This window comes from Andrographis paniculata, unplaced genomic scaffold, assembly GCF_009805555.1.
Source record: "Andrographis paniculata isolate CXL003 unplaced genomic scaffold, ASM980555v1 Contig74END, whole genome shotgun sequence".
NCBI classification, from domain to species: domain Eukaryota; kingdom Viridiplantae; phylum Streptophyta; class Magnoliopsida; order Lamiales; family Acanthaceae; genus Andrographis; species Andrographis paniculata.
The window spans coordinates 481,222-553,052 of record NW_026137611.1 but is presented as its reverse complement, the minus strand read 5'-3'; the positions used below and the strand labels follow the sequence as shown (position 1 = coordinate 553,052).

The 71,831-nt window shown below is 31.3% G+C and overlaps 11 protein-coding genes across 13 annotated transcripts; 2 read left to right on the top strand and 9 right to left on the bottom strand.

Annotated features, from left to right (window-relative positions):
• Positions 1-5,852: 5,852 nt before the first annotated feature.
• LOC127266085 (uncharacterized) lies at positions 5,853-7,754 on the bottom strand. The gene has a single exon (XM_051296205.1). The coding sequence runs from the start codon at positions 7,739-7,741 to the stop codon at positions 5,867-5,869; it is 1,875 nt and encodes a 624-aa protein (XP_051152162.1). The 5' UTR covers positions 7,742-7,754; the 3' UTR covers positions 5,853-5,866.
• Positions 7,755-13,296: 5,542 nt separating this feature from the next.
• On the bottom strand, positions 13,297-14,130 carry LOC127265857 (uncharacterized). Its single transcript, XM_051295873.1, has one exon. It carries the CDS (start codon positions 14,128-14,130, stop codon positions 13,297-13,299), a length of 834 nt encoding a protein of 277 aa, XP_051151830.1.
• A 5,018-nt stretch (positions 14,131-19,148) lies between these two features.
• LOC127265855 (uncharacterized) lies at positions 19,149-21,023 on the bottom strand. The gene has a single exon (XM_051295872.1). The coding sequence runs from the start codon at positions 21,021-21,023 to the stop codon at positions 19,149-19,151; it is 1,875 nt and encodes a 624-aa protein (XP_051151829.1).
• Positions 21,024-26,096: 5,073 nt separating this feature from the next.
• Positions 26,097-26,805, bottom strand: LOC127265808 (2S seed storage protein 1-like). The gene has a single exon (XM_051295813.1). The coding sequence runs from the start codon at positions 26,716-26,718 to the stop codon at positions 26,257-26,259; it is 462 nt and encodes a 153-aa protein (XP_051151770.1). The 5' UTR covers positions 26,719-26,805; the 3' UTR covers positions 26,097-26,256.
• Positions 26,806-31,498: 4,693 nt separating this feature from the next.
• Positions 31,499-32,213, bottom strand: LOC127266187 (2S seed storage protein 1). The gene has a single exon (XM_051296351.1). The coding sequence runs from the start codon at positions 32,157-32,159 to the stop codon at positions 31,680-31,682; it is 480 nt and encodes a 159-aa protein (XP_051152308.1). The 5' UTR covers positions 32,160-32,213; the 3' UTR covers positions 31,499-31,679.
• Positions 32,214-37,673: 5,460 nt separating this feature from the next.
• On the top strand, positions 37,674-41,667 carry LOC127265924 (polycomb group protein FIE1). Its single transcript, XM_051295955.1, has 13 exons — positions 37,674-37,983; positions 38,206-38,271; positions 38,359-38,481; positions 38,706-38,786; positions 38,938-39,030; positions 39,172-39,247; positions 39,559-39,638; positions 39,743-39,814; positions 40,785-40,844; positions 40,949-41,045; positions 41,137-41,200; positions 41,279-41,338; positions 41,426-41,667. The coding sequence occupies exons 1-13, from the start codon at positions 37,807-37,809 to the stop codon at positions 41,487-41,489; spliced, it is 1,113 nt and encodes a 370-aa protein (XP_051151912.1). The 5' UTR covers positions 37,674-37,806; the 3' UTR covers positions 41,490-41,667.
• A 78-nt stretch (positions 41,668-41,745) lies between these two features.
• On the bottom strand, positions 41,746-43,973 carry LOC127265925 (transcription factor ILR3-like). The gene is made up of 6 exons (XM_051295956.1): positions 43,714-43,973; positions 43,391-43,566; positions 43,148-43,219; positions 42,514-42,591; positions 42,275-42,437; positions 41,746-42,177 (listed from the first exon to the last, which is right to left on the bottom strand). Exons 2-6 carry the CDS (start codon positions 43,516-43,518, stop codon positions 41,902-41,904), a joined length of 717 nt encoding a protein of 238 aa, XP_051151913.1. The 5' UTR covers positions 43,519-43,566; positions 43,714-43,973; the 3' UTR covers positions 41,746-41,901.
• A 9,097-nt stretch (positions 43,974-53,070) lies between these two features.
• On the bottom strand, positions 53,071-54,610 carry LOC127265854 (F-box/LRR-repeat/kelch-repeat protein At2g27520-like). The gene is made up of 2 exons (XM_051295871.1): positions 54,099-54,610; positions 53,071-53,632 (listed from the first exon to the last, which is right to left on the bottom strand). Exons 1-2 carry the CDS (start codon positions 54,608-54,610, stop codon positions 53,071-53,073), a joined length of 1,074 nt encoding a protein of 357 aa, XP_051151828.1.
• A 2,916-nt stretch (positions 54,611-57,526) lies between these two features.
• LOC127265830 (formin-like protein 5) lies at positions 57,527-62,274 on the top strand. 3 transcript variants are annotated; one of them, XM_051295839.1, is made up of 7 exons: positions 57,527-57,634; positions 57,790-58,171; positions 58,603-59,254; positions 59,357-60,137; positions 60,221-60,423; positions 60,808-61,043; positions 61,129-62,274. In XM_051295839.1, the coding sequence occupies exons 2-7, from the start codon at positions 58,019-58,021 to the stop codon at positions 61,954-61,956; spliced, it is 2,853 nt and encodes a 950-aa protein (XP_051151796.1). In that variant the 5' UTR covers positions 57,527-57,634; positions 57,790-58,018; the 3' UTR covers positions 61,957-62,274. The 3 variants fall into 3 exon arrangements, with proteins under 3 accessions (XP_051151796.1, XP_051151797.1, XP_051151798.1); XM_051295840.1 differs by having other exon boundaries at positions 57,600-57,699; XM_051295841.1 differs by lacking the exon at positions 57,527-57,634 and adding an exon at positions 57,673-57,737 and having other exon boundaries at positions 57,831-58,171.
• A 1,056-nt stretch (positions 62,275-63,330) lies between these two features.
• Positions 63,331-64,385, bottom strand: LOC127265831 (probable histone H2A.1). The gene is made up of 2 exons (XM_051295842.1): positions 64,129-64,385; positions 63,331-63,705 (listed from the first exon to the last, which is right to left on the bottom strand). The coding sequence occupies exons 1-2, from the start codon at positions 64,315-64,317 to the stop codon at positions 63,490-63,492; spliced, it is 405 nt and encodes a 134-aa protein (XP_051151799.1). The 5' UTR covers positions 64,318-64,385; the 3' UTR covers positions 63,331-63,489.
• A 4,650-nt stretch (positions 64,386-69,035) lies between these two features.
• Positions 69,036-69,983, bottom strand: LOC127265832 (probable histone H2A.2). Its single transcript, XM_051295844.1, has 2 exons — positions 69,725-69,983; positions 69,036-69,403 (listed from the first exon to the last, which is right to left on the bottom strand). The coding sequence occupies exons 1-2, from the start codon at positions 69,911-69,913 to the stop codon at positions 69,188-69,190; spliced, it is 405 nt and encodes a 134-aa protein (XP_051151801.1). The 5' UTR covers positions 69,914-69,983; the 3' UTR covers positions 69,036-69,187.
• Between the last annotated feature and the right edge of the window lie 1,848 nt (positions 69,984-71,831).

The window sequence follows — 71,831 nt, the reverse complement described above, 5'->3', positions numbered from 1 at the left end:
ACAACAAGTTATTAAAAATTATTTCCTCATAGGCAGATCACTTCTCTTCTCCGACTTCATCGAAGCCACCAGCCTTTCCATCCGCCCGATCCGCGGTTCTACTCGCTCTGCTAATTCTGCGTCGGACAAGCTGCTGCCCTCCACCGGAGTCCGGCAATTTCTATCCATGATCATCTCCATCATCTTCATCTTCCACGCATCCCCTGCTTCTTCTCCGGCGTCTGCTCTTGTCGATGCACCAGGCTCAGCCACATCCTCATCTCTGAAAGATGAGTCGTCCTTCCTGTGCATTTCATCGTCCCGGCGGTGGCTGCAGTCGCCGGAAACTTGGTCCGACGCTTTTTCCGATTCATTCGTGCGAGAATTAGGCCCTTTGGACTCATTCCGCCTCTTCAGAGCAGAGCCACCGGGAGAAACAGGGGTGTAATAATCCACAATCTTGGCATTCGAGCTGCCAAGAATCTTCCTTTTAACGACGATTCCCTTCCCCTTCGGTGGGAATCCGGGCGACGGAGGAAAGTCGTCATCCTCAATTTTTACACCGAAGACAGTTACGTTTTTGGTTTCTTGTACATTCGGAGCCTCCGAGGCATCACTTACAAGCTCCTTTTTTGATCCCCCGTTCAGTTTTTTCCACCAATCCGCGTAGCGAATGGTGCATTGTGGCTCGGATAGACGGCCGGGTATATAAGATCCCGAGTCCTTAACCGGTCGAGTGAAACCGGCCCATGCAATGTTTGCGTCGACATTTACTCGGAGGACGTGCCCCGGAATGTCCTGATCGATTCCAAACTGCATCGCCACGCGGTGTGGCAGATACTGTTCTATTGAATACGAGTCGAAGCAGCGCATCAAACCTTCCATGATGAAATTCTCCGCCATTAGAGGGTGTGGGTGTGGGTGTGGGAGCTGAACGGTAAAGATGAAGGCTATTATTAGTAATTTTGAATAAGAAGAGTGAGGGGGGTACGAACTAATATTTCGCAGGCTTCTGATATTCCTTGTAGCTGATTAATAAGCAAATATATATATATATATATATATTCTTTTCTACAAACATGTATACAATACCAACTTAATAATTATTGTCAATGCTCAATATTTACAGGTAATAAATTAATAATTTTGTACCAAAATTCAAATAACAACTTAATAATTATTCAACGTCCAAAATTTACAGGTAATAAATTTACAGTTCAGCACCAAACAAATAACAACCTAATAATTATAGGTCAGTATTCAAAATTCAAATAACAACCTAATTTATACATAGCATCCAAAATTCAAATTATAACAACCTAATAATTATTGGTCAACATCCAAAATTCAAATAATAACAACCTAATAATTATCGGTCAACATCCAAAATTCAAATAATAACAACTTAATAATTATCGGTCAACATCCAAAATTCAAATAATAACAACCTAATAATTATCGGTCAACAAATAATAACAACTTAATAATTATATGTCATTATCCAAAATTCAAGAAATAACAACTTAATAATTATTTGTCAACATCCAAAATTCAAATAATAACAACATAATAATTTTATGTCATCATCCAAAATACCGAGTACCAAATTTCAAGTAACAACCTAATAATTATCCGTCAATATCCAAAATTTACGGGTAATAAATTAACAGCTCCGCACCATAATTCAAATAACAACATAATAATTATTTTTCATCATCCAAAATACCCAGTACCAAATTTCAAGTAACAACCTAATAATTATCCGTCAATATCCAAAATTTACGGGTAATAAATCGCACCATAATTCAAATAACAACCTAATAATTATCAGCATCCAAAATTCAAATAACAACCTAATAATTATCTGTCAATATTCAAAATTCCAATAACAGCGAAATAATTATTTGTCAGCATCCAAAACACTATGTACCAATATTTAAATAATAACCTAATAATTATCTATCAACATCCAAAATTAACCGCTAATAAATTAACAGCTCAGTATCAAATATAAAGTAACAACCCAATAATTATCTGTCAGACTTACAAAATTTACAACTAATAAATTAATAGCTCAGTACCAAATAAGTAACAATCCGACAATTATATGTCAAATTACAAAATTTACAGCTAGTAAATTAACTGTTCCCTACCCAAAATCAAGTAACAATTCAATAATTATTTGTTAATGTCAAATTTTACAACTAATAAATTAACAGCTGTACCAAAAATTAGTAATAATTCAATACTCTATTTTATTTTATTTTTTGTCAATGTCCAAAACTTACCGCTAATAAATTAATAGGTCAATACCAAAAATCAAGTAACAATCAATCATCTATATGTCTAAAAATTATAAGTTCATGAATTAACAACTAATGCCAAAGAACAAGTGACAATTCAATAATTATTTTTTAATGCTCAAATTTTAATGCTGAGAAATTAACAATACCAAAAATCAAGTAACCATCCAATAATCATCACTCAATAGTTAAAATTTACCACTAATAAACTAACAGCTCAATAGAAATAATCAAGTAACAATTCAATAAGTATTTATCAATTTTAAAAAATTACTGTTAATAAATTAATTAACCGCTAACACTAAAGAGAAAATAACACTCCAATAAAGATATTATCTTCTCGTGGATTCTTTGAGGTGGTTAGTTAATGTAAAAAAATAGTGGGGTACATGTGAGAGGGTGCGATCATTGGCTATTTGGGAAACTTAGGTGAGATTAGATTAAAGTTTCTTGAGAGATGATTGATACAATTCACTTATAAGCTCATCTTGTTTTAAACTAGTAAAATCGTGTCTTGGTTGAAACTTCTCGTATGTAGATCTTGTATGACCGAACTGGATTAACAATTTTACATATTTTTGCTTAGCATGTGGACACTGTTTGATCGGCTCATGAACTTTTTGCGATTCAATCCGGTTGTATAAATTTATCTGTGTCCATTATTCTTTGGAATGTTTACTGTTAGTTTATTTGGCAAATTTAGGACCAACAGATTTATCAATATCCAAAACTTATTGCTAATAAACTAAAAGTTTGGTATCAAAAATCAAGTAACATCCCAATAATTATCTATTAATTTCTAAAAATTACAAGTTAATTAATTAACAGCTACTACGTAACAACTCAATAATTTTCTATCAATGCCCAAAATTCACCGTTGGCAAATTAGCAGCTCAGTACCAAAATCAAATAACAACCAATAATTATTTGTCAATGTTCAAAATTTACAATTAATAAATTAACAGTTCTATCAAAATTTAAAATATTAACTCAATAATTATGTATTAATTTTTAAAAATTACTGTTAATTATTAACAGCTTGTACCAAAGAACAAATAACACCCTAATAATTATAGATCAATGTCTAAAATTTATATCTTCGGATCAAGTGCTGATTAAAATTCAGCATAAGCTGAAATAAATCTCAACACTTAATTTAAATCTAATTATTTTAATTAAATGAGTAATCTAATTAATCAATGTTGCAGATGACATTCAGACAGCTGAATTCATTGTTTAGTACCAAAATTTATAACAAATAAATTAATTGTTTAGTATCAAAATTCAAATAACAATTCAATAATTATATGTTAATGTCCAAAATTTACGGGTAATAATACAATTCAGTACCACAATAAAGTAACAATCTAATAATAATTTATCAATATCTAACATTTACAACTTATAAATTAATAACTTTAGTACCAAAACTCAAATAACAATCAGAGTAATTATATGTTAATTGCCATAATTATTGTTTATAAATTAACAATCCAGGTTGTGTTCTTTTTTAAAAATATATTTTCTCAAAAATACATTAAAAAATAATAATATATATTTATTATTTTTATATTATTTATATAATTTTTATACTGCATATAATATATATATATATATATATATATATTTAAACTATTTCATTAATCAAATACTCTCAATGATTATTTGCTGATAAATCAAATTTTTTTTTTTTTCTCCCATATTAATATCCAATTAAATTTACATTCACTTACATGTACTTGTTAAGATAATCATAAAAGAATACTTATTCCTAATTCCCTATAATATGATTGAAAATTAATTTTTTTAATCAGCAAAAATAAGGAAATGTAGATAGAAGATACCGCTGACGAGTGAAATAAAAGTAGGTGTTATCTATTCATACTTAAAATGTATAATATATAAAAGCATGTTATTTATTGTTAGTTTATATATTGTATTTCTATTATGATATTATAAATAATGTGTTATCTATAATAACATCGTGTGTTTTATTTTAAAACACGATGTGCTATCAACACGATGATAAACTTTAATACTTAGTACCGTAATCTTTGTCATATTACCAATCTCATACATAAATAAAATGTAACTTTTGTAATAACATTAATTATAAATGTAAGGGATAAAATAAAAGGATTAAAAATCTTCATTTTGCATGATGATGGTTACTATACTGAGATATAAAATGCCTTTTTTTTTTTTGGATGACGTGGGAACCCGCGGCCTGAAAGTGTGACCAGAGGTGTCGGGGGTTTGAACCATGACCTCACGATTACAAATCCAACCCCTACACCACCGGATCATTCCTTACAGAATTTTCTTTAGAGCTGTTTTTGTCATACATTTGAGAGTTGAATTTGAATTTTAGAATAATAAAATTTTATATTTTGATACAATATAAATAAGTATTGATTTGATATTTTTATATATTAAATTATATATTAATATAATCTAAAAAATAAAAATACACTTCCTCCGTTCCGCAATATAGTGTATGGTTACTTTTGGTGCATAATTTAAGAAATAATATAATAAATACTTAAAAATAGTGTAAAGATAATTGTCTTTATTTTTTAAGTAAAAGCAACGATGTGATAGTAATATAAAGATATTTGAAACAAAAAATAATATCCATAGTTACTAAAGAAAAATGTATACGTTGTTTAACCGAGACGGATGGAAATGAAAAAATATATACATTAAAGCAGGACGAAGAAAATACTTGTTTGTATTTTTAATTTGAACTATTAGAAATGTGTTGGTAATATAAAAACTATTTTTTTGTTGAATTGTTAAATTTTGAAAAGACTGTAGAATATATAGATTATGTTGATGTGTATATAATGAATATATTTTTTAATAATATTAATTATAAAATATATCAAATATTTTTGTTAGAGTGTTTTATTTAATATTTTGGATAGAATTTACATTTTATTTCTTTCAAAAATAAGAATAAAAAAAATTGCATATCTTTTAGTGTTTAGAATTATTATTATTATTATTATTATTTGTTATTGAGAATTGTAAAAATATTATTAAAATATTTAATTGTATTATTTTGTAAGAAAAAATAATGTATTACTAACTAAATTTGACTCAATTCTTTTGCATATTTATAAAAAATAGATTAAATTTGAAAGTATTATTAGAAAATATGATTAAGATTTGATGAGAATAAAAAAATCCATAATTCATCTATTATATTTATCTCTATCAATAACTAAATTATTTAGTTTTAAATTTTATTTTTTTGTTACTTTTAAAATAATTTTACATAAAATATTATTTACGTTAAAAATTTTATAGTGACAGATTTATTTTTTAATTATATTTAAATTAATAAAATTAACTTTTTTTTATATTATTACAGTTTTACTAAGAATATAATAGTTTTAAAAAAAATAATTTCAAAATATAAAATATTTAACATAAAAATTTAAAAAATTTTATTTTAATATATCACTAAATAAAAATAATTTAAACAACAATACATAAATATTGTACATAAATTAATTAAACTAATTAACTATCTAATACAATATTTATTAAACATTATTACGGGGAAGATCACTTCTGTTCTACTTCAGCGAAGCCACCAGCCTTTCCATCCGCCCAATCCGCTGTTCTACTCGCTCTGCGAATTCCGCGTCGGACAAGCTGCTGCTCTCCACCGGAGTCCGGCAATTTCTATCCATGATAACCTCCATCATCTTCACCTTCCACGCATCCCCTGCTTCTTCTCCCGCGTCTACTCTTGTGGATGCACCAGGCTCAGCCACATCCTCATCTCTAAAAGATGAGGGGTCCTTCCTGTGCATTTCATCGTCCCGGCGGTGGCTGCAGTCGCCGGAGACTTGGTCCGAAGCTTTTTCCGATTCATTCGTGCCAGAATTAGGCTCTTTGGATTCATTCCGCTTCTTCAGAGCAGAGCCACCGGGAGAAGCTGGGGTGTAATAATCCACAGTCTTGCCACTCGAGCGGTCAAGAATCTTCCTTTTAACCACGATTCCCTTCCCCTTAGGTGGGAATCCGGGCGGCGGAGGAAAGTCGTCGTCCTCAACGTTTACACCGACGAATCCCCCGTTCAGTTTTTTCCACCAATCCGCGTAGCGGATGGTGCACTGTGGCTCGGATAGGCGCCCGGGTATATAAAGCTCCGACTCTTTAACCGGTCTAGTGAAATCGGCCCATGCAATGTTTGCGTCGACGTTTACTCGGGGGACGTGGCCCGGAATGTCCTGATCGAGTCCAAACTGCATTGCCACGCGGTGTGGCAGATACTGTTCTATTGAATTCGCGTCGAAGCCAAGTCCGACGAGCTCGCTAGTCCTCAAGCAGCGGATCAAACCTTCTAAGTCCTCGTCGGCTTCTGAATCAACTGAAGCCCAATATCCACAATCCTTGAAGAGCTTCTCAGGGAAGCCATTTTCCTTGTACGGCCGCCACAGAAACTCTGCTCCAGCTGCATCAATGGCGGACAACAGATTCTCCGCCTTCACTTTCTTTAAACCCCCCCACCTACACAATCTCCGCTTGTTCAGCCCAACCTGCGTCGGCGTCGGCGTCGGGCTTAAACTGGGGAATCTCTCCCATATCCAGACCTGGACAATCGCTAATGGCGCCGAAACTGAAATATTAACAGCAGCGCCATTCTCCACCTCTGATTTTCTATAAAAATTGACGCCGGCTTTGAGCAAGCTCAAGGACCGGTAGATTCCGGCGAGAACCGCCGGCGCGAGAGCTATTTTAGCCCCTCGACCCAAGCGGGCGGCGATGGACAGCATATCTACGTTAACAATGCCGGAAGCAATGGGGAAGACGAATCTCGAAAGCCAATACACGAGAAAGGCTTCGTGCTCGATCTCGCTCTGGCTCCCCATGAATTTCTCCATCCATGGCCCCACCATCGGCTTCTTCGATTTGCATCTAGAAACCATCGACCGCTCTTTCCGCAGTTTCTTCTCTACTTCCCCTACTTCCCCTCTTTCGGAAGCGCTCAGAGCCCTCTCCCCCAAGACAGAGTATCCGCCGAGCACCGCCATGTCCTCGAGCGTCACAGTAGCTTCTCCCCATGGGAAAACGAACGAGTTGGTGGTCTCGCACCATTTCTCAAGGAAACCGAAGATGAGATCCTTGTTTCGGTGTATTGTTATTGTGGAGCTCATTATAGCGTCGAGAATCCCGGCGCTCTCCCACGTCGATCGATGCGAGGAACTCATGTCCTCCACCCATTTCGTCCACTCCTTCGGCGTTATTTTCCACCCGACGAAAGCGGACTTCAGAGGCGATTTTTCTGCTCCGGCGGTAGATGGAACCAGAGAAGGGGCGGCGGCGAAGACTTCCGGTGAGGTAATCGAGGGTTTGAGGAAATGAGCGAGTCTGTGAGATGGGAGACCAGTGATCGGAGAAATTAACGACTCCTCGCGATGTTCCATGATAAGATTGTCCGCCATTAGAGAGTGTGGGTGTGGGAGCTGAACAGTAGAGATGAAGGCTATTATTAGTAAGTTTGAATAAGAAGAGTGAGGCGGTACGAACTAATATATCTTAAAAAATAAATAAAATAAATAGTAGTTAAAATAACACCTAATAAATATTTGTCTGTCAGCTATCAGCATCCAAAATTCAAATAATAACAACCTAATAATTATCTGACACAATTCGAAAAACTCAGTGTCAAAATTAAGATAACAATTTAATAATTATCCGTCAACATCCCAAACTTAAAGATAAAAAATTTACAGGTCAGTAGAAAAATTTAAATAACACCTAATAACTATCTGTCACCTGTCACCATTCAAAATTTAAATAATAACAACCTAATAATTATCTGACACAATTCAAAATACTCATACCAAAATTCAGATAACAACCTAATAATTATCTGTCAACATCCAAAATTTACAGGTAATAAATTTACAGGTCAGTACCAAAATTCAAATAACACCTAATACTTATCTGTCACCTGTCAGCATCCAAAATTCAATAATAACAACCTAATAATTATCTGACACAATCCAAAATACTCAGTACCAAAATTCAGATAACAACCTAATAATTATCTGTCAACATCCAAAAATTACAGGTAATAAATTTACAGGTCAGTACCACAATTCAAATTACACCTAATAACTATATGTCAACTGTCAGCATCCAAAATTCAAATAATAACAATATAATAATAATATGACACAATTCAAAATACAGAGTACCAAAATTCATATAACAACCTAATTATTATCTGTCAACATCCAAAACTTACAAGTAATAAATTTACAGGTCAGTACCAAAATTCAAATAACACCTAATAACTATCTATCAGCTGTCAACATCCAAAATTCAAATAATAACAACTTAATAATTATCCGTCACCATCCAAAATACTCAGTACCAAAATTCAAACAACAACCTAATAATTATCTGTCATCATCCAAAACTTACGGCTAATAAATTTATAGCTCAGTACCGAAATTCAAGTAACACCTAATAACTATTTGTCACATGTCAGCATCCAAAATTCAAACAATAACAACCTAATAATTATCTGTCACCATCCAAAATTCTCAGTACCAAAATTTAAATAACAACTTAATAATTATTTTGTCAACATAAAAAATTTACAGGTAATAAATTTACATGTCAGTACCAAAATTCAAATAACACTTAATAACTATATGTCAATTGTCAGCATTCAAAATTCAAATAATAACAATCTAATAATTATTAGTCCCCCCGTCCAAAATACTCACTACCAAAATTCAAATAACAACCTAATAATTAACAGCTCAATAGAAAAAATCATGTAACAATTCAATAATTATCATTCAATTTTTAAAAATTACTGATAATAAATTAATATCTAACACTGAAGAGCAGATAACACCCAATAAAGATCTTGATAGTAGTATAATGGACCATATTTGTATTTTTGTTGATGTTTGCATATAGTCCAAATTGCACATGATAAAACTGGTTGGGTTTGGAATTCAGAATCACAATAAATAAAAGACCAAAATGTGAATTATTCATCGTTATGTCTCCAGGCCTATATTAGATATAACTTGTCCCCTTTATAAAGGAATGAAATCTGTTGTAACATCCTAATGTTTTTTTGTGAGTGGATAGTGGTGAAAAATATCGGAGGAGATTGAATTTTAGTTTATTAGATATCTTTTTGATGGATTATTTGAGGTGATTAACTAATATAAAAAAAAAAAAAATTGTGGGGTACACGTGAGATGATGGTATTATTGGCTAGTTTGGGAACTCAGGTGAGGTTAGATTAGCATCTATTGAGAGAGGATCGATACAATTCACTTGTAAGCTCATTTTGTTCTTGAATTAGTGAAATCGTGCCTAGATTGAAACCTCCGGGTGTAGGTTTTGTGTGACCAAATTATATTAACATTAATTCTGTGTTTGCATATTTCTGCTTATTGCGTGTGCATATTGTTTGACCGACTTATGAACTTTCTGCGATTGAATATGATGGTGTAAATTTCTGTGTCTATTCTGCTTTTGGTTGTTTACTATTATTCATTTGCCAAATTTGGGACCAACAGAATCAATGTCCAAAACTTATTGCTAATAAATTAGGAGCTCCGTACAAAAAGTCAAGTAACAATCCAATAATTGTTTATTAATTTTTAAATATTACAAGTTAATTAATCAACAGCTAGTACGTAATAATTCAATAATTTTCCCTCTATGCTCAAAATTTATAGCTGATAAATTAACAGTTCAGTACCGAAACTCAAATAACAATCCATAAGTATTTGTCAATGTTTAAAATTTACATCTAATAAATTAACACCTCGATGCCAAAATTTAAATAATAAGTCAATAATTATCTATCAATTTTTAAAAATTACCGTTAAATTATTAACGGCTTGTACCAAAGAGCAAGTAACACCCTACCAATTATCGATCAATATCTAAAATTTATAGCAAATAAACTAGTTTGCTGTTCACTACCAAATCTCAAGTAACAACTCAATAATTATTTGTCAATATTTAATATTTAAAACTTATAAATTAACATTTTAGTACCAAAAATCAAATAACAATTTATAAATTATATGTTAATTTCCAGAATTGTTGTTTATAAATTAACAAGATTATCGAAAATTACACAATAACTAATCCACGCATTAGTGCACCACACATACTGTAGTAGATAAATTTTGTCATGTTCAACGGGAGTGTACCTGTAAAATAGAAAATAGGTCAGCAATAAATCTAATCATTTCACTTCTAGTGTTTTCTTAATTTATTATTTTAAAAAAAAAAAAAATTTTTTGAAGGAAATGTATGTTTAAATGTATCTTTCTTTGCAAAAAAGACAATCTCGGGAACAATAATCCTACAATTTACAGACAATGCATGTCTTTCGATCTTCGATCAATTTACATATCTCGTCCGTGTATAATGGGAGAACAAGAATTTTGCCTATACGAACAAAGACATTAAAAAATTTATAATATTGATGTAAGAACTCACAAATATATTATACTTAAATTTAATCCACCCAACATGCTTGTATTGAAGAAAAAACTTATTCAATTCTTTGCAAAATATTATATTTGATCAAAATTTACTCAAAACGTACTCGAAGAATAACAACTACAGATTTCCACGTTATCCAAAAACTATAAAATATATTACCGTGTTGATTTTACCATATTGATTTTTTCAATCAACAAAAAAAATAAAAAATAAAATAAAACGGATAGCAGATACTGTTGAGTGAAATAAAAATAGGTGTTATCTATTCAAACTTAAAATGTGTATTATATATAAATATGTTATATGTTGTTAGTTTATGTATTTTATTTATATTATGGTAATATAAATGATGTATTGTCTATAATAATAAGATCGTGTGTTCTCTTTTAACACAAGATGCACTGTCAGCTTGGTATTAAATCTTAAAATATTCACTATGGTAACCACTGTTATATTACTGACCTCATGCATAAATAATTTTAATTTTTTTGTAAAAATATTAATTATAAAAGAAGAGTAAAATAAAAAAAAATAAAAATTTTTATTTTGCAGGGTGACCATTACTATATTGAGATATAAAAGATATACATAATGTAAAGATACACAAAAGACAATATAGAATATGAAATGACAATATATAATATAAAAACAAACAACATATATATTAAAAATATGAAATGAATTATATTAACATAATAAAATATAGAATATGAAATGACAATATATAATATAAAAACAATATATATATATAATATAAAATATATATTTTATGTTGATATAATTATTACAAATATAACATATGATTGAAAGCATTTAAAATTATCTCACACAATATATAAACATACAATAATAAAAAATAGCATATAAAATAACAATAGGTAACATAATTCAATGCTAACACATGTTATAATCAATTTCTAACACAAAGTATATTAATACAATTTATGTGTATATTTATTTAATACAATATATACTGCATGTGTTTGTGTAAAAACATTTGTTTAACTGCTTTATTATGCTAATTTAAAAAATCAAGGTTGATTTGTTTAACTTATTACGCCTCTACACAACTGTAAAATTATGTATTCAAATCCCTGTATTCGAACCTCCGACGCATGTCTGTCACCTAATATAATTTATTACGCCTCCTGTCTTCTCTGTCACATAATGTAACTTATTGCCTCTAAAAGTAAGGAGTAAAAAAAAAAGATTAAAAATCTTTATTTTCCATGGATAATAATTATTATATTGAGATATAAAATGCAACACAGACCGACAATATATAATATAAAAACATACAAAAAAATATTCAACGCATTAATTATATTAACATAATAAAATACAAAATATAAAATAACAATACACGATATAAAAACAAACGGCACACCGTATAAAAATATAAAAAATGTAATTTATGTTAATATAATACAACGGCATACCATATAAAAATATAAAACACATAATTTATGTTAATATAATACAACTAGGGTGTGATTAGTTTACATGTTTACAATCCATTATTATACCTATAGTTAAATAAAATTCTGACATGATAGTAGCATAATTAAATATTATTAATCTATCTCTTTTATTTAGTACTCCATTACATAATACAAGGTAGCATTACTGATAAAAAAATCTATTTTATCTTTTATTAGTTAACTCAGTGGACGTTTATCAATTAGTTGATAGCTTTTAGTCGTTAGTTGTTAGCCGATTCAATTAGTGGTTTGTATTAAAGTGCTTGGTAAAACAACGGTTTGACATTAGTTGTTTATACATAAAATGACTATTAAAGACATTGATATCTTATTTTTTTAAATATTTAATTTTGTTCATTTTGGTTTGAAATTTATGAGAATTTTTGTTATTAATTATTGAAAATTATAAAAATATTATAAAATATTTATTTTTATTTTTATTATTTAGATGTGAAGAAATTATTTTTACTAAAAAATAATGATTTTTTTATTGATATTATGTAAAATATAAAATAATAAATCTTTGTATATATTTTTTTATTATGTTAATTATTGTTTTAATATATATAAATAAATTAATAACTTTATTTTTTCTATTTGATTTAGTTTTAAAAAATTATATATTTTACAAATAAAATAATTTATATATAATAATTAATAATAGTAATTATTTTAAATTTACAAAAATAAAAATATAATTTAATAAATTAAATATATTAAAAATAATTAATAAATACTGCTATAAAAATATATTTATATGTATAAAATAAATAATTAAATTTTAAGAGTAAATAAGGAATAATAAAAATTAGAATGAAAAAACTCTTTGGGTCCATTAAGTTGTTTCAAAAGCTAATTTACGAAATATCTAAATTAGCTTTTTAACTGATTTTTAGCTGTTCAATAAGCTAAAAACTCTTCAAAAAATTATTTCTCAAACACTCTTTTAGTATTAGTAGTATAATATAATTAATGGTATTTTAGAAAGAAAATTACACTCTTAGACAACAAGTTATTAAAAATTATTTCCGCATAGGCAGATCACTTCTCTTCTCCGACTTCATCGAAGCCACCAGCCTTTCCATCCGCCCGATCCGCTGTTCTACTCGCTCTGCTAATTCTGCGTCGGACAAGCTGCTGCCCTCCACCGGAGTCCGGCAATTTCTATCCATGATCATCTCCATCATCTTCATCTTCCACGCATCCCCTGCTTCTTCTCCGGCGTCTGCTCTTGTCGATGCACCAGGCTCAGCCACATCCTCATCTCTGAAAGATGAGTCGTCCTTCCTGTGCATTTCATCGTCCCGGCGGTGGCTGCAGTCGCCGGAAACTTGGTCCGACGCTTTTTCCGATTCATTCCGCCTCTTCAGAGCAGAGCCACCGGGAGAAACAGGGGTGTAATAATCCACAATCTTGGCATTCGAGCTGCCAAGAATCTTCCTTTTAACGACGATTCCCTTCCCCTTCGGTGGGAATCCGGGCGACGGAGGAAAGTCGTCATCCTCAATTTTTACACCGAAGACAGTTACGTTTTTGGTTTCTTGTACATTCGGAGCCTCCGAGGCATCACTTACAAGCTCCTTTTTTGATCCCCCGTTCAGTTTTTTCCACCAATCCGCGTAGCGAATGGTGCATTGTGGCTCGGATAGACGGCCGGGTATATAAGATCCCGAGTCCTTAACCGGTCGAGTGAAACCGGCCCATGCAATGTTTGCGTCGACATTTAGTCGGAGGACGTGCCCCGGAATGTCCTGATCGATTCCAAACTGCATCGCCACGCGGTGTGGCAGATACTGTTCTATTGAATACGAGTCGAAGCAGCGGATCAAACCTTCCATGATGAAATTCTCCGCCATTAGTGGGTGTGGGAGCTGAGCGGTAAAGATGAAGGCTATTAGTAATTTTGAATAAGAAGAGTGAGGGGGGTACGAACTAATATTTCGCAGGCTTCTGATATTCCTTGTAGCTTATTAATAAGCAAATATATATATATTCTTTTCTACAAACATGTATACAATACCAACTTAATAATTATTGTCAATGCTCAATATTTACAGGTAATAAATTAACAATTTTGTACCAAAATTCAAATAACAACTTAATAATTATTCAACATCCAAAATTTACAGGTAATAAATTTACAGCAGTACCAAACAAATAACAACCTAATAATTATAGGTCAGCATTCAAAATTCAAATAACAACCTAATAATTATTTGTCAGCATCCAAAATTCAAATAATAACAACCTAATAATTATTGGTCAACATCCAAAATTCAAATAATAACAACCTAATAATTATCGGTCAACATCCAAAATTCAAATAATAACAACTTAATAATTATATGTCATTATCCAAAATTCAAATAATAACAACCTAATAATTATTTGTCAACATCCAAAATTCAAATAATAACAATATAATATTTATCTGTCAATCATCCAAAATACACAGTACCAAAATTCAAGTAATAACCTAATAATTATATGTCAATATCCAAAATTTACACGTAATAAATTAACAGCTCAGCACCATAATTCAAGTAACAACCTAATAATTATCTGTCAGCATTCAAAATACTCAGTACCAAAATTCAAATAACAACCTAATAATTATCTATAAATATCCAAAATTTACAGGTAATAAATTAACAGCTCCGCACCATAATTCAAATAACAACATACTAATTATCTGTCAGCATCTAAAATTCAAATAACAACCAAATAATTATCTGTCAACATCCAAATTTTAAATAACAACGAAATAATTATATGTCAGCATCCAAAACACTTGGTACCAAAATTCAAATAATAACCTAATAATTATCTGTCAACATTCAAAATTACCGGCTAATAAATTAACAGCTCAGTACCAAATATAAAACAACAACTCAATAATTATCTTTCAAACTTACAAAATTTGCAGTTAATTAACAGTTCAATACCAAATATCAAGTAACAATCCGATAATTATGTGTCAAATTACAAAATTTACAGCTAGTAAATTAACTGTTGCCTACCCAAAATCAAGTAACAATTCAATAATAATTTGTCAATGTCAAATTTTACAACTAATAAATTAACAGCTATGTACAAAAAATTAGTAACAATTCAATACTCTATTTTATCTATTTTATTTTATTTTTTTGTCAATGTCCAAAACTTACAGCTAATAAATTAATAGGTTAATACCAAAAATCAAGTAACAACCAATCATCTATCTGTCTCTAAAAATTATAAGTTTATAAATTAACAACTAATACCAAAGAACAAGTAACAATTCAGTAATTATTTGTCAACGCTCAAATTTTAATGCTGATAAATTAACAATACCAAAAATCAAGTAACCACCCAATAATCATCAATCAATATGCAAAATTTACCACTAATAAATTAATAGCTCAATAGAAATAATCAAGTAACAATCCAATAAGTATCTATCAATTTTAAAGAATTATTGTTAATAAATTAACCGCTAACACTAAAGAGCAAATAACACTCCAATAAAGATATTATCTTCTTGTGGATTCTTTGAAGTGGTTAGTTAATATAAAAAAATAGTGGGGTACATGTGAGAGAGTGCGATCATTGACTATTTGGAAACTTAGGTGAGATTAAATTAAAGTTTCTTGAGAGATGATTGATACAATTCACTTATAAGCTCATCTTGTTTTGAATTAGTGAAATCGTGCCTTGGTTGAAACTTCTCATATGTAGATCTTGTATGGCTGAACTGGATTAACAATTTTGCATATTTTTGCTTAGCATGTGCATACTGTTTGATCGGCTTATGAACTTTATGCGATTGAATCTAGTTGTAGTTTATTTGGCAAATTTGGGACCAACAGATTTATCAATGTCTAAAACCTATTGCTAATAAACTAAAAGTTTGGTATCAAAAATCAAGTAACAACCCAATAATTATCTATTAATTTCTAAAAATTACAAGTTAATTAATAACAGCTACTATGTAACAACTCAATAATTTTCTATCAATTGTCAAAATTTACCGTGGACAAATTAACAGCTCAGTACCAAAATCAAATAACAATCAATAATTATTTGTCAATGTTCAAAATTTACAACTAATAAATCAACAGTTCAGTATCAAAATTTAAAATATTAACTCAATAATTATCTATTAATTTTTAAAAATTACTGTTAATTATTAACATCTTGTACCAAAGAACAAATATTGCCCTAATAATTATTGATCGATGTCTAAAATTTATGCCTTCGGATCAAGTGCTAATGTAGTATAAAATTCAGCATAAGCTGAAATAAATCTCCACCCTTAATTTAAATTTAATTATTTTAATTAAATAAGTAATTTAATTAATCAATATTGTAGATGAAATTCAGCACAACTGAATTCATTAATTCAGCAGCTAATCCAACCTGAAAAGTTATAACAAATAAATTAATTGTTTAGCACCAAAATTCAAGTAACAATTCAATAATTATATGTTAATGTTCAAAATTTACGGGTAATAATACAATTCAGTACCACAATAAAGTAACAATCCAATAATAATTTATCAATATCTAACATTTACAACTTATAAATTAATAGTTTAGTACCAAAACTCAAATAACAATCGAGTAATTATATGTTAATTGCCATAATTATTGTTTATAAATTAACAATCCAGGTTGTGTTCTTTTTTAAAAATATATTTTCTCAAAAATACATTAAAAAAATAATAATATATATTTATTATTTTTATATTATTTATACAATTTTTATACTGCATGTAAAAAATATATATATTTTAACTATTTCATTAAAAAAATACTTTCAGTGATTATGTGCTGATAAATCAAACTATTTTTTTTTCTCCCACGTTCACTTACATGTACTTGTTAAGATAATCATAAAAGACTTATTCCTAATTCTCTAAAATATGATTGAAAATTAATTTTTTTAATCACCAAAAATAAGGAAATGCAGATAGAAGATAAGGCTGATGAGTGAAATAAAAGCAGGTGTTATCTATTCATACTTAAAATGTGTAATATATAAAAATATATTATGTATTGTTAATTTATATGTTGTATTTCTATTATGATATTATAAATAATGTGTTATCTATAATAACATCGTGTGTTCTCTTTTAAAACATGACGTGCTATCAACACAATGATAAACTTTAATACTTAGTACCGTAATCATTGTCATATTACCAACCTCATACATAAATAAAATGTAATTTTTGTAATAACATTAATTATAAATGTAAGGGATAAAATAAAAGGATTAAAAATCTTTATTTTGTATGATGACGATTACTATACTGAGATATAAAATGCTAATAAAAATCATTGTCATTCTAATCACATATTTACTATCAATTATTATACTTAATAGTTAAATAAAATTTGACATAATAGTAGCATAATTTGACCTGAGGTGTCGGGGGTTTGAACACATGATCTCACGATTACAAATCCAACCCCTACACTACCAGGCCATTCCTTACGGAATTTTCTTTAGAAATACGATATAAATAAGTATTGATTTGATATTTTTATATATTAAATCATATTTTTTATTATAATCTAAAAAATAAAAATATACTTCCTCCGTTTCGCATTATAGTGTATGGTTACTTTTGGTGCATAATTTAAGAAATAATATAATAAATACTTAAAAATAGTGTAAAGATAATTGTCTTTATTTTTTAGTAAAAGTAACGATGTGATAGTAATAATATCCATAGTTACTAAAGAAAAATGTATACGTTGTTTAACCGGGACGGATGAAAATGAAAAGATATATACATTAAGGCAGGACAAAGAAAATACTTGTTTGTATTTTTAATTTGAACTATTAGAAATGTGTTGATAATATAAAAAATAATTTTTTGTTAAATTGTTAAATTTTGATAAGACTGTAGAATATATAGATTATGTTGATGTGTATATAATGAATATATTTTTTAATAATACTCCCTCCGTCCAGCTAGAAAGTATACATATTTCTATTTTGGGACGTCCAACTACAAAGTAAACATTTCATTAAATATCTTACTTTTTTTCACAAATACCCCTACTTTACATCACATCATTACTTTTAAACCAAAAAGCAAAGGCAAAAATGTCATTACACTACTTTTAACTACCTACTATAATTAAAATACTATTATTTCTTAAACACTGCGCCAAAAGTTATTGTATACTTTTTTTTTTTTATGGACGGAGGGAATATTAATTATAAAATATATCAAATATTTTTTGTTAGAGTGTTTTATTTAATATTTTGGATAGAATTTACATTTTATTTCTTTCAAAATAATAATAAAAAAAAATTGCATATTTTTTAGAGTTTAGAATTATTATTATTATTATTTGTTATTGAGAAATGTAAAAATATTATTAAAATGTTTAATTGTATTATTTTGTAAGAAAAAATAATGTATTAGTCACTCATCCACTAGGTTTGACTCAATTCTTTAGCATATTTATAAAAAAATAAGATTAAATTTGAAAGTATTATTAGGAAATATGATTAAGATTTGATGAGAATAAACAAATCCATAATTTTATTTTTTCGTTACTTTTAAAATAATTTTACATAAAATATTATTTAAATTAAAAATTTTATAGTCACAGATTTAATTTTAAATTATATTTAGATTTTTAAAATTAATTATTTTTTATATTATTACTATTTTATTAAGAATACAGTAGTTTTTTCTTTTAAATTAATTTTAAAATATAAAATATTTAACATAAAAAAATAAAATAAAAATTATTTTAATATATCACTAAATAAAAATAATTTAAACAATAATATATTATAAAAATATATAAATTAATCAAGCTAATTAACTATTTATTAAACATTATTACGGGGAAGATCACTTCTGTTCTCCTACTTCAGCGAAGCCACCAGCCTATCCATCCGCCCAATCCGTTGTTCAACTCGCTCTGCTAATTCCGCGTCGGACAAGCTGCAGCTCTCCACCGGAGTCCGGCAATTTCTATCCATAATCACCTCCATCATCTTCACCTTCCACGCATCCCCTGCTTCTTCTCCCGCGTCTACTCTTGTGGATGCACCAGGCTCAGCCACATCCTCATCTCTGAAAGATGAGGGGTCCTTCCTGTGCATTTCATCGTCCCGGCGGTGGCTGCAGTCGCCGGAGACTTGGTCCGAAGCTTTTTCCGATTCATTCGTGCCAGAATTAGGCTCTTTGGATTCATTCCGCTTCTTCAGAGCAGAGCCACCGGGAGAAGCTGGGGTGTAATAATCCACAGTCTTGCCACTCGAGCGGTCAAGAATCTTCCTTTTAACCACGATTCCCTTCCCCTTAGGTGGGAATCCGGGCGGCGGAGGAAAGTCGTCGTCCTCAACGTTTACACCGACGAATCCCCCGTTCAGTTTTTTCCACCAATCCGCGTAGCGGATGGTGCACTGTGGCTCGGATAGGCGCCCGGGTATATAAAGCTCCGACTCTTTAACCGGTCTAGTGAAATCGGCCCATGCAATGTTTGCGTCGACGTTTACTCGGGGGACGTGGCCCGGAATGTCCTGATCGAGTCCAAACTGCATTGCCACGCGGTGTGGCAGATACTGTTCTATTGAATTCGCGTCGAAGCCAAGTCCGACGAGCTCGCTAGTCCTCAAGCAGCGGATCAAACCTTCTAAGTCCTCGTCGGCTTCTGAATCAACTGAAGCCCAATATCCACAATCCTTGAAGAGCTTCTCAGGGAAGCCATTTTCCTTGTACGGCCGCCACAGAAACTCTGCTCCAGCTGCATCAATGGCGGACAACAGATTCTCCGCCTTCACTTTCTTTAAACCCCCCCACCTACACAATCTCGGCTTGTTCAGCCCAACCTGCGTCGGCGTTGGCGTCGGGCTTAAACTGGGGAATCTCTCCCATATCCAGACCTGGACAATCGCTAATGGCGCCGAAACTGAAATATTAACAGCGGCGCCATTCTCTGCCTCTGATTTTCGATAAAAGTTGACGCCGGCTTTGAGCAAGCTCAAGGACCGGTAGATTCCGGCGAGAACCGCCGGCGCGAGGGCTATTTTAGCTCCTTGACCCAAGCGGGCGGCGATGGACAGCACATCTACGTTAACTATGCCGGAAGCAATCGGGAAGACGAATCTTGAAAGCCAATATACGAGAAAGGCTTCGTGCTCGATCTCGCTCTGGCTCCCCATGAATTTCTCCATCCATGGCCCCACCATCGGCTTCTTCGACTTGCATCTAGAAACCATCGACCGCTCTTTCCGCAGTTTCTTCTCTACTTCCCCTACTTCCCCTCTTTCGGAAGCGCTCAGAGCCCTCTCCCCCAAGACAGAGTATCCGCCGAGCATCGCCATGTCCTCGAGCGTCACAGTAGCTTCTCCCCATGGGAAAACGAACGAGTTGGTGGTCTCGCACCATTTCTCAAGGAAACCGAAGATGAGATCCTTGTTTCGGTGTATTGTTATTGTGGAGCTCATTATAGCGTCGAGAATCCCGGCGCTCTCCCACGTCGATCGATGCGAGGAGCTCATGTCCTCCACCCATTTCGTCCACTCCTTCGGCGTGATTTTCCACCCGACGAAAGCGGACTTCAGAGGCGATTTTTCTGCTCCGGCGGTAGATGGAACCAGAGAAGGGGCGGCGGCGAAGGCTTCCGGTGAGGTAATCGAGGGTTTGAGGAAATGAGCGAGTCTGTGAGATGGGAGACCAGTGATCGGAGAAATTAACGACTCCTCGCGATGTTCCATGATGAAATTGTCCGCCATTAGAGTGTGTGGGTGTGGGTGTGGGAGCTGAACGGTGGAGATGAAGGCTATTATTAGTAATTTCGAATAAGAAGAGCGAGGGGGTACAAACTAATATTTCTTTAAAAAATATATATATAATAAATAGTAGTTAAAATAACACCTAATAATTATCTGTCAGCTGTCAGCATCTAAAATTCAAATAATAACAACCTAATAATTATCTGATACAATCCAAAATACTCAGTATCAAAATTCAGATAACAAACTAATAATTATCTGTCAACATCCAAAATTTACAGGTAATAAATTTACAGGTCAGTACCAAAATTTAAATAACACCTAATAACTATCTGTGACCTATCACCATCCAAAATTCAAATAATAACAACCTAATAATTATCTGACACAATCCAAAATATTCAATATCAAAATTCAGATAATAACTTAATAATTATCTGTCAACATCCAAAATTTACAGGTAATAAATTTACAGGTCAATACTAAAATTCAAATAACACTTAATACCTATCTGTCAACTGTCAGCATCCAAAATTCAATAATAACAACCTAATAATTATATGACATAATCCAAAATACTCTATACCAAAATTCAGATAACAACCAAATTATTATATGTCAATATCCAAAAATTACAGGAAATAAATTTACAATGCAGTACCAAAATTCAAATGACACCTAATAACTATCTGTCAGTTGTCAGCATCCAAAATTCAATAATAACAACTTAATAATTATCTGACACAATCCAAATACTCAGTACCAAAATTCAGATAACAACCTAATTATTATCTGTCAACATCCAAACGTACAAGTAATAAATTTACACGTCAATACAAAAATTCAAATAACACGTAATAACTATATGTCAACTGTCAGCCTTCAAAATTCAAATAATAACAACATAATAATAATTTGACACAATCCAAAATACAGAGTACCAAAATTCATATAACAACCTAATTATTTTCTGTCAACATCCAAAACTTACAAGTAATAAATTTATACGTCAGTACCAAAATTCAAATAACACTTAATAACTATCTATCAGCTGTCAACATCCAAAATTCAAATAATAACAACTTAATAATTATCTGTCACCATCCAGAATACTCAATACGTAATAATTATCTATCAACATCTAAAATTTACAACTAATAAATTTAATAAATTTATAGCTCTGTACTGAAATTCAAATAACACCTAATAACTATCTGTCATCTGTCAGCATCCAAAATTCAAACAATAACAACCTAATAATTATATGTCACCATCCAAAATCCTCAGTACCAAAATTCAAATAACTTAATAATTATATGTCAACATCCAAAATTTACAAGTAATAAAATTATAAGTCAGTACTAAAATTCAAATAACACCTAATAATTATCTGTCGGCTGTCAGCATCCAAAATTCAATTAATAACAATGTAATAATTATCTGTCCCCATCCAAAATACTCAGTATTAAAATTCAAATAATAACTTAATAATTAACAGCTCAATAGAAGGAATCATGTAACAATCCAATAATTATTCAATTTTTAAAAATTGCTGATAATAAATTAACATCTAACACTGAAGAGCAGATAACACCCTAATAAAGATCTTGTTAGTAGTATAGTGGACCGTATTTGTATTTTTTTTATTTTTTATTTTATGTTTGCATATAGTCCAAATTGCACATGATAAAACTGGTTGGGTTTAAAATTCAAGATCACAATAAATAAATAAAAAAAGAAAGACTAAAATATGAATTATTCATCATTATGGCTTCATGTCTATATTAGATATTACTTGTCCCCTCAACAAGGGAATGAAATCGCTTGTAACATCTTAATGTTTTTTGGTAAATGGATAGTGGTGTAAAATATCGGAGGAGAATCTTAGTTTATTAGATATTTTTTAGATGGTGTGATCATTGGCTAGTTTGGGAACTTAGGTGAGGTTAGATTAGCGTACCTTGAGAGAGGATAGATAAAATTTACTTGTAAACTCATTTTATTCTTGAATTAGTGAAATCGTGCCTAGTTGAAACCTCCAGGTGTAGGTTTTGTGTGACCAAATTGGATTAACAATTCTATTTTTGCATATTTCTGCTTATTGGGTGTGCATACTGTTTGACCTGCTTATGAACTTGCTCCGATTGAATACGATGGTATAAATTTTTGTGTCTATTCTGCTTTTGGTTGTTTACTACCGTTCATTTGGCAAATTTGGGATCAACAGATTTATCAATTTCCAAAACTTATTGTTAATAAATTAGGAGTTGGGTACAAAAAGTCAAGTAACAATCCAATATTTGTCTATTAATTTCTACAAATTACAAGTTAATTAATTAACAGCTAGTATGTAATAATTCAATAATTTTCCCTCAATGCCCAAAATTTATAGCTAATAAATTAACAGTTTAGTACCAAAACTCAAATAACAGCCAATAAGTATTTATCAATGTTTGAAATTTACAACTAATAAATTAACAGTTCGATGCCAACATTTAAATAATAACTCAATAATTATTTATCAATTTTTAAAAATTACCGTTAAATTATTAACGGCTTATACCAAAGAGCAAGTAACACCCTACCAATTATCGATCAATATCTAAAATTTATAACAAATAAATTAACTGTTCAATACCAAATCTCAAGCAACAACCTAATAATTATTTGTTAATATTTAATATTTAAAACTTATAAATTAACAGTTTAGTGCCAAAAATCAAATAACAACTTATAAATTATATGTTAATTTCCAAAATTATTGTTTATAAATTAACAATATTGTCGAAAATTACACAACAACTAATCCACGCATTACTGCACCACACATACTGTAGTAGATAAATTTTGTCATGTTCAACCGGAGTGTACCTGTAAAATTAAAAGAAAAAAAAAGGTCAACAATAAATCTAATCTTTTCACTTTTAGTGTTTTCTTAATTTATTTTTTAAAAAAGAAATTGAAGGAATAGTTTGTTTAAATGTATCTTTCTTTGCAAAAAAGACAATCTCGGGAACAATAATCCTACAATTTACAGAAAATGCGTGTCTTTCGATCTTTGATCAATTTACATATCTCGTCCGTATATAATGAGAGAGCAAGAATTTTGCCTATACGAACAAAGACATTAAACAAATTATCAATTGATGTAAGAACTCAAAAATATATTAACCTTAAATTTAATCCACCTAACATATTGTATTGAAGAAAAACTTATTCAATTCTTTGCCGAATATTATATTCGGTCGGAGTTTATTCAAGCGTACTCGAAGAATAGTAAATACAGATTTCCACGTTATCCAATATATATATATATGTTACCATGTTGATTTTACCGTATTGATTTTTTCAATCAGCGAAAAAAATACAGATAGCATATAGGTGTTATATATTAATACTTTAAATGTGTATTATATATGAGCATGTTATATATTTTTAATTCATGTGTTGTATTTATATTATATTAATATAAACGATGTATTGTCTATAGTAAGATCGTGTGTTCTCTTTTAACACATAATGTACTGTCAGTATGGTGTTAAATAAAAAGATTAAAAATCTTTATTTTGCATGGGTGACTGATACTATATTGAGATATAAAAGACATACATAATATAAAGACACAAAAGATATTCAACTGTATGAGTTATATTAGCATAATAAAATACATAATATAAAATGACACAATATAATATAAGAACAAACAATACAACTATATATAATATAAGAACAGACAATACAATGTAGAAAAATATAAAATACATGCTACTATAACACAAATATAATATATAATTGAACTTACACAATGAATTAATATGTAAACAGACAATACATAATATAAAAATATATCATATTAATTATAATAACATAATACAAAAATTGCATATAAAATAACAATAGATAACATAATTCAACGCAACACATACTAATTAATGTCAACACAAAAGTATATTAACACAATATATGTGTATATTTATTTAATACAATATATATTGCATGCGTTTGAATAAAAACATATATTGTTTAACTGTTTTATTATGGTTGTTGGGGACTCCCGTTTGAAACGGGATATGTAACTAATGTCTTAGTTTTCCTAACAAGTTTGAGTTTTTAGGTTAGACGGTCATTAGCATCCGATATGGTATCGCCTGCAATAAGGTCTCATTTACTTTTTGAGTGTCCTATATACTAAAAGAAGAATATTTGTCAAAAAATTTTTTATATAAATATAAGAATATTTTTAATATTAAATACAATGATACAAAAGATAATTGTGACCCTTAGAACAGATGAAAAAAATATTAGATTATTAGATTTGATAGAAATTTACCCAAATCGTGCCGGATCATAAATATAACTATTGACAACAAGATGAAACCAATTGAGGGAACCAAGAAACCTAACAATAAAGATAACTATTGGTAAAGGGTGTTGTAGAAAGTAAACTTATAACCGTGACCGAGATCATTCGTGAGAATATGGATTTATGATTCAAATTCTGACAATTTGCTGCACCTAATTCTAGGATGACTTGCTCGACAAGTTTCCGCATAATAATAATAATAAACTATTGACAACAAGATTGAGAACACAATTGAAGGAATCAAAAACCAATATTTTAGAGAGGTGAAAAATGAGAGAACATGGAGCTTTTTAGAACAGAGGATGTTGAATATGCATTGCCGGTAAATACAATAAATCTCTCTCTCACTGTTTAACTAATTTTCTCATAGCTAGATTTAGAGCAACTTATGCATGCACCCGTTGTCTAATTACTTCACTTGTGTCCATAATGACATCAGCAGACACAAGTGAACGACAAATTAATTCCTTCACTTGTTGACTCATCATGGACAATACAACTAATTTCAAACCAGTTAGTTAATATAATTATTATCATCATGCATAATAGCATCATAACAAACGAGCTAACATTCCATTTAAGTAAAAGTTTACCTAATACGGCCAGTAACGACGAGGAGTTTCTAAGTAAAAAAACAGACGAGTTTCTAAGTCAAAAAAAAAAAAAAAAGAAAAAGGTAAAAGAGACGAAGACCAAGACAAAACAGCTCCTGCATCTTAAACATGCACGAACACACGATGATGTGTCCATTTATTAATACTCATAATACAACAGCTAACATTACAACAACCTAATCAAGCAAGCTAGGCATGCATCAGATCGGATCCACAGAGACATCCATTTTATTAATACATTCCATCGTCATCTTCTTCAGATGAAGATAGTGCTGATGCGGCAGTGGGTGGGGGACCTGAAACCGCAGCGGCGGGGAAGCGACTCCGCCTTCTGCTTCATCTGCCATGCCTCCTCCTTCCCCTCTTCCTCCATGTGCGGCTGCTTCTGCATCTCCTTCAGAGTCTCCTTTATCATCCTGCACCGGCACGGAGAGCTCACGCTCCTCAGCTCATTGCAGCATTCTTCGAGTTCCTGCTCCTGCTGACCCGGATCCGCGACGGCGCTCCTCAGGAATGGAGTCTCCGTCTCCATACGGCTGCTCTGCAAATACCGCATGCACTTGCGTGTCTGGAAACGCTGCATCTCTTTCTCGCACGACTGCTGGGGATTCATGTCTGCCTCCTCCACGGTGGTGGTGGTCACCACCGTCGTGTAGGCGGAGGAGCAGGCAACCAGGGCGGCGAGAAGCGCGGCGAGGACGACGAACTTGGTGGCCATATTTGCTGGAGTTGATTATTAATGTTATAATAGTGTGTTTATTGTGGATTGATTGATGTGAAGATGTGGCTTGAGGATGGAGAGGTAGGGTGGGGTGGGTGGCGTTTTATAGGAGGGGAGGGAGCGTGCATGTACAGTACGTGGCGGCCATGGCAGCATGAGGTGTTCGCCACTGCCGAATTAAAACAAATTGTATAAATATGCGTGCTGTACAATTGTAGCACTTTAGGGTTTATTCGGATAGAAAATTTTGTGCAGTGTTCTTCGTACTCTTTCGTGCCGTCTCAATTGGGATTTTACCGTTTATTAAAAAATAATACTCCTTCGCTTCCGATTCAAAGGTTCTTGTTATTATACTAAATTAAAAAATAATAATATTTTATTAATTAATATAAATATATAAAAAAAAATTGATAATTTTTTTAAAATTTTATAAAAAAATAATTATATGTGTATTAGTATATTTATAATTTAAGTAAAAATTAAGGATATTTTAGTATTGATGTATTATTACTTTTACTAATAGGAAAGAGATACTTCAGAGTGAGACAAATTGAAAATAATAAAAAATATACTTTGAATTGAAATGAATAAAGTAATATTTTATAGTTAACCAAAGTGTATAAGAATTTTTTATATTTGTACTCTTTAAATTATATGTGTAATACACTATTACAAAAAAATAATAATAAAAAATAATAATCAATATAAGTCTCAGAAAATTACTCTCAGAATTTAAAAAAATCCGAAACTATTTTTTAAAAATGTCAAAATTTGTATCGAACAACCGTCATGAAGAGTAAAACTCGTAGACATTTAAGTGGCCAAAAAAATTTCGAAGTCATATCCAACAAAGGGAGCGTGTGATATATTTTTATTTGCCTCAAAATTTCTGAAATAATTATTAAATTTTTATTAAAAGAAAAATGTCTAATCAATCGGTCACCGCCGCCGTCCCCGCGCCGCCTACGCTGCTCTGCCTTGCGACCGCCGAAAAAGAAGATGAGGAAGGAGGAGGAGCTTCCTCCGCCGGAGAAGGAGTGCCGCCGCCGCCGCTGGAGAAGGCGGAGCTGCCCCGCCATCGGTGGCGATACAAGAGGAGCTTCCGCTGAAGAAGAAGGAGCTGCTGCCGCCGCCGCCGTCGCCTCCACAGCTGCCTTGCCGGAGATGAAGAAAGAGCTGCCACCGCTTTCTTCCTGCCGCCACCGCCACCATAAGCCTGAAATCGCATCTTTGGCGACGGCAACCGGCGACTGCTGGCGTAAGAAGTTGATAGAAACAAAGACGACGGTTGTGGAGGAAAATGGAAGGGAAAAAACTCATCGAAAATTCCAGCTGGAAGCCGCGTTGACGGCGAAGGCGGTGGAGGAAAATAAAAGAAGAAAAAAGATCACCGGGGATTCAGGCGGAGGCGCGGGGAAGGAGGAATTCGTGTTAAGGGGAAATGCTTAACTTTGTTAAAATTAGTAAGGAGGTAAATTCAGGTGACAGGCTATAAGAAAAAATGAGAAAATATTTGACTGATAGAACAGAGAATTAAAGATCTAATATTTAACTATATTTCTAAAAACATTTAAAAATTTCTATTTAGGCGGAACTTAACTCCTAAAAATATTATCATAGCTATTATAGATATGAAAATTTAATAGGGATAGGATTAGTAAATAAATAAATAAATTAAGAATGTATTAATAAAAATAATTATAATATAATATAAATAATTATAAATTAAAAGTACGACAAATAATTGATTTAATTAAAATTTAAAAATATAATTAATATAATTTAAAATGTGTAATTGTTTTTTTAAAAAAAATTACATGAGATATGATACAATAAAATAAAAAATGTACTCAAGAACTTATTCTCCTAAAAACAAGAGGTACTTTATATTTTTTATTTTTTTAAGTTCGATCGAAAAGTTATCCAGAGCGCACTTAAAAAATAGCGATTATAAATTTTCATGTCATAAGAGGTACTTTATTTTGTCCCAAAGATATGGCATTGTGTTATGAAGTAAAATTGTGACAGTGATATTATAAGTTCAAACTTTCAATGTCTCCACAATTCGAGAAGAGGACATACATATTAGCTTCTCGATAGAATAGTAAAATATTACTATCTCCGTCCCACATATTGTGTCTGCTGCACGGTAGACACGATATTTTAGGAGGAGTTTAATTAGTAGATAATTAAGAATGTATTAGTGAAAATAATTATTCTATAATATAAATAATTATAAATTAAGATTAAGATAACTAATTAGTTTAATTAAAAATTTTTAAAAAATAAAATTAAAAAGTTTAAAATGAGATTAAAGTGTGTAATCATTTTCCAAAAAAGAAAAGTGACATGGTACGTAGGACGGACAGAAACGGCAACGTAGACATAGTATGTGAGACGGAGGGAGTAGTATTTATTTTATAAAAAATAATTGATGGGATGTTTTTAGAAAATAAAGATAGTGTTAAAATTTACCAAAGTATTTGTGTGAAGATGGGATAGCACGAGATCTTTTTACTTTGTTAATTTTGTGTAATAGTTTTGAGATCATGAAAAATATGTATGCTAATTTTTTTATTATTAGTTTATTATTATATATGCTAATTTTATATATAATTTATTTATAGTATATAAATTTAGCTATATAAATTTATTTCATTATTTATAGAATATAAAATTTTATATATATATATATATATGAATCAATCAAGTAATCATTTTTTTCTCATGTGACCTTTACTCCATTATTGAAAACAATACTACTTATGCTAAACGATAGAGACATGATACGACTTTACTGGTATATATTATTGTGTTTTGATAATATTTTAAAGAGTGTTTCAACAGCTTAAATTTTTTAAAATAATAAAATATATTAGAAATAATTTCTTAACGAATGAAATTAATTAATATTTTAAGAGTATTTCAACAGCTTAATTTGTTTTTATAAATAATACAATATAATAAAAATAATTTTTTAATGATCGAATTAATATTAAATGTAATATTTTATATTATAAAAATAATTTTTAATATAACAATTTAAATAAATAAATAATTCAAATGAGTTGTTCTAATGTTGACAGGATATTAGTTAATATGATGCTAAAACATAATCCATAAGCTATTTGGTAGTTATGATGAAGTTGAATAGTCGGTACTGTTTCACTAATTACTTGGTTGAATTAGGAAGACAAAACAAAAACATAGATCCTAAACATATAAATAATAATTTTTATTCATAATAAATAATTAAATAATTAAATAAAATATATATTTTAATATTTTTAGATATAAATATAGAACTAAAAAATTAGAATTTATGATCTTACACTTACAAAAAAAATTAATACCACCAAATTACATTAATTTTAATTATAAATAAATTCTATATATAATAATTATGTATATATAACATAAATATTTGAGGGACCCTTCCTTTACATTGAGTCTTAAACTACGGCCCCTCTTCTCGGGCCCAAGGTTAGGCCTAATAAAGAATACAAGGGTGTGTTTTTTTGTGTTGAGTTTGGAAAAATTTGTTTGGATTTGAATTTTTTAGGAGTTTTGAGAATTTGCGTTCCTTTGGTGTAGTAGGTTTTGGAGGGTTTTGTTGGATAGTAATTTGATAAATAATAATTGGAGTGGTGAGATTATTTATATTATTAAAATAATTTTTATTAAATATAAAAAGTGTAATAATTATCAAGTATGATATTTTTCTTTTATTAATTTTCTTTTCTTCGTTAGCTATAGCACTGCACGGATCGATACACACAGCGCTTTTACGGCTAGAACTACTGGAGTATCTAATCCTATTGGCTCCCCTAACAACTATTCCATTTAATATCGATTACTTCGAAATTTCAATACCAATTAGTTTTAACACCGAAATCCCTCTTAACATTAATCTCACTACTTGTCGGAGAATAGAAACATTCGGATATGTACCCTATTCAACGGTTGTTGCCGATTCCTGAGTAGCATAGAAACACAATAATATGTGGTGATTATCTCCTTTTATTTATTAATTATTATTGTGTTCCAAAGCCATAATAATATATATCCAGATTCTTATTTAATAAGTTCCAAGGTTCAAAAAGACAATGTAGGAACGGAATTATGAATTATCTGAATTTGGATATTAAATATTATATTCTAAATCTATATCCATTAATTTAGATATTAAATATTATATTTTAAATTTATATCAGTGGATATTAAATATTATATTTTAAATCTATATCGGGTGTGTTCGGTTGAGATATTTGGTCCGAATTTCACTATTCATCCAAAATTTTCCCCCCAAAAACATCAAATCAAACACCTATTTTTTATTTTTTATATTACACTAAAAATCAATTTTACATTCAAAACATCACATCATTACCTATTTATATCACATCATACAACTATTCAAATTCAAAATTTTTATTATTCAAATCCCAACTCAAAATTCAAATCCCCAAACAAACACACCCATCATTTAGAAATATTATTTCATATTATTGACATGACATACATGTTCTCCTATTCTAACAGGGCCAAATGTCCTAGTCGTCTTTAATAAAATTTATTCTAAAGGCCAAATGTCCTAGTCGTAAAATTTGTTCTCCGATAAAATATATTTTTCGTTCCTATTAATGGACGTGGTCAATACGGTATCAGTGAATCACATAAATTTGTATCTTTACTCCAATTTATTGAAATTTAAGTGTTAGAAAGACATAGATTCACTCCAATTTATTGAATTGCAAGAAAGAAATTAAGACAGATCTTACGAACACACGATGATGTGTCCATTTATTAACATCACAACAATAAAATTACAAATTTCCTGCCTGCCCGCCCGAAGAGAAATACACCTTCATATAATATCCTCTCCAACTTATTAATTAATTAATTATTCCGACTGGACATGACAAGACAGCAAGCAGCTAGCATCTAGCAGCTCAGATTCAGACGAAGATGGCCCTGATCTGGCACTGGCGTGGCGACCTGAACCCGCATTGGCTGGGCAGCCACTGCGCCGCCTGCTTCGCCCGCAGCGCCTCCTCCTCCCTCTGCGGCTCCTCCCGCATCTCCCTCAGCGCCTTCTTTATCACGTCGCACCGGCACTCGGACCTCACGCTCCGCAGCGCATTGCAGCACTGTTGCAGCTCCGGCTCCGCCTCCTCCTCCCGCTGCGGGTTCGCGACAGCGCTCCGAAGGAACGGAGCCTCCATTGAAGACGATCTGCCGCTGCGTCGCCTCTGGAGATAGGGCAGGCAATTCTGTGTGTCGAAACGCAGCATCTCGCTGGGGCAGGAGAATTGCTGGGGATTGGGACCCTCCTCGTCCACGGTGGCGGTGGTCACCACCGTCGTGTAGGTGGAGCAGCTGCCGGAGACGACCAGGGCGGCGAGAAGCGCGGCGAGGACGACGAACTTGGTGGCCATTAATGTATTTGATTTGAGGGAGGATTAATGTATTGATTGATTGATTAATTTGGGGCTTTTGGATTTAATTTATAGGGGGAAGAAGCGGTGCATGTGGACTACGTGGCGGCGAGGAGCGGCTGAGGTGTCCGCGGCGAGCGGCGTCGAGCTTCCACGTAGGTTGGCATGCACCGAATGCTGCCATTGCCGTCGTCACGTCCTTCCTCACTTCCAACTGTGTGACCTAAATAATGCCAAATATTCTGTTTTGAATTTGAATTGTTATTTTAATATAAAATTTTATAAGAGAAATAGTTTGCTTTGAATGTAAAGAGTACGAGATAAATAATAGTAATTTCAATTTAAGATCACAACCAAACACATTCTTTAAAATTTAAGAATGCTCGATCCTATTTACATGCATCACAAGTTTTGGCTCCATTGAGATAGAAAGATCTTGAGTTTTAAATTCTTTTTAATATATATATATATATATAAATATTTTTGATATAGGGTGTTTTCTTTTTGTTTTTCAAATTAATATATTTTTTCAAAAAAATTAATATATTATAAATACTTATTATTTTTATATTATTTATATAATTTCTATATTTTATATTAAAAAAATAATAATCATTTTAAATTATTTTATAAAATAAACACACTCATAATATTTTATAGTAATATAGTATATTTGATGTGATAGTTTAAAAAAAATTAATATAAATGTTTTAAAAATATCTATGTAAACAAAACTTTTATATTTGTTTTCATGAGTAAACATTATACAATAATTAATTATCTATTTATTTAGATAGGTGTTTTTAGTTTTTGGTTTGTAACTTGTGGTTTAGAGTTGGATCGAGTGAAACTTATTTAATTAATATTTGATATATAATTTATATTATTAAAATAAAATTTCAAAAAATGTGTTTAAATATTGAAATAAACTTTAATATAATAAAAATGAAAAAATTTATAAAAAATAAAAATAAAAAAATAAAGAATTTTAAATTTACTTGTTTATTGATAATATATATAAATATCAAAAAATTTAACTAAGTGTCATGAAAAGTTTCTATCTAACTTTAACCTTAACCATACTAGGTGATAGCTTCAAAGTCAAATTGTTAAAAATGAATGCTTCGATATACTTCAATGAATGCTTCAATATACTTCCTCCGTCCGGCCACAGATAAACAATTTTCCTTTTTTATACGTCACACAAAAAAATGACATCTTTTTATTTTTTTGGTAACTTTATCAATTTTAAAACATAATTAACAAATATAAATTAATTAAATTAAATTTCTAAGATCTTACACGTGGGACCACTCAAAATTTCTTTATTTCTATCTCTCTCATCGATTAATATAATTTTTATCTATATTTAAAACTTCTCATTTTTTATAAAACTAATTTATGGTAATGATAAATAAAAAAAAAAATCTATTTATTTGCATTATATAAAATTTTATTATCTACAAAATGATATCCATATTGCATATATTTTTTTGAGATATAATCTTAAAATTTTTTTAAATATCAATAATATTATTCATATAAAAAATAATAAACTAATATCATAACTTATTAATAACTTAGTAATTTACACTACCTAAAAAATCGTGTCTCTAATAAAAGGATTCTATCTCTCGCAGGACGGAGGAAGTAGATATCTTCATGCAAAGGTTAGTTCAATATTGATCTCTTGTATCTTCTTCCAAACTGTGTTTAAAAAATTATAATTAAGACAATTCTATTTGTTCAAATATTTTGCTACTCCTCTTTAAAATACATTGCATATTTTGATGAGGATAACAAAAATGGTCAAATTCTAAACAGGCCCAGGGTCATTTTTTCTAGGGCCCATAGGATCCCCCACTAATATCTCTCTCTCTCTCTCTCTATATATATATACTCTTATATACTATTATTATTAAATATTTTATAGAATATATCAAATTAATTTTTAAATCAAAAATTTATTTCATATTATTTTTTAAATAAATTATGTTTATATTAATTTTTTAATCATTTAATTTTAGTATGTTTATTTAATTGTATAATTTTATATATTTTTGTTGTGAATTATATAAAATTATAAAAATATGATGGAGAGTAATATTTTGTGTGTTTTTTATATTTTTATTTTTAATGTTTATATATTTAATTTTTATATTCTATTATATATTTTGGTAATATTTTTTAAAAAAAATTGTGTATTACATAAACATTGAGTTTATTTCTTTATCAAATTTTTTTCAATATATATATTTTTTTAAAAATAATATACTACATAAACTACTTATATTTATATTATTTACATAATTTGTTATAGCTCACAATTAAAAAAAAAAATCAAATCAAAATACAAAACAAAACACCCTAAATAAACACCTTTGTTTGAAAATTTTCTTTCAAAGATTTTGTTTATTTATAAAAAAAGAAATTCTTTAAAAAATATTAAATCAATTATTTTTTTAATTTTATATCGTATTAAAAATTAATTTTATACTAAAAAATTGATCTTTTAATATATATAAAAAATTAATTTTATTTTTACATTTACATTAAAATATATGTATAAAATTATTTTTGCTATTATGCTAATATAAAAATATATATATATATATATATAAGGGTCCACTATTTCAATTTTTACCCCGGGCCTCAAGAAAAGTCCAAAACGGACCTGATTCTAAAGCATCATGTAACTCATTTCTCCCAATATAATACTCTCTCCGTCCACTTACAATATTTATATATTTCTATTTTGGGACGTCCAATTACAAAGTTAATATTTCATTAAATACCTACTTTACATCACATCATTACTTTTATACAAAAAAGTAAGGGCAAAAATATTATTACACTACTTTTAACTACTCACTATAATTAAAATATTATTATTTTTAAACACCGCGCCAAAAGTAAATGTAAACTTTGTAAATGGAATGGACGAAAGGAGTAAAACTTTTAACACTGCCAAGAAAAAGGTATACTTTAATTTATAATTTCACTAATATCTAAAGTTTATTACATTCCTTGTTTATCAATAGTGGTCATTTCAAGCCTCATTTCAATTAAAGAAGGATCATCCCATTAAAATTAAATAATCAATATGACTTACAATTTTGATTCCATAGCCTTAAATCATCTAAAAATGTACAAATAAAGAGACAACAATACTAAATACACTCATTTGCTAATTAACCAAACTAATAAATTAATAACCAAAATTCAACCAACAACAGAAAGACATGTCTCGTGCATAGGTATAAATAAAAGTAGTATGAATCGTTAAATGATCGTCTCACTTAAAAATTTAAATAAATATGCATCATTTATCTATATGTTATGGGAGTCAATATGTTCATGAAAATAAGATTAGGTGAAGAATGATCACTTTAAATATATTTTAGAATTACTTTGATATTAGTAATTTAATAAAATATATTTAAATTTTAACTTAAATTATTGATTGTTAATTATTATTTTATTAAAAAATATGACTAATTTAGTTGGACAATTAAAAGAACAATTTTATAGAACCGAAGAAGTGCTATTTAAAAAATTTAAAATTTTAAATATTTTTCAAAAGCAAATCTAAACGGAACATTTATACACGCGACAAATGTACTGACATATTTGAAACTGAAAAGCAAACCAAATAAATGTATACCTAATTTTCTTACCGAATTCTGAAAAAGCCGACAATAAAGATGAGTTTGTTAGGTTTTGACCTCAAATTAAAACGAATACTATTTATTCTATATGAAATTTTAATACTCCCTCAGTCCCCTAACAAAGTATTTATTTTTTCATTTTAATTTGTTTCATAACAAAATATTAATTTTTTTTTTACTAACTGGATTATCTATCTAACATTACAAATACCCTTACAACTTACAATATATTACACAAATGTCATTATCTTTATACACACATACTAACAAGTTATTTTAGTCATTTCTACTTTATTCATACTATATCTCAATATAATATTAATATTTCTAAAATTACGTGCAAAAAGCAAATGAATATTTAGTTTCGAAACGAAAAGAGTAAAAAAATATGTTTTTTTTTTTTTTTTTTTCGTACAAAGTATGATATCAAAATACTAATACTATTTAATAGTGAGTTTTTTCACAAATTTTCAAAATTATATTTTTTTTAAAAAAAATAATATATTACGCACACTTATTATTTTTATATTACTTGCACAATTTTATATAACTCACATAAAAATAAAAAAAAAAATTCAAACAATTTAACTAAATAAACACACACTCAAACCAAAATTAAACAAATCCAATTTCTTTTGAAATCTTGGAAAAATTGGGTAGTTCATTTTATAATTAAAATTTTATTATTCAATTTTTACCATTTTTATAAAAATATATTATTTAGTTTAATTTAATATCACATTAAAATTAATTTTTAAATCAAATTCAAAATCAAAATAAAAAATACCAACTAAATATACTTAAACCTTGGGTGTGTTCATTTCGTGTTTTGATTTGAATTTTTTTTTATAAGATATAAAAAATTATATAAATAATATAAATATAATAAATAAATATAATATATTAATTTTTTAAAAATAATATATTAGAAAAACTTTTGATATAAAAATATACCATGTTTATTTACATAGTTTTGAAAATTCTAGCAATGTGAATGACTAATATATATATTTTTTAATATTATATTGATAATGAATACAAAATTACGGTGAAATGTTTTTGGCCATTATGATTGAGAATATGTGTTTTAGTTTATGTATATAAAATAATGATATTTGTATAAAAATAATAAAAAAATAATGATAATTTGATAGTAATTGTCTATTTACGACAATAATACAATGAATCTGAGATAAATGAAACCAATAATATGAAATAGTAGATATAAAATTAAGGGTGACACAATATAATATATCAAAAAATTCATGTCAATATAAAAAATCTTATCTTAATAGGGTATCAAATTATTCGCTATACCAATTTATGGTATATCAATAATTACGATTTAAAAATTTTCATAGTAATACCATATCGATTTTTCAACATATCTTACTAATTTTTTTTAATATAAAAACATACTGTATGTTATATAAAAATTTCTATATCAGAATTAACATATATTGTAAAATTACTAATATTATTGAAATTTAAATTTAATATTTTATAAAAGAATTAATTTGTTTTTATTAAAATCATTTAGATTGAATAATAATAATTTTAATTTTTTTTTAAAAAAAAGTAATATAAAATATAAATAATTATATAATAATATAAAAGTAATATTTTATATTAAATAATTAATTTAATTATATCACCAGAAAATATAGGCATAAACACTATTATTAAGAGTTTATATTTTTTAATATTTTTAAATTAAATTGTAATTTTTAGTAAAAATATGGATTAATATTTATTTTATAAAATATTATATTTAAATAAAAATATCACAGATTAATTTCAAATATTAAAAACAGACCAAAACAAGCAAACAAGCAGTTGTGACAGCTCAACCTACAATTTAAAATAAAAAAGCCCTTCTTCAAATTTGGGAACCCAAACATCGGCGGAGACGGAACGACGCCGTTCTCTGCAAACCTCGGCTGGCGGCGGCGGCGGCGGCGGCGGAGACGGGTTCCTCGATGGCAAAGGTTCCCTTAGGTTGTGAGCCGGTGGTCGGCTCCTTAGCGCCCTCGAAGAAGCGCGACTATAGGGTCACCAACAGGCTCCAGGAAGGCAAGCGCCCCATATACGCCGTTGTTTTCAATTTCATCGACTCACGTTACTTCAACGCCTTCGCCACCGCCGGCGGAAATCGCGTGCGTAATTTTTCTTATGCCTCCGTCTGTTGTGATTTTACTTATGCATCATTTGATTCTTGTTGACATGAATGCGAAGATTTGTTTTGATTTTTGATTTTTTTTAGTACTTCATTCTAGTGGTGAATCGATTGGCTTCGATTTTTATTGGTTTTTAAAGGGATGATTTGATGCAAAGAGAAGGAACCTGCTGAATTCATTTTATGTTTTGACATTTGTCAGGTCACTGTGTATCAGTGTCTGGAAGGCGGTGTTATAGCTGTGCTGCAGTCCTACATTGATGAAGATGTATGTAATTTAGATATTAATTTTGGCGAATGAGTTGATAGTGATATCTCATACAGCATCTGGTGCTCCGTTTACTGTGTAGATCAGAAAGATGAATCATTTTACACGGTCAGTTGGGCGTGCAATATTGATGGATCTCCATTCTTAGTGGCTGGTGGACTTAATGGAATTATTAGGGTTATTGATACTGGCAACGAGAAGATCTACAAGGTACGTTTTTTGCTTGAATGCCAAAAGTTGTGCTTTACTGGTATTTCATAGATTATCATGGAGTCATATCATTATAAGAGGTAAAAAGAGGCAATATCGATAATGCTTGATATTCTTTGATTAATTTACTTTTTCATGTTCCTGCCTATCATCTGTTGATCTGGCAGCTGAAGTTGTTTAAAAAACAAATTCTATTTGAATGAAAAATAAAAATTTACCTGCAGAGTTTTGTTGGTCATGGGGATTCGATAAATGAAATTCGGACTCAGCCGCTGAAGCCCTCACTTGTTGTGTCAGCAAGCAAAGTAAGTAGTGATTTGTTATTTTGCATCTCCCGCTGAATGCTAGCAGTAAATAATTAATCTTATGAAGAAAATGTGACTTGTTGTAGTCTTGAAAAATAAAGAAACTTTATCTGTTCTTTAGCATGAACTTGTTCAACAAAAAAATTGACAGGATGAATCTGTGCGGCTTTGGAATATTCATACTGGGATATGCATTTTGATATTTGCTGGTGCTGGTGGCCATCGCAATGAGGTTCTTAGTGTGGTATGTGATGCAATATCGAACCTTTTCTGCCACACACACACAGAGACCCACACACATACAAAATTTGGGCCTAAATTGTTTAGGATGTGGAATATTGATGTTGAAGTTACATTTGAGTCTTTCTCATAATTTGTGCCATAGGATTTCCATCCTTCTGATATGTACCGTATTGCAAGCTGTGGAATGGATAACACTGTTAAGATCTGGTCAATGAAAGGTATGTTATCTCCTTTCTTCATATTATACCCTTCGAATTTATCAAGCTTGTCTTTGAAATGTAATGCTTTCAATGTGTATTGGAGTAATTGTTTGATTGCTTATAATGGTTGGCTTCATTCTAGCTCATTCCTGAAATTCCACGTGATGATACAAACTTGATGGTTATTGGTATTTTGGTCTTTCCATTGCCTTGTGGTTCATCTATTTACCTGCAACTGCAACTCAATCTATCAATTTCCACAACAATGCAATTGATGATTTATAACACTTTTGAATTCAATACATGGACTGATAATGGTTATTTTGCAGAATTTTGGACTTATGTAGAAAAATCATTTACCTGGACAGATCTTCCTTCCAAGTTCCCAACAAAATATGTTCAATTCCCTGTGAGTCTCGATTTCTCTTCTTTTGCCATTCACTTTTCCATGTAGGAAGGATCTAAGTTTAACAAGAATTATGGATTTTGTTGATATATTTTCTTTCTTTTCAGATATTTATTGCTTCAGTGCACACAAATTATGTTGACTGCAACCGGTGGATTGGAGATTTCATAATCTCTAAGGTGAATCATATCCTTTTAGCAAACTTATAATTGGATGGAAGTTATTCATTCAAAGGGCATTTTTCTTGCCAAAGAATCATTTGTATTTGTTAGCTTCTCCAGTCACTTGGTGGAAATATATATATATACATATATTGAATTATCTTGGCATGTTAGAATTAGGGGTGTAAATTCAAACTCAAATAAGGGCTAATTTTTTAGATTTTCAATTTGAAAATTCCAACCCAAGTTTCTACTTTCTAGTTCTAGTTTAAACTCTACATTTTTGTCCAAGATTGATTATGGTTGTCTTTCGAATGTAATGCATTCAATTCATTTATAGTAAACAATTTTATCAACTCATAATTTTATTATCTTTACTTTAACAAATAATAACTTATTTGTCGCAATTTTTTCTACTTACTCCACTTCTTTTTATAAATCATTTAATACATTTCCTATAATACTTCTATTTTACTTCTTATTTACCCCACTTAACATTAAAATATTATTATTTTTAGTCTCCGTGTCCAATCAAACCTACATAATTTTACAGGACAAACGGAACATATAAAAATTTACATTATTTGCATTTTATAATTTTGGGTTTGGGTTTTTATTATAGTTTTTTTTTGTTTGTTTTTTTGGATCTATTGGATTATGTTAGTGACTGGATATGTTTATTGAATCCATAATCAGAACCTACATTATGAAATTTCTGAAACCGAATTCATCAAAAGTTGTGATAAATTCAAATTCTGAAATTTGGTATTGATGTTCCATAATTTTCAAATTTCAAATTCAATTCAAAGTCATTCCATAAGTTGGAAAATATCCAATTTCCCCTCCAGTTGCTGGAACTGAAGGCTATTTTTCTTCTGCTATAGTACTCGAATATATGCAACTGTGCTACAAAGGCCCAAATGGCATACATTGTATCACAATCAAGTTTGTGTTGTCCCGTGGTATAATTTATTATGTCACATTGCAGAGCGTTGATAATGAACTTGTATTATGGGAGCCGAAGATGAAGGAACAATCTCCAGGAGAGGTTAGAATTAATTTGTGTATGATATGTATGCTTATTGCTAGTTGAATTGTCTAATTTTCACATGGCGAGCTAGTTAACGAGCAGCAAGATGATGATCTTTGCAGGGTACAGTTGACATTCTTCAAAAGTATCCTGTTCCAGAATGTGATATTTGGTTTATTAAATTTTCCTGTGACTTTCATTACAAGACTGTTGCCGTAGGTAAGAACTATCTAATATTTGCATAAACTGCCACTGCTCTCCATAAGTAGAGTAATGATCCATAATATTATTCTCATTTAAACGTGGCCAGGAAATAGAGAAGGGAAGATATATGTATGGGAAGTGCAGTCGAACCCCCCGGTTCTAGTTGCAAGGTTCCTTACTTTCTCTGTTGCAATTTACGCGTCACTTTATTTCTTGAAGACTTACATTAGGTTCCCTTGCTTTATCAGATTATCTCATGTCCAGTCAAAATCCCCAATTAGATTGACTGCCGTGTCGTATGATGGAAGGTAAGCTGAGTCAATCACGGCATATTCTCTCCAAACTTCCATGTTCTTCAAGTGTGCAACGTAAACAATATTGTGTCTATGCTTCAGGACTATTCTCTGCTGCTGCGAAGATGGAACTATATGGCGATGGGACGTGGTTTCAAGTTCTTGAGATCACGAACCGGCATTTGAAGGCACACTTTCTTCTTCTCCCATAATTGATCACAATCTGTTATGCTGCTTATAGTCTAGTGATGTTATTCTCCATTTTGAGTTTAGAAGATGATCTCTAACAAATAATTGTTGACTGCTCTATTTTTTTCACTTAACTTTTTAACTTCATTAATATCCATGCCCGGCCGCAGCAAGTCTTCCTTTCTGTCTGCATTCATATAGTCGATGATTAAGCCGTATATGCTAGAAACTCGTATATAAACTGTGTTCGATCACATCATCACATTGATAAAGAAGTTGCACCAACAGAGGCATCATTTCGACAATACAATCTCAGGCAAAAGCTTATGAAAGTAAAGATTCGAGACTAATTCAATAATGCGACAACTGGATGCAGGATTCTAGTCGCCTTAGGCGACCGGTGGGCGAAGTATGTGGTCCTCAGATGTATCCACAGCAGCGGGCGACATGAACTGCCACATGGCAATGCTGGGGTACCCGATAAATGGCATCAGTTTGTTACTGGAAGCTTGGCTCTGAGCGGCAAAAGCAGCATGAACGGCAGGAGGCGGAGGTAGAAATCCTGGCTGAGGGTTGGGGCCGTATACTGTCTTTACTTGCTTCTCCAGGTTCTCCCTTTCGGTCCTCAACTTTTGTTTCTCATCGCGAAGCTCATTTTTCTCAGCCTAATAGTGGTTCCAGAAGAATCGAACAAATTTCAATTGAAATCTCGCAGCTTCTCATCGAATGCGATAAACTAAAGAGAAGGGGCTTCGCGCATACCTTCAACTCTTTAATATTTTCTCGAAGATTAACATTTAGGTCCTTAAGTTTTTGAGCTTCATCTCTTAGCTGAGTTACCATACGAGCTGCGTCTACCAAAATTGCGGACTTATCTATTTTTGGAGGCCTCCCGGGCTCGAGGAGAGCACTCAATTCCGTGAACCTACAGAACATGGTGATTTCATTGCCGGAGTAGCGAAGGAGAAATGGTGAGGGTAAGGAGTTATCGATGAAATTACTTGTCGTTCAGCCTATCCCTCCGTTGCTTCTCCTTGCACGCTTTCGAGCTCGCCGGAGGACATGGTTCAGCTCTAGCTCTGTGAAGAAGATGCACAGAGAAAGGCGAGACAGTGCATTATTTGGAACAACAAAGGCCGGATTGAACCGATAGATATAGATCTAAGATCCATTAAAGATATATAGAAGCAGAAAATTGACTACTCAGCATGAAAACATCAAATATTAGAGGCGGTAATTCGGGTCGGCTCAAAATTTGTGTCGGGCTGGTCCGACTTGATTCCAACCCGTGCTAGGCAAGCATGGCCCGATTGCAAATCAGGTTTGGAAAATAACTCACAACTAAATCAAGAATTTTATCATCCAAGTTTTAACTTTTATCTTTATTTTAAAAATTAATATATATTTATAAAATTTAAACATTAATTTTAAAAATTGGATCGGCCAGGCATGGTCCACCTTTTATGAACTCGAACACAGCTCGAAACTTTTCAGGTATATATTTAGAAGCCCAAGCACGATATTTTTGTGCCGTGCTCGGAGTGGTCTTTCCGATTGTTGTTATTTTTGGCCACCCTATCCCGTATCAGATATATGAATGATTGGTTGGATTAGAAGAAACAAAAGGCTCATTACCGTTTGTTTGAACTTGCAGCAGCTTCCCTATGCGTAATAGGCTTCTCCCCAAATGATCCCTCAATTCCAACTCTAAGAACGAAAAACCCAAACTCGTTGGAATTATTTGATAGCTTATTAGTGTAAAAGAATTCAAATTCATCGTCTTCAATAATTCAACTGAGAGCCATAAATCAAATAAGAAATTACATTTCTACATACCACAGCTTAGAATTGAAGTTGCAGAAGGTAAGAAATTAGTACCTTACATTTGAGGGCGTATTATTCAAGGGCCAAGAAAATCCAGAATATGGAGACGAGAAATTGGGGATATCGTCAAATCCGTAGTCATAAAGCCAATTCGTAGTCGTAGCAGTCTCCGGCGAAACCATTTGGCCGGAAAATTGATTAAATGCAGCAAAACTTGGAATCGAGTGATGCTGAGAATGGGATAAACAATTAGCTTTCCAAGTCAACGCAGGCAACACAGGTGAATTGATTCCATTTCAGGTCCAATGGCTTGGCGACAGACACTATACACTACACTGGAATTCGGAAAAAATACAGTCAGTGTTTAATTTGTTTACATGGAAGTTTGGAAGGATAATTGGCTGAGAGAGAGATTCCAGATAAAGCAGCAGCAGCAGAAGATGGATGGATGGATCTTTCAAACTCCAAAATCAAAACCAATAGGAGAATGATTGATTAGAGAGAGAGAGAATCATTTATCTATATATATCAGAACATCAAAATGAGATGACGTATGCTTAATGGCATATTAAAGATTATCATCATCGACTTCAAAACTTCAAAGTGTATATAAAATTATCGGATTTCAGGAAAGAGATGGGAGGGCGGGCGGGCGGCCGCAATTTGTGTGTGTGTCAGTGTGACGCAAATATTATCATCAGCCGGAGAACGTGGCGATGTGCCATTGGTTGAGAATGATCGTTGAAGATGGCTAAGGTGATCGATGGGTGTGGCCTCGGTCATCACACATAATAATAATAATAATAATAATAATAATAATAAATTCGGTGTGGAGATTCGTGGAATGGAGAATAAACTTGTAATAGATCGTTGATTCAAATTCTGATCCGATCCATCGGGCACGTTTATCTAATGGGACTTTCCTTTTCGGCTTAGAATAAATAATACTCCCTCCGTCCAAAATAAGATGGGACATTTACTTTTGGCAAGCGCTTTTAGTGGATAGTTTATGTAGGATAATTTAAAAATTAAGTGATGATGAAGAGATAAATATATAGTTTATTTGGTTGATGTAAGAGGATATAGTATAATTAATTATTTCTTATTTTAAAAATATTGCACGTATTTGGGACATAAAAAAAGAAAAATGTTAAAATGGTGTTTGGAACAGAGGGATAATAATAATAGTAACTAATATAAGCATCTCACTCTTGCCATCCATTACACCTTTCTCTACAAAAATAACATGGTTAATATATGCATATCTTTTAATATATATATAATATTTAATATAGTTAATTGAAGGAAATTTTGTCATATTATAAATAGAATTTATTAAATTTGATTTCATTTAATTTTATTTATCAGACCCAGCCCAAGCACAGGCCTAGGCATAACCTAGAGCCAAACCCAGATAAGACCAAGACCCAAATCCAGACCAAACCCACCCTCAGACCCAGCCCAAACCCAAATCCAGACCCTGACCAAGCCCAAAACGAGACCCAAACTCAGTCCAAACCCAACCAAGATCCAGCTCCAGATCCAGACTCAACCTAAACCAAGAACCAGCTCAAGTCCATTCGAGCACACACAAGATGAAAAAAAAGAAAGAGAAAAATCATTACAATTCCATTTTTATAAAGGTAAAAGAATAGGGCATAAATCATTTATGGATAAAAACAAGCTTAAAACAAACTAAAACACAATACACAATTAAACATTCAGACATCAAAATTTAAACAAGTTAAAACATAAGTTAACAAGCATAAAGAAATCATCTAATACTACTAACATAACAAATTTCAAACTTAAATGAAATGTCATGACAATAACATAATCAACTTCCACTAAATTCATAAAATTATTATGTAATTACAAATGAAAAAAAAAAAAAAAAAAAAAAAGAAAACAAAACATTCCTCCTTGAAAAATTGATTGTTACGATTTATTATGAATCCTTGAAATCAGAGATGAAAAACGGAGCTCGTTATAACTCAACCATCTACTATAAAAACTAAGTTAGAGATATAGAGCCTAAAACTGAAATGGAAGAATCATAAAAGAACATGTACTATTGCAATAAAACATAATATAGAAAGATGTTATAAGTACCCTTAGAACCACACAAACCCACCATAGACCAGATTCAGACCAAGTTCAGACCCAAACCCAAACCCAAACGTAGACCAGCTTATACCCAGACAGAACCCAAAGCTAAATCCAGACCAAACCCCCAACCAGACTAGAACCAGACCCAAACCAAGCCCTGCCCCAGATCCAGACCCAGGCCCAGGTCCAGGTCCAACCTAGAACCAAACCTAGACCCAGCCCAAGCCCAAGCCCACGCCTAGGAAATTCCCAGACCCAGACTCAGACCAAACCAAGATCCAGCCCCAACTCAGCCCCAGCCCAGACCCAAATCCAGAACCTGACCAAGCCCAGACCCAGACCTAGGCCCAGCCCAAAACCCACTTAAGTCCAACTCCAGCCTAGATTCAAAGGCGACCCGACCCAGACCAGCCACAAACTAAAACACAAACCAGGTATGGAACCATCCCTAGCACAACATAGTAATTAATCCCTAAAGATTAAGAGAAAGCTGCATAGGAATTAATTGCAGGATACAAAAAACAGGTTCACCGAAGACAATGAAAATGAGTTTTCATTTGATGCAAAAAGACCATAGAAATTACAGTGGGGAGAATAAATTAAAAACATTTACAGTGCAATATGACACAACCATAGAAAAGAATGTATAGAGAATTTTACATGCCAAAGAGGCGCTTCTTGCAGATATTTGCCTTACACTACTACTATGTCTCCAACAAAATTCAAAGATAAAAACATGGTATGCTTTTAATAAGTTCACGTTTTAAACCATTAATCATACAAAACAAAATGTTTAAATTAACTTTTAATATAAAAATTTGGGGAAATACTGTAATTTTGGGTATGAATATAGTAAAAGATATGACTTCTTGTACCTTATTTTCTAATCAATCATCTCATCTTGATAAGGTTCTAAAAACACTTAAATTTGATTGAGTAGAGACCAATCTCTATGTCATATGCATTAGTTGAAGATTGCAATTGCATAATATTGTTCTCTATGTACTATCAAATTTAAATATGTAGCTATTGTTGAGGCTCTCAAGAAAGCTAAGCTCGAAATTACTGTTAAATGAAATCATTTTTCTTACAAGATATATAATATGACAATATATAGTGAGAGTTTGGAACTCAAATGTGCAAAAATCTTGCTTTTAAAACGATAAGATTAATATAATAAATCGTTAATGGATAATGTTGCTAATGGCTTGTTAATAAAATAAATCATGTAACTTACCAAATTACATATCCATATATAATTTGAATTGATGAATGTACAAAACGGGCAATACATATCATAAGTCAATAGCATATGGTATAGAATAATACAAATGCATAATTAACAATATATGCCAATTATTTATATAAAATAAACTGTCATAATATTATCATGAGATAAGTTCATATAATATATACCAATAAAATATCTCAACCCTTGCAAAATTCTACCATCTTCAAATCAGTTCTAAATTGAAATATTTGTGTTATCGGCTTATATTCTCGAGAGTCCAACTTAACTTTTTCACAAGTATTGTCTCGAATCCTAAAAAAAATTAATTCCGATGATATCTCCAACAACACAACTCCAATGTCGTAAAATCCGATCAATTCACTAAACCTCAACTCTTTGAACCTTTTAAGATCAACGACCAGATGCCTCTTCCAAACACCCTTCATTAACAACCATAGCTCGATCTTCTTACCTTTTGTCTTGCAGCTCAATCCGAGCTTCCCTTGGAAGTCCATGAGCCTTCCCAGAATACACCTTGGATAATCTCGTTTAAACTTTACCGGCTCGGGCATATGGAACGTGCGAAAAGACTCCGTGGCTACGTCGAAGGCAACAATGTTGTTATCAATAGTAACCCAATGGAAAGAACCTTCAACAAAGATTGATGGAGACAAACAACCAATATTCCTTGGTACGACTAAATTTTGCAATTTTCTCCAAGCCCATAGCTTCGAATCGAACAATTCACACCGTACTTCAACACCCGACGACCTAAATGAATGGAAATTTGTAAATCAAGAAAGTCACAAACAAAATAAACGAGGTTATGTTTATACAACCAATTAGATCGATGTCAACAAAAAAATAAAGCAAAATTAAGCAATATATCCCCATACTTCATGCAATATTAAGCAAATTTTTTGCTAAAAAAAGAAAGAAATAAAAATTATTTAAACTCACTCTGTTGGTCCAATATCGGAAACCCTAACAATCTTGAAGCGTAGAGGATTTGAACCGAAAGCGGCAATGGCCATTCCTACAGTGCAGCATCTGGCATCGGGGTCGGGCAAATTCAGCCACTGTCCGGTGGCTGGTTTGCAGACATAGTAATCAAACCTAGAGAAATACCTTTTATGTCTTTTGCCGTACAGTAGAAGTCCTTGGTTGCAGGATGCCAATATCTCAAACTCATTGTTCGGTAGCCAGATGGACGGCGACGGCCACGGCGACGGTGGTGAATGAATTGATTTCAATACGGGATCCTTATTCTCGTAATCAGACTTCTGGATGATGAAGGCCGACGAGATCACGCCAGTCGATTTGGAGTGAACGATCTTGAAATTAGGGTCTTGTAAAATCTCGTTCCATTGTTTGGAAACAGCTTTACATGTGTCTAAGGTTTGTAAATCTGAAATTCGAGTTGAGATATCGTAGATGATGTCCCAGGGAAGCTCTGGACATGTCGCCGACATTGTTGAGACTTGAGAGATCAGAGAGATTGTGAATGGAGAAGATGATCGATATATGAGTAATGGCAGGTAGGGTTTAAGATATATATATATATATAGAGAGAGAGAGAGAGAGAGATTGGGGTTTTGTTTGAGATAATTTAGGAAAAACAGAAGGTTGGGATTGGATAGGTTTTCTTTTTTCTTTTTTTTTTTTTATAGGCTGCTGCGCAGATCCAATTTAAATTGGGACTCATTATATAATTATATTATATATGTATTATTTATATATATAAGTTATTTAATATTTATTTAATAATAGAAGAGCATAATTTTGTGATTAAGTTTTAAAATATTATTGATATTTTGCATATAAAAATATTAAAAAATTTATTTTATTTAATTATTTATATTTTACTATAGATAAAAAAATACATTATTTATACATATTTAGGGGCCCTAATTTTTGTTTAAAATTGTTAATATTAATACTATTATTGATATTTTATCTAGAAATTATATAAAAAAAATATTTTATTTAATAATTTATATTCTATTATAGGTAAAAAAATCGGAGTAGATTATTTATATATATTTATGGGTCTTTTATTTTTGTTTTAATTTTTTTTTTGCACTAAAAAGATAATAAATATTAGACAAAATATTACTATTATTAGGCAAAATTATCAATAACTCCTTTATGATTTCGAAACTCAATGTAAATCATTTATATACTTTAAAAATCGCATGAACCCCTGATACTTTAAAAAATATTCCATTAAACTCATTTTTATATTTTTTTTTATAATTGGAAGATGACTTTTCATCTATATTTTTTTGCATGGCGGGGATTTTATACAGCATTTGTTAAAATATAAAGGAGCGTTACACAATTTGTAAAGTATGTGAAAAATTTATGCTAACTTTCGAAATTAAATTTATTCTAGAAAAAATGTTTTTTTTTTATTTATATTTTATAATAGGTAAAAAAATATTATATATATATTTAAGGGTCCTGATTTTTATTTCGCCTCGGACCCTTCGAAAGTCAGGAATGGCTCTGTTTAGATGTTTAGAGGATAGACCCCTTTACTTTGATGATCAATAAGACAATTTTTTCAAAATTTCTAAGCCTATTATGTATATAGCCTATCAACCTGCATTTTTCCCGGTATATTCAACCCGAATTGTACCCGGAGGTCTTGTGATTTTGAAATCTATCAGCTATCTGCCAACTGTCAGCTGTTTTTCCATTGCCTGCATGCGATCTGAAATTTGTCTCTGCCACTTTTGCTTGTCTATTGCCTGCGTGCGATCTGTTTAGTGTTTGCGATTTATCTCATTTTCGGCTCCGGTGAAGTCATGTCGTTTTCGGCTCCGGTGGAGTCATGTTGTTTTCATACCCGGTGGAGTCATGTCGTTTTCAGCTCCGGTGGAAAGTTATCTTATTTTCGACTCTGGAGGAGAGTCATCTCGTTTTCAACTTCGGTAAAGTTAGGTCGTTTTCGACTCCGGTGGAGTCATTTCGTTTTTTACTACGGTGGAGAGTCATCTCAATTTTATTTTATTTTATTTTTATTGAAAATCAAGTCATATATAGAATAATGTATATTTGGTAATAAAAATTGATACAATGTTCTACTTCCTTTGGCCTTAATTAATTTGTTTGAACACTACTGCAAAAAAAAATCATTTTTGTAACAAAATTTTTTTGTCTCTAAATTTATTTTTTCCATTACTAATGACATTAGAGACGAAATTAATAATGGAATTACATTAGCTACGTGAACTTTAGGGACGAAATTCCGTTACAAATATATTATTTTTTGTAGTGAAATATCAACTTCAGTCTCATTTATTACATAAAAATTCGAAACCATGAACTATTGTAGAGAAATAAAAAGTCATTCGAGGATAAAATCTCTTCTCAGACATCCCATGTTAACTCTTTTGTTCACTGTCTATTTCAATTCAATTCTTTAAAAAAAAAAAAAAAAAAAAAAAAAAAAAAATCAATTAAGCAACATGAATAATTTGTATATATTGCAATTTAATATTGTCTAAAATAACAAGAGGTACAAAGATCTCAAAATAATTGTATTGATTGGTATAACAGATTTTGATCATCACTCTCTCATATGAGGTTAATTTAAATCTTTCACAACCTATCCAACAGATTAATTAATACATGGCTAGAAAATGCATTCCACCAAAGCTGTAAGATAAACCATATTTTAGAATTAATTTTTACATTGATGAACACTGAATGATTGAATCTCAAGAATAATTCATAAACTTTGTAGAGTTTCACCCTGCAACTCATTCAAGCTGATCATATTCTTGTGCACTCGCAAAATTCGACAAATTAATTATATATCTATTAAAAGAAACGGCAACGGAAGCAAAAAGAATATCCTTTGATTCGCTAAAACTTAATTTTGACACCTAAAAACTATGCGATGAAACTGAATAGGGGAAGACTAGATCAAACTGCATCCAACTAAACTTGATAACTTCACGTTTGAAACTATTCCCACGTCATAAAATAAAATGTCTAAATTAACTTTTGATATGAAAATTTGCGGAAATAGCGTCATTTTGGGTATCAATATAGTAAAATATATGACTTCTTGTACCTTATTTTCGAATCAATCATTATATGTTGATAAGGTTCTTAAAACACTTAAAATTGATCAAGTAGAGACCAACGTGTTAAATTTGAATTTAATGTAAATTACATGAATATATATATATATACTTTATTCTAATACTATAGGTCCGTAATACTTAATGATAAATACTAGATTCGATATTTTTTTACATTGTTAGTTGCTTGACAATGCACTTAAATGGCTATTGAGATACTTATATGGTTATACGTGCGTTGATGTATTTTTTCAACAAACAAAAAGTAAAATTCAAAGATATGGAAAATATCTTTAAACTTGATTAATTAGCGTTTGAGATTAGAAATCTCTGAATATCTGTACGGTACATAAAGAAATTAACTGGAAAATAAAATGCTGGAAATTTAAATCCTTAAATACTTCTTGAAAAGACGCTTTGGAACCGTCGCCAGCAACCACCGTCAACCGCCCAAAAGAAACGTTTTGAAACATCGTCTGGTCATACGGCAACCGTCTTGTTAACTGCATAACCTAACCGACTAATCCAGCGACTAACTGGTCGCTAGACCAAAAGACTCATTGACCGCCCCCACCACGCGACCAAACTACTGTTCACTTAAGTGGGCAATCAATTACCAGACCTTACTTCGCCCGACCTCCGTAGCAGCCAACTTTACTTGGTCCGACCACGTACCAACCGACTTGCTTATCCGACCTGCTGACCATCAGATCTGTCTGTCTGACCTGCTGACCATCCGACCTGTCTGTCCGACCTGCTGACCATCAGACCTGAGGACCTCCCGACCTGAATACCTTCCGACCTGCGGACCTCCCGAACTAAGGACCTTCCGACCTGAGGACCTCCCGACCTGCGGACCTTCCGACCTTCCGACCTCCCAACCTGCGGACCTCCCGACCTGAGGACCTCCCGACATGCGGACTTTCCGTCCTGACCAACCGACCGAGGACCTCCCGACCTGACCAACCGACCGAGGACCAACCGACCTGACCACAAATTTTTTCCTTTTTCACCCGACTTCAAATCTAACTTTCTTTAAAATCCTGCTATCCTTATTTTTTATTATTATTATTTTTTTGTACGTAACAATGTGCTTTAAGTTAAATTTTAGTAAGTCTTACGATAATTAAACTACTAGACTACGTAGATTTGAATTATATGCATGATGATAAATATAGTAGACAATTTACTGCCATTCTATATGTTTGTCTTATACTCCCTCTGTCCCAAAAGAAGTGTCTTATTAAGAGTTGACACGGGAATTAAAGAATAATAGTATTTAATTGAAAGTGGGTATAAAGTATAATGTAAATGACTAAAATGCCCTTACTTTTTGAAGGATTTTAAAGAGTATATTAGAGTAATAATTAATGGTAGTATAGAAAAGTAAGAATAATTTTGTTATAAAGTGGGGACTACGACTACTAAATAATAAGGAAGCAAAACAATTGTTTTGGGACAGAGGAAAATGGAAAAACAAGACAAAACTTTTGGGACGGGGGAGTATCTTTTATGCATTAGTTGAAGATTGCAATTACATTATATTTTTGCTTTATGTACTACCAAATTTAAATATATAGCTATTGTTGAGGCTCTCTCAAGGAAGCTATGCTGGAAATTACTGTTAAATAAAATCAATTTTCTTACGAGATATATAATGTAACAATATACTGTAAGGGTTTGGAACTCAAATGTGCAAAAATCTTGCTTCTAACGATAAGATCAATATATTAAATCAGTAATGAATAATGTTTCTAAGGGATTGGTAAAATAAAATAAATCATCTAAGTTTAAATCATTTGATATGGGATGTCTCCCCCTCTTCATGTAAAAATATTCGAATAAATTTGTTGACATTATTATATGGGTACAATTAAGGACGACCTGCATTGGGGAACTCATTGCAATATGGAATGTCAATAGTTAGTGTATATATATGTATCTATATTTTGTATGCTTGACTTTGATGAATTAAGTTCACCATAATCCAGATTCTAAGAAGATTATGTAATAAATGAGACTATATTTGATAATGCAACAAATTAAGGACAAAGGAAGTAGTGCTTTGCTTAGTTACCAAATTACATATCAATAATTTGACTTGATGAATGTACAATATTCGTACCACTACAACCAATATGGACGGACAATACATATCATAAGTCAATAGTATACGGTATAGAGTAATACAACTGCCGAACTAACAATATACGACAATAGTTTATATCAAATACAATGCCATTAATATCATCACATGATATAAATTCATGTAATATATACTAATAAAATATTTAACCCTTTCAAAATTTTACCCTCTTAAAATCAGATCTAAATTGAAATATGTGTGTTACTGGCCACTCTGAAGAATCCAACTTAACTTTTTCAAGAGTGTTGTCTCGAATCCTAAGAAAAATCAATTCCGATGATGTCTTCAACAACACAACTCCAATGTCGTAAAATCCGATCAATTCACTTTTCTCCAACTCTTTGAATCTTCCAAGATCGACAACCAGATGCCTCTTCCAAACACCCTTCATTAACAACCATAGCTCGACCTTATTACCATTTGCTGTGCAGCTCAATCCAAGTTTCCCTTGGAAGTCCATGAGCCTTCTCGGCTTAAAAATTGGATAATTTTGTCCAAACTTCATCGACTTGGGCATACCGAACGTGCGAAAAGACTCCGTGGCCACGTGGAAGGCGACAATGTTGTTATCAAGAGTAACCCAATGGAAAGAACCTTCAACAAAGATTGATGGAGCCATATAATCAAATTTCGGTGGTGGGACTAAATTTTGCAATTTTCTCCAAGCCCATAGCTTTGAATCGAACAATTCACACTGTAATTCAACACCCGACGACCTAAATGAATGGAAATTTGTAAATCAAGAAAGTCACAAACAAAATAAACGAGGTTATGTTTATTCAATCAATGTAAACAAAAAATAAATAAAGCAAAATTGCTTATAACCCTAATGCCCTTGAAAAAGTTTGCACCATATCCCCAAACTTCGTGCAATATTAAAACAATTTTTTTGTTAAAAAATAATAGGGAAGGATACGGCGCTGAATTTAAAAAATAAGTACCGATCAAATCAACACATATAAAATAAAGACAACATGTCTTTATGTTCATAATTATAGTGTGTCTTTTATGTAATTGACTAAAATCAACTATTTTATGTATTGTGTGAGATTATATTATATATTGTTAGGTTATGTATTGTACTTTTATTATATTAAAATATATTGTGGGTTATAAGTGGAATTTAATTTTACATTCAGCACGGGGCCAAAAGAAATAAATAAAAATTAATTAAAAACTCACTTTGTTGGTCCAATCTGGGAAACCCTAACAATCTTGAAGCGTAGAGGATTCGAACCGAAAGCGGCAATGGCCAATCCTATAGTGGGGCGATCGACATCGGGATCGGGCAAATTCAACCACTGTCCGGTGGCTGGTTTGCAGACATGGTAATAAAACTCAGAGAAATACTGTTTATGTCTTTCGCCGTACAGTAGAAGTCCTTGGTTGCAGGATGCCAATATCACAATCCCATGGTTCAGTAGCCAGATGGACGGCGACGGCGACGACGACGGCGGTGAATGAATTGATTTCAATGCCGGAGTGTTCCAGGAGTAGTTACACATCTGGATGATGAAGGCCGACGAGATCACGCCAGTAGATTTGGAGTGAACGATCTTGAAATTAGGGTCTTGTAAAATCTCGTTCCATTGTTTGGAAACAGCTTTACATGTGTCTAAGGTTTGTAAATCTGAAATTCGAGTTGAGATATAGTAGATGATGTCCCAGGGAAGCTCTGGAGATGATGCTGACATTGTTGAGACTTGAGAGATCAGAGGGAGATTGTGAAAGGAGAAGATGATTGATATATGAGTAATGACAGTTAGGGTTTTATATATATATAGAGAGAGAGAGAGAGAGAGAGAGAGAGAGAGAGAGAGAGAGAGAGAGAGAGAGAGAGATTGGGGTTTTGTTTGAGATAATTTAGGGAAAAAAAGACAAAAGGTTGGGATTGGATATGCATATTGATGATGGATGTGATCTAATCACACCAAAAGTGCGTAGAAATTAAACTATAGAAGTAAAAATAGGAACAAAAGTTATAAACAATTGATTTTGTATTTAAATGTATTAGTCCCTATGTACAATTTCTATTATCCTAAAGTATATTTAGTTTTTTTTTTTTTTTAATGAATTGACAGATTTGCCTGTAAAAATAATAAATGAATTGAAGAAAAAAAAAATGTAAAATTTGTGTTTAAAAAAAAAAGACAATAGTTGTTGGACACGTCCCAAATAGAAAAATATGACATTAGTTTGTGGATGGAGTATTACAAAAGCAAATTAATATTTATATATATATATATATTTGAAATATAATAAAATTAAAAAGTGTTATTAAAAAATTAAAATTATGAAAATGACATGTAAATGTATTATTATACTAAATTTTTATAATTTATTTTAAAATTTAAAAAATTTAGTTAACAAATATAATTATTAATATGTATATTAGATTTACTATGTGAATTATATTTTTTGATTTGAGTTTAAATATGATATATAAATTAAAAATAAATTTTAATTTAATTATGTTCAAATTTAATTATACATTATAATTTATTTTAAAAATATTTTATAATCATAATTAAAATTTTAAATTATACTGTATAACATAATTAAAAATCTATATTTTTTAAAGTATATTTTTAAATTTTAATTTAATTATAATGTATAAATTAATTATTTGTATTATATTGCGTTTTTTTATATTTATTTATTATTATTATTACTTATCTATATTTCAAAAATATTTAATATATTAAACATATTCATTATATTTATATTACTTATCTATTTTTCTATGCTTCATATAAAAAATATATATATTTTTTCAAATCATGTCACAAAACAATCATACCCAAAAAATTTTAAAATTGTCCACATAAAATAGTATTTTGTTGAGGATGCAATATTTAGATTCTATCCAACTAACAATAATGTCACACCAAAATTCGATTATGATCATGCAAGGGAACATCTTATGCCTTATGAATGCGCGTTGAGATAGGGAGCTCAAGTAAGAAAAATATAACATATACTTATGACAGGAACAGTTTGTTTACAAGGTTTTTGGAAATTTGAAAATTTTTTAAAAAAAATAAAAAATTAGTATTTAATTTAATATTTTGTGAGATAAAAAGTGTATTTAATGTGATATTTTTTGAAAAATAAATACTATCAAATGAGTGAAAGTGTGTTGGTTAAATAAGTTTTGGCCTCCACTCAAGTGATATTTCATTTGATCAGGAAGACTTTCAATACCAATTGATTTTTTAGGTGTGTTATTTTTGTGTTTTGGTTTACAAAGTTATATTTTACCTGAAGCAGAATTGTGTAGATAATATAAAAATAATGAGTGTTCATAATATATTATTATTATTTTTAAAAAAATGTGTCAAAAAAGTTTAGATTAAAAAAACAAAGACTAACTTTTTCAATGCAGAAATTGAGTTTATTTCTTCCAACATCATTTATAAGTCATAAATATATTATATAAATGCATCAACAAAAATTTGCTTCATTAAGGTACAAGTTTTGGGCCGTATTATTTCATGAAATGTTATCATATTAATATATATTTATATTATATTAAATAATTATTTATATTTATATATTTACCATTTAAAAATTTAAATTCAAAAATTAAATCCACGAACAAACATTATGTTGGAATTTAAAAATATAATAAATAAATAAATATTTGATATAATATTTTGCTAAAATAAAAGTATTTAATAATATTTATAAAACTAATGTTAATAAATAGTCAAATAAAAAATAGAAGCAGAGCTTTCGATATGATTTTTAAATTAAAATTTTCGTCTATACACAGGAATATATTTTATCATCATATTATATTAAAGAAAGAATATATGAAAATCTAGATGCTAATGAGAATAGTTCCAAGATTGGATTCACAGCTATAATATATATGTTAGTAATAAATACTCTCTCCCTCCACATAATTTGTCTCTATTTTCTATTTTGTCTGTTTCACATAATTTGTTTTTTTTTTTAAAAAAAAAATGATTATACATTTTAATAATATTTTAAAATTTAAAATTTAAAATTTTTTTTAATCTTAGTTAAACTATTTAATTATCTTAATATTAATCTATAATTATTTTTACTAAATAATAATTATTTTTACTAATATATTTTTTAATTATTTACTAATTATATTTTAACTAGATTCTCGTATATATAGTAATGCGTCCCGATGGAGTAATAAAAAGTGATTGTTGTTGCATTCATCCAAAAAAAAAATGTTCTTTCCATTATATTTATAGGTATATTTAATTTATTTCTCATTTAAAAAAATATATAAAGAAGATTTCCTAAACAAGTCTGGAAAATTTTTACTGAAAAACGAAATGGTAGATGCATTACGAAAACAAAATTTGCAATTTACGAAATAGTTTTTGCAATTTGTAAATAATTATTGTATATATTTTAACAAAATTAAAAGAATATGAATACAGCCAAATCAACCCCAGTCAAGTAACGGCTACTTGGCATGTAAGAAAAATAATAAATAAATTAATAAAATTCTGGAATAATAATAAAAATGAAAACCGGCTGGAAATTCCATTGACCGGGTGCAAGTAACATCACAAATTAAAAATAAAAAAATAAAAAATAAAAAATTAGTAGTAATATTTTGTCAGCACAGCTCAGGCAGACGCGATGAAGAAAAGCCATTTACACTTTTTCATCCGGAAGAACTTTCTTGGTCAGCTGACGCGCTATTGCTATTGCTATTGCTACCCCAATTGGTAAATTTCCAGTAATTTTTTTTAAGTTCTATTGCGGATCTGATGTTAACAAGCAATACCGCGGAGTGCGTTTCTGTCTCTCCTTATTCTGGAATCTGTCGTTGTATGGATGATCCAATTTATCGGTTTTGTATCTGCTCTTTTGGTTTGTGCAGTTCTCTGGCGTCGTCCTCAACCGTTCTTTGAATGTTATTAGGGCTTTTTCGTGGAGTTATTCTGAAGGTCAATCCAGTTCGCTGTTGAAGTCAAAATCATTGGAGGTTGTGCTGGGGGGTATTGGATTCGGTCGGGGCAGTTGAGGGGAATAATAGGGGGCTATTGCTGCTACTTCGATTGGGCGTGGGTCTCATGGTATGAGAAGAAGTATTCTGCACTTTTTGCAAGATGAGGATTCAGGGGGAGAGAGTTCTGTACTGCGTTGCTTCTGTCGTTCTGCTTTTCGCGATGCTTTTGAGCTGTGGGGAAAGTAGCAGGTTGAAGGAGCCAGAGCCTTTGTTGGTGTACTTGTTGGAGTCAGGGGCTATTAATCAGGAAATGGTATTTTTCTCTTTTCTCTTGTTTCAGATTTAGGGATTGATCGACTTTTTTGCATTTCCGGAATAGATTTTAGTCCCCCCAATGATTCGCAATGCTATGGGGATTTTAGTATTTGTTTTGAACTCAATTGATATGATTTAGGTAAAGTGATTTTTCCTTTGTTTTTTGGTTCTTTGAATGCTGCCATGGATGCATTGTTGAAAGCTATGAACATTGGGAACTATCCACTAGTTACAAGATTGTTGGGAGGGATGTATTTGAAGTATTATGAGCTTTAGAGTTTGTGTTTATGGCAAACCAATTGTGTAGTGTAGTGTTTGCTTATACTGAAGTAGAGATTCGACATTTTATTTTTGTTTTTTTTATTTGTACCTCCAATGTATGCTGCAATCTTGATTGTAGTTTATAATTCAAAGAATTTCTTATGGCAGGTTGAATTATTACAGAATGACTGTACTCCTAAGTTTGTACACTCCAAGATTACATTGCAAGACCTTGAATTACAGTTCATGGAGCAGAGCTCGGGTGGACTGTATGGATCGAAGAAGTATGATTTAGTCGATGCATTGCTTCCTCAAATTAACAACATTCTTATAGATTGTGTAAAAAGAAAGAATAACATGCTTGATAACGGCGAAGAGAAGGGCGTAGAAACTTGGTACACCAGATATATGAGGTTTCTATTTAAACGGCAGCCGTCAGCACGGCGCATATTGTCTGAATCCCCTGGCGAAGCACCTGCTCCCGCCCCAACTGCTTTATCACCCGCCCCAGCACATTCAGTTCCCCAAGCCCCTACCGAGCAACCGACCAGTCCTCCTCTACCATTTCCATTTTTCCATCCAAATGTGCAGCCTAATTCTGGCGAACAAACTTCCCGGACTGATTCCAATGATTCGTCAAGCCGGCACAAGACCAGCAAGAGAACTGTTGTTATTGCTGTTGTGGTAACTGCTTCTCTGACATTTTTCATTGCTGCACTGCTCTTTATATTCTGGCGCCGATGCTGTGGGAATGGTTTCCGGCGAGGAAGAAATGATGAGAGGCCTCTCCTCAGCTTAAGCTTAAATGACTATTCAATCGGTACAAAATCCTTCTACTTTCTCATTACCGTCACCTGTTTTCTAAGCTCTTGCAAGTTGCACGTTTTAAGTCTTTTCTGTATATTGTTCTTGATTCACTCAGCTTCTTCTTACGGACATGGAGCTTCAGGGAATGAAGAAAAGCCGCATAACCAGTCAGTTCAGAATAAATTGAACCATAACAATGTTAATGGGAGCTTCTACGTGGAATCTCAGTCGCTGAGCAGTTCGAAAATTGAAACAAGTGCTGCAATTGCCGCTAACAAAGTGGAAGATTCTTCGCAAATGCCGCCTGGCATGTGGAGCCGACCTGGATTGCCTCCATTGAAGCCTCCTCCTGGAAGAACAAGCCATCTTAAACCACCCCCTGGTCGAACAGGACCTCCCAAACCACCTCCAGGAAGAACAAATGCTCCTAAACCACCTCCCGGAACAGTGATTCCTCAAAAACCACTTCCTGGTAGAGTCGATTCTCCTAATCCATCTGGCAATGCTGCACCTCCTCCACCGCCTCCGGCAGATGCCCCGGCACCCTCAGTGTCGCCTGCTAATGCTTCTTCTGCTGGCGCACATGCTCTGCCGCCTGGACCTCCTCCACCTCCTAGTATTAAGGCTGGTGCTGCACCGCCACCACCTCCTAGAGCTGGTCCACCGCCACCTCCGCCTCCAAAAGCCGGTCCACCTCCACCTCAGCCACCACCTATTGGGTTGAGACCCCCTCGACCTGCGCCTCCTGGACCTCGTCCTCCCTCAACTTCTACTTCAGTTGAGGAGACTGAAGCCGGTGCTTCTAAAGCTAAGCTGAAACCCTTCTTCTGGGACAAGGTATTGGCCAATCCTGACCATTCAATGGTTTGGCATCAGATTAAGTCCGGGTCGTTCCAGTAAGTCTTAACTTCCCTGTAATCATTGATATTCTTTACTATTTCCATGCACGAAATAGCTTATAGAGAGTCTTTGTTTGCAGGTTCAATGAAGAGATGATAGAAAGTCTCTTCGGCTATGCTCCTGCAGCGAAAAACAAAAACGATGCAAAGAAAGAATCGTCATCCCAAGATGTTCCGCCACAATATATTCAGATAATTGATCCCAAGAAGTCACAAAATATAGCTATTTTACTTAAGGCATTAAACGTGACTACGGAAGAAGTATGCGATGCATTGGTAGAAGGTAATGTGTTTTTTATTTACCTGGAATTAAGCTTTCATATGTTCTTGTTCCGGACATATATACCCTACAAATAATGATCGATACGTTAGGTGAATTTAAATGTCTCTATCAGAGTTAAGAGCAAATTTAGGGATAGAGTAACTCTTTATCTTCAACATCATTGTTTCTTTGTATTGTTTATGTTGATAGATTCTTCGAAAATAATTAAGTGAACTATAAACATCTAATTTGTGGAAGATGAGATGGGAATTTGCTTGATCGATGGTCAAGAACATTTGTTAGGATTATTCTTGACATGCCCGTGCTTGGAACACGAATTGTTCTGTTATCATGGTAGTTAATTTGATCATAAAATTACACTGCTAACTTCCTCTATTCATTCAGGGAATGAGCTTTCTCCGGAACTTGTTCAAACATTATTAAAAATGGCACCTACATCTGATGAAGAATTAAAGTTGAGACTGTACACCGGCGAGCTTTCTCAATTAGGTCCTGCCGAGCGATTTTTGAAAGTCTTGGTTGATATCCCGTCCTCGTTTAAGAGGCTAGAGTCGTTACTTTTCATGGGCACTCTTCAGGAGGAGACAACCATGCTAAAGGAGTCTTTTGCTACCCTGGAGGTTAGACCTTACACTTAAATATCCGCCGAGATGTCCTAATGTACAATCTTAAAATTATCGGAATATGTTATGTCTCCTTGTCCAGGCTGCCTGCATGGAGTTGCGAAAAAGCAGGTTGTTTCTCAAACTACTCGAGGCTGTTCTTAAAACCGGGAATCGTATGAACGATGGCACATTCCGCGGCGGTGCACAGGCGTTTAAGCTCGACACCCTTCTGAAATTATCCGATGTGAAAGGAACCGACGGGAAGACTACGCTGCTGCACTTTGTTGTTCAGGAAATAATCCGATCGGAAGGCAAGAAAGCTGCCCGAACAGCCAAAGAGGCGGCCGGCAATTTGCCCAAAGACTCCGACCTGGATTCAGACGAACAGCTAAGAAGCATTGGTCTGCAAGTGGTCTCCGGTTTAGGTAACGAGCTCGACAATGTAAAGAAAGCCGCAATTCTAGATGCTGATAGCATAACGGGAACGGTCGCCAGGCTCGGCCACGAGCTCGTTAAAGTCCGGGAATTCCTCAATTTGGATATGAAGAACACAGCAAAAGAAGACGGATTCCATCAAACTCTGAAGAACTTCGTGCAGAACGCTGAGATTGACGTGGCCTGGGCGATCGAGGAGGAGAAGAGGATTATGGCATTGGTGAAGAACACCGCTGACTACTTCCATGGAAATTCCGGGAAGGACGAGGGATTGAGATTGTTCATCGTCGTCCGCGACTTTCTTTTGATTTTGGACAAGGTATGTAAGGAAGTCAGAAGTAATCCTCTGAAGCCGAGCAGGCCTCCGACAAAAGATGGTGGTGCTGCCTCGACTCCTCCGCAGGTTGCGCCGATGGATCTTCGGCAACGATTGTTCCCTGCCATTGTCGACAGACGGATAGATACTTCGAGTTCGGACGAAGACGAAGCTTAGGACTGTAGAGATGCAGACATTATTTTTATGTTGCTCCGATGAAGACAAGAGAAGACATAAGTAGGAGATGGAGGAGCCTACGTTGGAGCTTGAACTGGAATCAGTGTAGGAATTTTACAGGTCTCTTCTTTAAATGATTCTTTATTGTCTGTATCTTCTTCTTCTTCCTTGCCTTTGTGTTATTTTATATTTAGATTTGATTAATAATAATATTATTATTATTTTTTAAAATCTTGTTATTTACGTGTGTCTGGGTAATACTGAAACCGTAGCTCCTGCTTTATTTTAGAATATTTATTCGAAATAATTAATTTGAGGAATGTTTAATTTCATCTGATAATATAGCTTGTTTTTTTTTATGATATCTTAGGTTGTGTTCATTTGTGATAATTTTTTTTTTTTTCTAAAAATATTAAATTTAATAATTATTCTTTTTATATTCAAATTATCTCATCAATCTTGTCAAATAATTATTTAAATTTAATTTTTTATCGTATATTAGTATTAATATGTGGTACAATTGATATACATAAAGACGAGAGAATTAAGGAATAACAGTATTTAATTGAAAATGGATATAAAGTAGAATGTAAATGACTAAAACGCCGGTTTAAAGACTATGTTAGAATAATAATTAGGGGTAGTATGGAAAAATATAAATAATTTTGTTATAAAGTGGGAACCACAGCTACGCTACTAAATAAGAAAATACAGACAAATTTTTGGGACGGTGGGAGTATATAATTTTATATTTTAAAAAATTGTATGTACTTTTATTTTTTTAAAGTGATATATAATTTTAGTTTTTGAAAAATAATATATAATTTTTTAAAAAAAATAATGTATAATTTTTTTTTTAAATTGATATATAATTTTACTTTTGAAAAATGATATAATTTTTATTTTTTTTAAAATAATTGTAATGTATATTTTTGTGATAAATTATTATGAAATAATAATATTATGTTATTAGTGTAATAACATTTTTACCCTAATGAAATGGATGAAGTATTATATTTGTTTTTTATAGCATTTAATTATTTATTTAAAATTATTTTATTTGTAATAATTATTCATTATAAATATTAATTTTTATATATATAATTTTTAAATAAAATATAAATTATATGTGTATTAATCTAATGTAAAAATAAATTAAAATCAAAGTATAATTTATAAATATAAAAAATTATATAAAATAATATTAAAGAAATATATTTTTTTAGAGTAAAAATTAAAATTAGTGGTTTGATAAAAATTACTGAATAGAATGTAAGGCTGAAGATGGCCTAAGCCCAACGGGCAGGTAAATTTCACCTTCAACCCCAAAAAACTAAAAAATTTTAGGACATCAAAATCCAATCACGAACGAAATGGGCAGCAAATTCGAATCCATTCATTCACTTCACTGTTACTTACACACCTCAGCAAATCTGTTTTTCCTATGGCAACAACAAAATAGAAACTAAACAGCACTACCTCAATCAAGAAACACCATTAATTGAAGAAATTACGAGTTGCAGTGTGGTGGGTCTAGTCGTCGTCTTCTGCAGTGGGTTTGGACGAGCCACCAACCTTCTTCGGCAGTAGCAGATTGTGGATGTTCGGCATCACTCCTCCATTCGCAATTGTCACATCTCCCAAAAGCTTGCTCAGTTCTTCGTCGTTCCTAACTGCTAGCTGGATGTGCCTAGGCACGATTCGAGTCTTTTTGTTGTCCCTTGCAGCATTTCCAGCCAATTCCAGCACCTGTTTCAATTCAATTCAAAATTGTTTCAAACCCTAGAAATTTACGGATTTACCGGTTTCTACTTTTTTGGAAATAAAATTAAATCGACGCTCATCACGATTGTCGGTTTGGATCAAGGAATTCGTTCGCATCAGAATCACAAATCTAGATTTGTGAGTTGTGTTTACGGAAACGAGATCTAGCGAAGGAATTCCCAACAACGAACAAAGAATTCGGCAACTATCAACATAGCAATTCAATCGTTCGAGGAGAGCAATTCCAAGAGCATAGAATAAGGCAAGTATCACCGTATGAATTAAATCGTTCGAAGAGAAACCGACGAGAAAATTAACAAACGAATCGAGATCCAGAACCCTAGATCCGTAAACCATAAAATTAGATTTCACAAAACCGGAATGAAATTCTTTAAGCACGAAAACTACCTCGGCGGCGAGGTATTCCAGGACCGCTGCGAGATACACCGGCGCTCCGGCACCGACGCGCTCTGCGTATTTTCCGGCCTTCAAAAACCGAGCAATACGACCGACCGGAAACTGAAGCCCAGCCTTGCTGCTCCGTGATTGCGCTTTCTTCGCCGATCCTGATCCCAGTGTCTTGCCTCGGCCCGCCATATCAATTTTTCTAACCTCCAAAAACCAGTGCAACTGCGCCGAATGAAGGATATGCGCCGAATGGAAAACAACCTCTTGATTAGGTTATATATATAGTAGCTGGTTGGACGAAAGCAAGCGGATTGTCAATACAGGCCGTTGATAACCAAATGAATGGACGGCTAGATTTTAAGAGCTACCGAAGACTGGCGTTCTTTTTTACTCCCATAAAGTATTGAACGGATTCATCAGAATACATAAAAAAAAATAATAAAATACTAGTTTCATATGATTTGACGTTTCTACCCTTAGACCCTTTACTTATTTCCCGCTAGTTTGTGCTCGCTCGCAACCTTGAGCAGTGTCAAAAGCGTCATTCTGCATACAAAATATTTTATTGAAATATATCTATATATTTTTTAAATTATTGAAATATTTCCACCACAGCGTTTCATAATGTGACTGAGGCTTGTGTTGACACTTCATAATATCATACTCTTGTGATTTGAACATGGAATTAAGATAAAATATGATTAATAAGTAATTAAAAAATATATTAATAAAATTAATTATTATATAGTAAAAATAATTATAAATTATAATTAAAATAACTAAATAGTTTAATTAAAATTAAAATATAAATTTAAAATATAATTAAAATGTATAATTATATTTCTAAAAAAATAAAAAGACGAATTATGTAGAACGAACAAAAATAAAAAATAAAAATAAATTATGTGAGACGAGAGGAGTATTAATTTATCTCGATACGTTTTATTAGTAGTCTCTAATAATTTAATAAGTTAAAAATAGTAGATTATTAAATTGAATTCTATATAACTTATAGTATTGATATTTTAAAAATTAAAATTAATATATATAATTAAAAAAATAAATATATATATTTAAATATTTTAAACAGAAATATAAATATTATTTTGTTTAAATAAAAAAAATTAGTGAATTTATATGTAAAATATTAAAATTTTAATTAAATTGATGGAGAAGATATAGAAATAAAAAGTATTTTAAATATAATATCAAAAATTTAATTATATTGATTTATATTTATTAAATGTATTTAATATTGATCAATTTATTAAAAGGAAAAATATGAGAAATGTGGAAGTATTAAATATTTATTATTTAAAAGAAAAAAATTCAAAAATAATAATAAATATTTTAACTTTTTTACAAAATATCAAAATATTTTTTAATAATACTTATAAAATCAAAGAATATAGAAAGTACTGCAGAATAATGTGCATTTCATGGAGCAAACAACAACTGACAAACAATATCTATAACATGAGTTATGTCAAGACGAGATATTGTGAGATAAATCAAGAATTCAACCAGATGATGATAAAGAATCGAACCATGAAGCAAAGAGTCAATCCGAAGGTTAAGGCGACTATTTGCCATAAAAGGTATGGAGGTCATCCTGCTAAGCCAACACGAAAAATAAAATCATATGCATACTTGGTCTGAGATAAGAAGAAGCCATCATAATTGTCGGAAAAAATCTCAACTCTAAAAAAGTATCATAGATGACCAAGAATCTTCCTATCGAATTGCTAGCGAATGTATATACTTGTAATTAAAAAATACCAAAAATTTCGTCCTTAACGACGATCATATCAACGTATAATAAAAATAATAAAGGTAAACTGTCTTTTTAGTCTCGTAACTGGACCCCTTTATCATTTTAGTCTCGTAAGTGGAGCATGTCGCAAACTAGTCTCATAAGTGAACTTTTCATTGTTTTAGTCCTTCGGCGCCGGAGACACCCGCGTGGCTCGCCGGAGGTGATGTGTCCGCCAGGTCAACGACACCTGGCGGCACGTGAATTTTTTTTTTTCATTTTTTAATTTTTTTAAAAACTTATTTTTAATTTATTTTTAATTTTATTTGTATTTTTTTATTTTTTTTATTTAGTCCAATTTTTTAAAAAAATTAAAAAAATTAAAAAAAAATGAAAAAAAATAATAAATCCACGTGTCCGCCAGGTGTCACTGACCTGGCGGACACGTCACCTCCGGCGAGTCATGCGTACATCTCCGGCACCGGAGGACTAAAACAACGAAAATTTTCCACTTATGGGACTAATTTGCGATAGGCTCCACTTACGAGACTAAAATGATAAAAGGGTCCAGTTACGGGACTAAAAAACAGTTTACCCAAATAATAATAATCCCAAAGGAACTCCGATGAATAAAAGGAGTAGAGTCATGAGCACTAAGAAAGAAGTCATACCGATAAGGGCATAACTAAACTTGGCGAACCAAGCACGGAGTGCATATTTCAAACTATATAGAGTCCGACGCAAATTACATACTTTACCGGAAGTTTCAATACTCTTGGTAGGACTCATGTAGACATCATTGGTCAAATCTCCATGCAAGAAAACCATTTTGACATTCAACTAAAAAGTGACTACAGACGAACGGAAATAATCGCATGTACACACCGAATGAAGATAAGTAGTTGAGCAACTTAAGCAAAAAATTCCTTATAGTTAATACCATAATTTTGAGTTTAGACCTTCGCTACAAGCGAGCTTTGCAATGTTTGATTTCTCAAAAACTCGTAGTTCCTTTGACATAATTTATCACCACAAAAGTGTTACTATTTACAGTATTGCTTTTTTATTCTCTAGAATAATTTACACTTGTAGGTAGAGAATATATTCTCTAAATTATCAATGAATTTAGGCAAAGAAGCAGTTGGGATATCATACATGTAAAACAAAACATGTCGTTGTCCGATGACAACCATTAAAGGTGTTTAAACATCTCCATTTTATGGTACTTGTTTACCATTTTCGATAGATTGGATTCCTCATGAGCTTTCAACATTCTTTCATTCGTTTTTATAAGACAACGGCCGATGTTACAAAAAGCTGGAGTATAAACAATATTTGAATTATTTTGAATTGTATTTGAATTAGTCATACATCTTTATAGTTATTCTTTAGGCTTTGTTGTAATTTCTACCCCCATTTTATGGAATTGTACTCTTTAAATTCTTCCTTCCTGAATCAATATAAAATCCAAGAGTTCATATCCTATGTGTTCCAATTTTGTATTGTCATCCGACAATTATATATTTGCCGATGATGCCATACTTTATGGGGCTCTTATTGGTCGTTTACAATATCTCAATATTACGTGCATAATATTTTCTTTGCAGTGAATAAATTTTCTCTGTATATGTATAGTCCAACAATTTTTCATTGGTTTTTCAATACCTGAAGATACCTTATTTCATGGTTTGTCTTTTTACGTTGAATTCAGACTAGGGGGTGTACATGATAATGATCATTTTACTATTGCTCATGTGATTTATTTTTGGTGCAATGTTGTTTTCGGAAAGTCTTCTAAGCATCGCTCTTCAATTGAAGCAAAATATTTCACACTAGCTAGTACTTCTTTTGAAGTCTTATGGATACAGAAGTTGCTAAATAAACTTGGGATCCTCATTCCTAAGCCTCCGTTATATAATCTCAAATTTTGCAATTTGTGATTTAAGGCATTTGAATTGATTCCTCAATTCTAAATTGATTTAGGGATCTAAAATTGATTTTCAATAATTTTAATTAAGAAAGCCAAAAATAGATTGCTACTTGGACTGCACCCTTGTTCCCGGATGCCATGCAAGTTGAGTAGCATTTATAGCAAAAAATAAAAGTTGGAAAATTCAGAAAAGTGTATTTTTTTTTTTTTTGTATTAGCATAAAAATATTGACAAATTTTATATTTAAATAATATTTTATAAAAAAAATACTCTCTTTATTTGATAAAAATAAATACTTATTTAAAAGGTGAAAAACATAAAAAAAACTAACAATTGGAAATATTATTTGAATTTTAGATAGTAATTTTTTTTAGAAAAAACAAAAAAGAAAACAAGAAGATATCAAAATTAATAAATTTATTGTAAATAAATATTAAAAAAATAATGCTAAAATTTAATTACTCTCTCTTCATAAAAGAAATATTCTAATATATTTTTTCAAAACAGGTATCATTTTTTAATTTAATAATTGTATAAATATTTTTAAAACAAGGTATCATTTCTTCGTTATTATTATGTTTACATTACACAATATTAATATGAGTATTTTAAAATTTTTCATTATTCGTCACTTATAACTACAATATAATTTCTTTTTAAAAAAATAGTTGTAAGAGTCAAATTTAATTTTTGTTTACTGAACTCTTACAACAACGGAACCTAATAAAAAATAGAGGAAATTTTTAAAACCTAAACATTTAGTACTCCCTTCGTCCAGTTAGAAAGTATACATATTTCTTTTTTGGGACGTCCAATTACAAAGTAACCATTTCATTAAATACCCCATTTTTCCACAAATACCCCTACTTTACATCACATCGCTACTTTTATACCAAAAAAGTAAAGGCAAAAATATCATTTTACTACTTTTACCTACCCACTATAATTAAAATACTATTATTCCTTAATCTCTTCTCTGCGTAAAAGTAATTGTATATTTTTAGCTTGAACGGAGGGAGTATATAAAATGTAAAATGAACTGAAACCACAGCAAAGATATGATACAAAAAGAATAGATTTAAAAATAAAAAAAGACAACCTAAATTTATTATCATTGCCATACTATTAAAATAATTACTTCAAAACTATTGCTCTAATGAGAAGTCAGAGAGTATCGTGTATCAACTGTCAATATAATTATGAAGAAAGACAAATAAATCAAATAGGCAAGAAAGAAACTCCTCCGTTCATTCGAGTTTTATAATTTACATATTCTCACCCCCAATCCTCTGACCTGACAATAATAGAACACTAAATACCACTAACAGATAACGAACTGTAAGACCATCATCAACAATGGCGGAAGGCAGTCAATCTAATCGTCGTCGTTTGCAGAGGCCTTCGATGAACCACCAACCTTCTTCGGAAGCAACAGATTGTGGATGTTCGGCATCACTCCTCCATTAGCAATCGTCACGTCTCCGAGGAGTTTGCTCAGCTCTTCATCGTTCCTAACCGCCAATTGGATGTGCCGAGGCACTATTCGAGTCTTTTTGTTGTCCCTAGCCGCGTTTCCGGCCAATTCCAGCACCTGATACAATTCAATTCAATTTAATTCCAAACCCTAGAAATTGGGGGAATTTAATTTTTCTCAACTTTTTACAAAATATAATGTTCATCTACATCAATGTTTTGAATCGAGGGAGTTAATTCACGCCACAATTCTATATCGTGTCAGATTTGGAAAGAGATCTGGCCACAGAACAATTACGATAAATATTTCGAAGATAAAACAATCAAAACATCCACGGAAAGATTACCAAACGAATCGAAACACCGAACCCTAGATTCGCAATCAATCAAATCAGATTTCACGAAATTAGCATCAAAGCTTCGAAAGCACGATGATTACCTCGGCGGCGAGGTATTCCAGGACGGCAGCGAGGTAAACCGGAGCTCCGGCACCGACGCGCTCCGCGTATTTTCCGGCCTTCAAAAACCGAGCAATACGACCGACAGGAAACTGGAGGCCAGCCTTGCTGCTCCGTGATTGCGCTTTCTTCGACGATCCCGATCCCAGTGTCTTTCCTCGGCCAGCCATATCAATTTCCTTGACCTCGAAGAGTTTTTGCGCGTAATGAAAGATGATGGTTGCAGGAGAAGAAACCTAATGATTAGGTTATATATATAGTAGCGGCGGTTTGGTCGATTGACACGGATTGTGGATATAGGCCGTTGATAAAGAAACTAATGAACGGTTAGATCTAAGGGTATCAAACACTTGCGTTCTTTCTATTCCAGATTTTAGCATTGATATTTGAATGCATTCATAACATAAATAAATAAATAACATAGATATGAAGAAAAATTAAACTCTACTAATAAATTCATATTCTTTAGACTTTTAATATAATTTAATACTCCATAATTTATGTTTTTAAAATATGAAATTAAATATATATTTTATATTATAAAATATTACATAAAATATTTATTTTTTAAATATTTTTTAATTTTTTAAAAAATCATGCTCCCTCCTATCCATTTTAAATGGGTTTTTAAGATCTTGTAATAGATTAAAAAAAAAATACTATTACTTTTTTTACGTAGATTTTTTAATATTAATATTATATTGGTTTATAGTAAAAAAAAACAAACATACCTCAATAAAATTGTGTGATATAAAAGTAATGATATTCGTATAATATATTGAAAGTTGTAATGATATTAATTATGTTATGTATGTAGTACAATTACTAAATAAGAAAATAGTATCCTTATTTTATGACGGACAAAAATGGAAAATTGTATTCTTCTTATGGGGACAGAGTGACTAATATTTTAGTGGTCAGTGAAAGTGTATAAGATATTTTGATATGTATGTATAATGATACGTTTGTAATTTAAGTAAAAATTAAATGTATTTTAGTATTAGTGTATTATTATCTTTCTAAAATAAAAAATAGATGCTTTGAAGTGAAATGAACAAAAACAATAAAATTGATAATACTTTAAAATGGAGGGAAGAGAGTATTTATCTTTAAAAAAAAAAAAAAAAACTAAATATCATGGAATACTTATTACGTTCTTAATTATACCTAAATATTTAATGCGTTAATTGGAGAAAAAAGAATGAAAAAATAATGATAGTACTATGATAAGTAATAAAATTAATATCACCTTGAATTTATAATTCGAGGTTTCCAGCCTTGGACAGATTAGTCCTTTCCCATTTTTGGGCACGTTGGCGACTCTTGATCAGTCCCAAAAGCGTCATTTGGCATTATCTTACTCAAAATTATTCAAAAAATTTCTAAGTATGGTTGTACACATTAGAGTAATATATTTTTTTACTATTCATAAAAATTGATTAGTATTGAAAAAAATACATAATTTATAAATATAGACTTACACAATAACTCTGAAAACTTTGGCAAGATTTAAATACTAATTCTTTTTACTCTCTCTGTTCCAAAACTATAGTTTGGGATGTATTTGACACGAGGTTTAAAGAATATTGATATTATATTGGTAGTGAATAAAAACTACGGATAAAAAACTCTTTTGCTCTTGTGAATGTATTAGTGTAAAAAGTAGTGACAATTGTGTGATAATAATGAAAAAATAAGGGTAGTTTTATAGTGATATGGTTATTTATGAAAATGAGACTATTGTTTTAGGACGAACAAAAATAGTAAATAAGACTATTGTATTGGGACGTAGGGAATATTATTTTTAAAATTTTAAAACTCCAAATGTCTATATTTAAACGGAACATATACAACTCAACCCAATATTTTGAAATATTACCGTTGGAGAATCTAGTAAGCATACGGCCTTTTAATTGCCGTGCTATGAAGCTATAGTCGAGATAATAATAAGAGGCCTTTGAGATAGTCATCTTTCCTTTTTTTTTTTTTATATAATTTTTTTGTAAATTTACTATATATTGAATATATCTTAGGCTTTGAATATCTTCTTTTTCGAAAGTTTTCAATGTATTCTTGTTTTGTCGCTTA

Excerpts from the sequence above, each read along its gene's own strand:
- LOC127266085 (XM_051296205.1), bottom strand. The coding sequence starts at position 7,741 with ATGGCGGACAATCTTATCATGGAACATCGCGAGGAGTCGTTAATTTCT.
- LOC127265857 (XM_051295873.1), bottom strand. The coding sequence starts at position 14,130 with ATGGCGGAGAATTTCATCATGGAAGGTTTGATCCGCTGCTTCGACTCG.
- LOC127265855 (XM_051295872.1), bottom strand. The coding sequence starts at position 21,023 with ATGGCGGACAATTTCATCATGGAACATCGCGAGGAGTCGTTAATTTCT.
- LOC127265808 (XM_051295813.1), bottom strand. The coding sequence starts at position 26,718 with ATGGCCACCAAGTTCGTCGTCCTCGCCGCGCTTCTCGCCGCCCTGGTT.
- LOC127266187 (XM_051296351.1), bottom strand. The coding sequence starts at position 32,159 with ATGGCCACCAAGTTCGTCGTCCTCGCCGCGCTTCTCGCCGCCCTGGTC.
- LOC127265924 (XM_051295955.1), top strand. The coding sequence starts at position 37,807 with ATGGCAAAGGTTCCCTTAGGTTGTGAGCCGGTGGTCGGCTCCTTAGCG. Across the intron at positions 38,482-38,705 it reads GCAACGAGAAGATCTACAAG|AGTTTTGTTGGTCATGGGGA; the intron begins GTACGTTTTTTG and ends ATTTACCTGCAG. Across the intron at positions 39,248-39,558 it reads TAAGATCTGGTCAATGAAAG|AATTTTGGACTTATGTAGAA; the intron begins GTATGTTATCTC and ends GTTATTTTGCAG.
- LOC127265925 (XM_051295956.1), bottom strand. The coding sequence starts at position 43,518 with ATGGTTTCGCCGGAGACTGCTACGACTACGAATTGGCTTTATGACTAC. Across the intron at positions 42,438-42,513 it reads AGGGATAGGCTGAACGACAA|GTTCACGGAATTGAGTGCTC; the intron begins GTAATTTCATCG and ends CATGTTCTGTAG. Across the intron at positions 42,178-42,274 it reads AAAATATTAAAGAGTTGAAG|GCTGAGAAAAATGAGCTTCG; the intron begins GTATGCGCGAAG and ends AACCACTATTAG.
- LOC127265854 (XM_051295871.1), bottom strand. The coding sequence starts at position 54,610 with ATGTCAGCATCATCTCCAGAGCTTCCCTGGGACATCATCTACTATATC. Across the intron at positions 53,633-54,098 it reads TCCCAGATTGGACCAACAAA|GTCGTCGGGTGTTGAATTAC; the intron begins GTGAGTTTTTAA and ends CCATTCATTTAG.
- LOC127265830 (XM_051295839.1), top strand. The coding sequence starts at position 58,019 with ATGAGGATTCAGGGGGAGAGAGTTCTGTACTGCGTTGCTTCTGTCGTT. Across the intron at positions 59,255-59,356 it reads CTTAAATGACTATTCAATCG|CTTCTTCTTACGGACATGGA; the intron begins GTACAAAATCCT and ends TGATTCACTCAG. Across the intron at positions 61,044-61,128 it reads AGTCTTTTGCTACCCTGGAG|GCTGCCTGCATGGAGTTGCG; the intron begins GTTAGACCTTAC and ends CTCCTTGTCCAG.
- LOC127265831 (XM_051295842.1), bottom strand. The coding sequence starts at position 64,317 with ATGGCGGGCCGAGGCAAGACACTGGGATCAGGATCGGCGAAGAAAGCG. Across the intron at positions 63,706-64,128 it reads TGGAATACCTCGCCGCCGAG|GTGCTGGAATTGGCTGGAAA; the intron begins GTAGTTTTCGTG and ends GAATTGAAACAG.
- LOC127265832 (XM_051295844.1), bottom strand. The coding sequence starts at position 69,913 with ATGGCTGGCCGAGGAAAGACACTGGGATCGGGATCGTCGAAGAAAGCG. Across the intron at positions 69,404-69,724 it reads TGGAATACCTCGCCGCCGAG|GTGCTGGAATTGGCCGGAAA; the intron begins GTAATCATCGTG and ends GAATTGTATCAG.